The 72,089-nt window shown below is 46.7% G+C and overlaps 1 protein-coding gene and 1 long non-coding RNA gene across 3 annotated transcripts in view; both read left to right on the top strand.

Annotated features, from left to right (window-relative positions):
* The window catches only part of LOC138481646 (uncharacterized), a 2,967-nt gene extending 2,434 nt beyond the window's left edge, over positions 1 to 533 (top strand). The window contains exon 3 of the long non-coding RNA XR_011274308.1: positions 421 to 533. This is a non-coding gene — a long non-coding RNA (uncharacterized lncRNA). The remainder of the gene's footprint in view (positions 1 to 420) is intronic.
* Positions 534 to 57,502: 56,969 nt separating this feature from the next.
* SLITRK2 (SLIT and NTRK like family member 2) lies at positions 57,503 to 66,944 on the top strand. 2 transcript variants are annotated; one of them, XM_069612768.1, is made up of 2 exons: positions 57,503 to 57,689; positions 63,589 to 66,944. In XM_069612768.1, the coding sequence occupies exon 2, from the start codon at positions 63,638 to 63,640 to the stop codon at positions 66,185 to 66,187; it is 2,550 nt and encodes an 849-aa protein (XP_069468869.1). In that variant the 5' UTR covers positions 57,503 to 57,689; positions 63,589 to 63,637; the 3' UTR covers positions 66,188 to 66,944. The 2 variants fall into 2 exon arrangements, with proteins under 2 accessions (XP_069468869.1, XP_069468868.1); XM_069612767.1 differs by lacking the exon at positions 57,503 to 57,689 and adding an exon at positions 60,037 to 60,179.
* Positions 66,945 to 72,089: the final 5,145 nt, after the last annotated feature.

Below are 72,089 nucleotides of genomic sequence, written 5' to 3'. Positions count from 1 at the left end.
TCTGTCAGGGTACCTATATTCAGAGAGCGTACAAAGCACACTTCCGGTGGACTTCATATCCTCTGTGAGACTAGTCACCCTGCCAAATTGTAACGATGTAGCATGTGCAAGTCACCTTACCACCGTGCTGGGCAGGCGGTGGGCCACAGGAGCAGACAACTTTTACTGATTACAATTGCGCCAGCACAACTGTGTTATTGGCACAAGGTGACATACTATCTTCTTCACCTCCTTTCCCTGAAAATAATGTGGCAATTATGTGTCGACCTACTGTTATCTCAAATGAGAGGTGGTTTCCGAATGGGTGAAGTGTGTGTCAGGGATTGTTACAAGAGTCATGTATTGGTGCAATTGTTGTGTAATGTGGTAAAATGTATGTGTAGCCATAATCATGGGGGTTTTCCTGTTTCCATTTCCTAGTGAGGATGAGGGTTGTGTGGATTTTCGGCCACTCTTATATCCAAAGGGCTGCACGACATTTCCGAGGGCCACCTACTTCTGGGTCTGGAAGGGATGGCCTTGCGGTGCATTGGTTTGGGGTGGGGGGGATGCGCCTTCACCAGCTCCGAGGAGCCATCATCGCTGCCCAAGCAAAAGGAAAGGCCCCCCCCCCGACCTTATAGTGGTTCACCTGGGAGGAAATGATTTTGCGTCTGTGGGACGGAAGGGGGTACGGGAGCAGCTCATGGCAGACCTTGAATGGATTGCACAGAGGTTTCCAAACACTGTGGTGGCCTGGTCCCAGATGATTCCCAGGATGGATTGGAGAACTCAAGGGAATAGAAGGGCCATCAACCGCTCGGTGTGGAAAATGAATGCCGAGTTCACTAGACTGACAGAGGGCAACACCAGAATACGGACCATTCACCATGGCAATATCAAAGGTGCTGTGATGTTTCACAGAGATGGGGTGCACCTTTCCAAAACAGGCATGGAGCTGTTCATTGGAAACATAATGGATTTTGCCCAGACGCTATTTTAGGGGGAGTTTGCCCAGTGACTGATGGACACACTGGAAGATGTGAAAAGTGAATACAAATGGTAGTAAGTATGTTGGCAGTGAGACTTCCACTTACTAGCAATTGTTTGCATTCATGGCATGTCAAAGCATTCCGTATGTGTCTGCTACTGAATTCTTAGGTACCCATCACTACTTGCTTCAGCCTACATCAATTTGCTTGGCCTTGCAATAATTTTGTCCTTGTGAGCTTTCCCCTTACAATAGACACCCCTATATGAATGAGCAGGTGTTTTTGTCAAAAGTGTGCCAGCAGTTGGCCGGAAGGGCCAGCCGTGTACTTTATTTATCTTCCCTTTCTGCTTCTTCATTGCCTATGGCTTTTCAACTCACCCAATTACTAATACGTTGCATGGTTCCTTCTCACCTTGAATTACCATCCACGAGCATCCCATGGAGGAGGGCATGGTGCAAAGCATGTTGGCTGTTTCTGAATAGGTAGTGTGGCTGAAATTCTCGTCCCCACGCTTGTATTTCTGTACAGTTTAGCGGAATAGTACATTGTCCATAGATTTTTTGTTCTCTTTCTTTTAGGTGCTGGTGTGTTGTAGCTGTCTACCCACTTGTAGGAAAGCAGTCAGCTGGTCCTTAGCATTTCACGTGAGTGTTTGCAAAGTACTACTCCGTTTATTGTAGCGTGCAGGGAGTACTTCATATTGCAGAGGGCTGCTACAGTTTGTGAGCAAAGTCTGGACCTTTTGGTGTACTTGTGTGGAGTAGGTTTGTGGCACTGAATACCACTTACTGTGCTACGTTCCATACTTTCAGAAGCACACATACTTCTTGTTTCAGTCTTCATCTGGTCTTTGGGCAGTGAAGGGTTCCATAGCGAAGGTACTCATGGCTTCTCGGCGATCAATGTCTGGTGCGGAGGCATTAGCTGCAGTGATGGAGTCTGGCTCAGAGCAAGGCACAGATGTGTACATGCATTCTGAAACAGATAGTGCTTCTGAGGGGCACGAGGGAAGTGATTGGGGAAGTGAGATGGCCATTGACGAAAGTCCCTCCTCCCACTCATCATCGTCATCATCTGATGATGAAGAGGAAGGAAGAGTGCGTCCACCTTTTCGCACACTTCCCACACGCAGGGGATCTGTAAGGGGGAGGGGACGTGGAAGACGGCCACGCAATGTGGCAGTTCCTGACATGACTCAAGAGTCGCTCTGGGTGCCTCCAGCAATGGCTCAGCCTGTTGTGCCCCCTTTCACTGGTATATCAGGGTGCACAGTGAATACAGAAGGGTTTCAGCCTATTGATTTTTTCAACCTTTTTGTTGATGATGGGTTCATTGCAGATGTGGTTGAGCAAACCAATTTATACGCTGCACAGTTCATGAGGTCTAGGGGTCCCACTCTAAAACCCCACTCCAGAGCACAAGCATGGGTACCCACAAACGATGTTGAAATGAGACAGTTTTGGGGTCTCATTTTGCTCATGGGAATTGGACACAAGCCGTCTGTCGCAATATACTGGACTACTGTAGCACCACTTTATTGCCTGTTTTTTTCAGCTACAATGAGCAGAAATCGCTTTCAAGCACTGCACCGTATGTTGCACTTCAATGACAACTCGGCAGCATTACCCAAAACGGACCCAAACTTTGATAGGCTGTTCAAACTTAAGCCATTTCTGGACCACTTCACGCACCGATTTGCAGAGGTGTATGTTCCTAGCCAGAACATATCAATTGATGAATCGTTTGTGTTGTTCAAAGGTCGCCTTGTATTCAGGCAATACATTCCTAGCAAGAGATCACGATATGGGATTAAAATGTACATGTTGTGTGAAAGTACCACTGGGTATGTCAGCAGCATGAGAGTCTACACCGGTAAAGACTCTACCCTAAACCCTCCGGGCTGCCCAGCCAATTTAGGGACAAGTGAGAAGATTGTTTGGGATCTTCTCACACCATGGCTCCACAAGGGACATCATTTGTATGTAGACAATTTCTACACCGGAATTCCACTGTTCAAGGAATTGTTCAATGTGGGCACACTGGCATGCGGTACAATCCGCAGTAACCGCAAAGGCTTCCCCAGACAACTTGTGTGTAAGAAGTTGGCCAAGGGAAAATGTATGGCATTGCGGCAGGATGAATTGTTAGCAGTGAAATTCTGCGACAAAAGGGATGTGTACATGCTAAGTACTATTCATGATGAAAGTACTTCAGCTGTCCCTCTGCGCAGGCAGACTCAGCAAGTGTTGAAGCCCAATTGCATTCTGGATTACAACAAGTACATGGGTGGAGTAGACAAAAATGACCAAGTGCTTGAGTCATACCACGCTGAACGCAAGTCGCGTTTCTGGTACAAAAAGTTAGCCACACACATTGTGCATATGGCAACGTACAATGCTTATGTGGTGTACCGTGCAGCTACTCCACAAAACAAGCTCTCCTTTTTGGATTTTGAATTAGAAATTGTTCAATCTCTGGCTAATGTTCATGTACAAATTCCCTCCTTTCCAGAGGTCGAAGATGTGGCCAGATTGCAAGAGCGACACTTTGGTGATTATGTTCCTCCCACTGCCACGAAGGCACAACCGTACCGAAAATGTAAGGTGTGTACAAAACAAGGAAAGAGGAAGGATACCCGGGTGTACTGTCCCCAATGCCCTTCCCAGCCTGCCCTCTGCTTTCAGCCTTGTTTCCTTTTGTATCATACAAAGGAAAAATATTGGGAGATCGACTGATTTCCGAAAATGCCCATCGTTCCTTGAAAGGGACCCTTAGCCCCTGAAATCGTGCATGTCTTGTAAAGGAATGGTACTCTTGCACCCTGCCCTGGAGGAGTACCTTCAATGAAAATGCAACAGGATGTCAACTCACTTCACTTGATTTAGCGTGCATTCACGAGCATCGCTAGTCCTGATTCCTCCACTTGAGGCCTGCCTTGGAAAGGCAACCACAGCCGTAGCTTTCCCTTGAGGCCTGCCAAGAAAATGTACATCAGTCTAGATCCCTCAGCTCAAAGCGTGACTTGCAAAGGAACGCTAATCAGGCTCCTTCCATTGGAGGCGTGCCTACGAAATAGTAATCATTATGAGTCCCTGGACTTGAGTTGTGCCATGCGGGTCTTTCCCCTTTGGCGTGCATTGGCAAGCAATGCTAGTCCTGCCCCCTCCACTTGAGGCCTGCCTGGGAAAGAGACATCACCCCCGGTACCTTTCCCTTCTGGTCTGCCTCATAAGGAAATGGCAGTCTAGCTCTCTCTGCGCGTGGCGTGCCTTGCAAAGTAACGCGATGCTTGTTTCTTCCAAAGCAGGCACATCTTGGAAAGAAATGCCACTCTAGCTCCCTCCACTTGAGGTGTGCCTTGGAGTAGGTGGGGACAGCACTCTGCTTTACTCCCCTTTGGCGTGCTTTGGCAAGCAATGCTAGTCCTGCCCCCTCCACTTGAGGCCTGCCTGGGAAAGAGACATCACCCCCGGTACCTTTCCCTTCAGGTCTGCCTCATAAGGAAATGGCAGTCTAGCTCCCTCTGCGCGTGGCGTGCCTTGCAAAGTAACGCGATGCTTGTTTCTTCCAAAGCAGGCACATCTTGGAAAGAAATGCCACTCTAGCTCCCTCCACTTGAGGTGTGCCTTGGAGTAGGTGGGGACAGCACTCTGCTTTACTCCCCTTTGGCGTGCTTTGGCAAGCAATGCTAGTCCTGCCCCCTCCACTTGAGGCCTGCCTGGGAAAGAGACATCACCCCCGGTACCTTTCCCTTCAGGTCTGCCTCATAAGGAAATGGCAGTCTAGCTCCCTCTGCGCGTGGCGTGCCTTGCAAAGTAACGCGATGCTTGTTTCTTCCAAAGCAGGCACATCTTGGAAAGAAATGCCACTCTAGCTCCCTCCACTTGAGGTGTGCCTTGGAGTAGGTGGGGACAGCACTCTGCTTTACTCCCCTTTGGCGTGCTTTGGCAAGCAATGCTAGTCCTGCCCCCTCCACTTGAGGCCTGCCTGGGAAAGAGACATCACCCCCGGTACCTTTCCCTTCAGGTCTGCCTCATAAGGAAATGGCAGTCTAGCTCCCTCTGCGCGTGGTGTGCCTTGCAAAGTAACGCAATGCTTGTTTCTTCCAAAGCAGGCACATCTTGGAAAGAAATGCCACTCTAGCTCCCTCCACTTGAGGTGTGCCTTGGAGTAGGTGGGGACAGCACTCTGCTTTACTCCCCTTTGGCGTGCTTTGGAAAGCAATGCTAGTCCTGCCCCCTCCACTTGAGGCCTGCCTGGGAAAGAGACATCACCCCCGGTACCTTTCCCTTCAGGTCTGCCTCATAAGGAAATGGCAGTCAAACTCCCTCTGTGCGTGGCGTGCCTTGCAAAGTAACGCAATGCTTGTTTCTTCCAAAGCAGGCACATCTTGTAAAGAAATGCCACTCTAGCTCCCTCCACTTGAGGTGTGCCTTGGAGTAGGTGGGGACAGCACTCTGCTTTACTCCCCTTTGGCGTGCTTTGGCAAGCAATGCTAGTCCTGCCCCCTCCACTTGAGGCCTGCCTGGGAAAGAGACATCACCCCCGGTACCTTTCCCTTCAGGTCTGCCTCATAAGGAAATGGCAGTCAAGCTCCCTCTGTGCGTGGCGTGCCTTGCAAAGTAACGCAATGCTTGTTTCTTCCAAAGCAGGCACATCTTGGAAAGAAATGCCACTCTAGCTCCCTCCACTTGAGGTGTGCCTTGGAGTAGGTGGGGACAGCACTCAGCTTTACTCCCCTTTGGCGTGCTTTGGCAAGCAATGCTAGTCCTGCCCCCTCCACTTGAGGCCTGCCTGGGAAAGAGACATCACCCCCGGTACCTTTCCCTTCAGGTCTGCCTCATAAGGAAAAGGCAGTCTAGCTCCCTCTGCGCGTGGTGTGCCTTGCAAAGTAACGCAATGCTTGTTTCTTCCAAAGCAGGCGCATCTTGGAAAGGAATGCCACTCTAGCTCTCTCCACTTGAGGTGTGCCTTGCAGTAGGTGGGGACAGCACTCTGCTTTACTCCCCTTTGGCGTGCTTTGGCAAGCAATGCTAGTCCTGCCCCCTCCACTTGAGGCCTGCCTGGGAAAGAGACATCACCCCCGGTACCTTTCCCTTCAGGTCTGCCTCATAAGGAAAAGGCAGTCTAGCTTCCTCTGCGCGTGGTGTGCCTTGCAAAGTAATGCAATGCTTGTTTCTTCCAAAGAAGGCGCATCTTGGAAAGGAATGCCACTCCACCGCCTCTAGTTGTGCCGGGCCATGGAGAAGAAGGGTGGAGCACTCTGGGTCACTCCCCTATGGGAGTGCAGCTTGCTCCTGTTTGGGATTGCCTAAAAAAAAAAAAAGTCTTCCGGCGTACTTTGGACAGGAACCCAAATCTGGCTCCTTCCACCTAAGGTTTGGCAAGCAAAGAAAGGCCAGTCCCGCTCCCTCTACTGAAGCTGTGCGTTGTGGAAGACCAGAACACCATTCAGGTTCCATCCACTCAAGGGGTGTCTTTTCTAAATAATACACGCCACTTTGGCTCCCACCCTTGAGGTCTAAGTGTCATGAAAGTGGTACTTGGACACCAACTATATGGCAGCGGTGTCTTGCGTACCTCGTAAGATCCTGCCTTGTTTATTGTTTTACTGCGAGTAATGTTATGTGTGGTGTAAGTGACACGTCTTCTGTAGGAATGAATTGGATATGTTTGGTGTGTGAATTAGGTAAAGATACAAAGAACATGCAGATGCAATTTCTGTGAATGGACTTTTCCAGCACTGCCGAAATGATTGTCATGTAGCAGGATGGCTGTTTTGTGTGGGTACGGTGGAACATAAGAATGTTTGCCCATAGTTGCTATGGGCATACTGAAAGCTGGTGTGGAAGATAGCGCCTGTAGGGCAGGGTAGCGAAGTCAGCCAGTATGCACTTGCTATCACTGTCCACATGTGATTGCCGGCACATAAAGTTTGCATGCAGACACAGTTGCTATGAAATTGATGCCAAATGATAGTTAAGATATTGCTAGAGACACAGTTGCATTGTACACACATGTCCATGTGGTGTAAGTGTGTAGATATGCTCATGTGTAGATATACTTGCTCTGGTGCTAGTGATTTGGTAGAAGTGCAACTGCTGAAATGGATGCCAACTGACTGCAGACACGAAAGGGATACGAATGGCCAGTGATACGGTGGGTGCCTTGTCGTGGCATCACTGCTCACAAGGACAAACCTGCTTGTGCAACACAAGGAGGTTTGTCCTTGTGCTAAATCCCACCTTGCGTGTCTAACTGCATTGCGTCTGGTATGTATGGGAAGTGTGAGGAAAGGTGCATGTGAAATGGCTTACTGCCAGTACTTTACTGTTTCCTAAGCGCACTACAGCGAAGTTACTATACTAAAGATGTACCCATTGTCACTCAGGTACCACACCTGCACACAAGAGGTCAGCCTCTCATTGGGACACGTGTGGCGATGCGGGAAGGTAGGCCACGTGTTGTTGGCGGTGTGTTTCGGTGAGTGGCCAGAGGGAAATGTCTGAGATTTGTCTTCATTTCCGGCCAATTTCAGAGACATTTCCCTGTGTCCACTCACCGAAACACGTCGCCAACAGCATGTGTCATACCTTCTCGTGTTCCCACAGGTGTTCCGACGAAAAAGGTACCTCGCATGTGTGGGTGCACCTACCGGGGTCGCAAAAGGAAAAGGGTAACCCGCTGGTAACCCCAAGCCTTTCGCCACAGCACAATTTGTTCATGTGGGCAACCTACAGATTTGGGCCTAGGGTGTCGAAGCCAGCAAGGGAAACAGGGAACCCCATGCATTTCCCAAAAGAGGACACCCGTGGGAAAGCACAGAGGTCTGATTTGCGCGAAGTGGGCCAGAATTTATTACCCAGACACCCCTGCAAAGTCCGAAATGTGGGGGAAAAAAAGCTTTTTCTGCTTTTTTCTGGTAGGTGCACCCACGCATGTGAGGTACCGTTTTCATCGGGACACCTGTGGGAACGCGGGACGGTAGGCCATGTGTTGTTGGGGGCGTGTTTCGATGGGTGCGTCGAGCGAAATGTGCGGAAAAAGCGTTTTTTCCCCCACATTTCGGACTTTGCAGGGGTGTCTGGGTAAAAAAACCTGGGGCGATGTGCGCAAATCACACCTCTGCGGATTCCCACGGGTGTCCCCTTTTCGGAAATGCATGGGGCTCCCTGTTTTCCTCGGTGGCTTGGACACCCGAGGCCCATATCTGTATGTTGTGCCGGTCGGCAGAATGGCTGAGATTCCCCTCTGCAAACAGACTGGGGGTTGCTTGCGTTTTCGGCTTGCCCCTTGCCGGCCAGGTAGGTGCACCCACGCATGTGAGGTACCGTTTTCATCGGGACACCTGTGGGAACGCGGGACGGTAGGCCATGTGTTGTTGGGGGCGTGTTTCGATGGGTGAGTCGAGCGAAATGTGAGGAAAATGCGTATTTTTTCCCACATTTCGGACTTTGCGGGGGTGTCTGGGTAATACATTTCTGGGCGATTTGGGCATATCATACCTCTGCGGATTCCCACGGGTGTCCTCTTTTCGGAAATGCATGGGGCTCCCTGTTTTCCTCGGTGGCTTGGACACCCGAGGCCCATATCTGTATGTTGTGCCGGTCGGCAGAATGGCTGAGATTCCCCTCTGCAAACAGTCTGGGGGTTGCTTGCGTTTTCGGCTTGCCCCTTGCCGGCCAGGTAGGTGAACCCACGCATGTGAGGTACCGTTTTCATCGGGACACCTGTGGGAACGCGGGACAGTAGGCCATGTGTTGTTGGGGGCGTGTTTCGATGGGTGAGTCGAGCGAAATGTGAGGAAAATGCGTATTTTTTCCCACATTTCGGACTTTGCGGGGGTGTCTGGGTAATAAATTCCTGGGGCGATTTGGGCATATCATACCTCTGCGGATTCCCACGGGTGTCCTCTTTTCGGAAATGCATGGGGCTCCCTGTTTTCCTTGGTGGCTTGGACACCCGAGGCCCATATCTGTATGTTGTGCCGGTCGGCAGAATGGCTGAGATTCCCCTCTGCAAACAGACTGGGGGTTGCTTGCGTTTTCGGCTTGCCCCTTGCCGGCCAGGTAGGTGCACCAACGCATGTGAGGTACCGTTTTCATCGGGACACCTGTGGGAACGCGGGACGGTAGGCCATGTGTTGTTGGGGGCGTGTTTCGATGGGTGAGTCGAGTGAAATGTGCGGAAAATGCATATTTTTTCCCACATTTCGGACTTTGCGGGGGTGTCTGGGTAATAAATTCTGGGGCGATTTGGGCATATCATACCTCTGCGGATTCCCACGGGCGTCCTCTTTTCGGAAATGCATGGGGTTCCCTGTTTTCCTTGGTGGCTTGGACACCCGAGGCCCATATCTGTATGATGTGAGAGTGTGACATTTCCGGTGTGAAAACAGACTTGGGGTTACTTGTGTTTTAGGCTTTCCCCTTGGCGGCCAGGTAGGTGCACCCACACATGTGAGGTACCGTTTTCATCGGGACACCTGTGGGAACGCGGGACGGTAGGCCATGTGTTGTTGGGGGCGTGTTTCGATGGGTGAGTCGAGCGAAATGTGAGGAAAATGCGTATTTTTTCCCACATTTCGGACTTTGCGGGGGTGTCTGGGTAATACATTCTGGGGCGATTTGGGCATATCATACCTCTGCGGATTCCCACGGGTGTCCTCTTTTCGGAAATGCATGGGGTTCCCTGTTTTCCTCGATGGCTTGGACACCCGAGGCCCATATCTGTACATTGTGCCGGTCGGCAGAATGTCTGAGATTTCCCTCTGAAAACAGACTTGGGGTTACTTGTGTTTTAGGCTTTCCGCTTGGCGGCCAGGTAGGTGCACCCACACATGTGAGGTACCGTTTTCATCGGGACACCTGTGGGAACGCGGGACAGTAGGCCATGTTTTGTTGGGGGCGTGTTTCGATGGGTGAGTCGAGCGAAATGTGAGGAAAATGCGTATTTTTTCCCACATTTCGGACTTTGCGGGGGTGTCTGGGTAATAAATTCTGGGGCGATTTGGGCATATCATACCTCTTCGGATTCCCACGGGTGTCCTCTTTTCGGAAATGCATGGGGTTGCCTGTTTTCCTTGGTGGCTTGGACACCCGAGGCCCATATCTGTATGATGTGAGAGTGTGAAATTTCCGGTGTGAAAACAGACTTGGGGTTACTTGTGTTTTAGGCTTTCCCCTTGGCGGCCAGGTAGGTGCACCCACACATGTGAGGTACCGTTTTCATCGGGACACCTGTGGGAACGCGTGACGGTAGGCCATGTGTTGTTGGGGGCGTGTTTCGATTGGTGCGTCGAGCGAAATGTGCGGAAAAAGCGTTTTTTTCCCCACATTTCGGACTTTGCAGGGGTGTCTGGGTAATAAATTCTGGGGCGATTTGGGCATATCATACCTCTGCGGATTCCCACGGGTGTCCTCTTTTCGGAAATGCATGGGGTTCCCTGTTTTCCTCGGTGGCTTGGACACCCGAGGCCCATATCTGTATGATGTGAGAGTGTGACATTTCCGGTGTGAAAACAGACTTGGGTTTACTTGTGTTTTAGGCTTTCCCCTTGGCGGCCAGGTAGGTGCACCCACACATATGAGGTACCGTTTTCATCGGGACACCTGTGGGAACGCGGGACGGTAGGCCATGTGTTGTTGGGGGCGTGTTTCGATGGGTGAGTCGAGCGAAATGTGAGGAAAATGCGTATTTTTTCCCACATTTCGGACTTTGCGGGGGTGTCTGGGTAATAAATTCTGGGGCGATTTGGACATATCATACCTCTGCGGATTCCCACGGGTGTCCTCTTTTCGGAAATGCATGGGGCTCACTGTTTTCCTCGGTGGCTTGGACACCCGAGGCCCATATCTGCATGATGTGAGAGTGTGACATTTCCGGTGTGAAAACAGACTTGGGGTTACTTGTGTTTTAGGCTTTCCCTTGGCGGCCAGGTAGGTGCACCCACACATGTGAGGTACCGTTTTCATCGGGACACCTGTGGGAACGCGTGACGGTAGGCCATGTGTTGTTGGGGGCGTGTTTCGATGGGTGAGCCGAGCGAAATGTGTGGAAATTGCGTATTTTTTCCCACATTTCGGACTTTGCGGGGGTGTCTGGGTAATAAAATCTGGGGCAATTTGGGCATATCATACCTTTGCGGATTCCCACGGGTGTCCTCTTTTCGGAAATGCATGGGGTTCCCTGTTTTCCTCGGTGGCTTGGACACCCGAGGCCCATATCTGTATGATGTGAGCGTGTGACATTTCCGGTGTGAAAACAGACTTGGGGTTACTTGTGTTTTAGGCTTTCCCCTTGGCGGCCAGGTAGGTGCACCCACACATGTGAGGTACCGTTTTCATCGGGACACCTGTGGGAACGCGGGACAGTAGGCCATGTGTTGTGTTTGTGTGGTTTTCATAACGTTTTGACCCATTTGCTGGAGCCCTTTGTCTCACAACCCTTTCTTTTCCCAAATGTGACCTACATTTAGTCGCTGCTTTAGCCACCATACACTTTTGTAACCTGCACAAGTCACCTACCCTTGAAAAGGTCTGCCTGTGCTCTTTCAAAAAATGTATGGCTGCCGTTCCTCACCACATTGGTTTTCCCAATTTACACATGCTAAGTGCGTCTGGTCAGGCCATGAGCGTAAAACTCCTGTGTACCATGGCTCAGTGTTTGGCTTGTGGTATTGCTTGTTTTGTACAAACACTACAAAAATGGTATGCTCTCCTAACTGCAAGAGTCGGGGGAATGTAGCGGAGCATTGCTTTTCTCAAAATTCATAGAAGCCATTGCCGTACCAAGCCAACCATATCCAACACATACCTTTTTTTTCAGTCATTTTCCCGCTTTTCCCCCATTCGATGGCAGTTTCCCCTACCTAGTTGTTGCCTGACCTATACAAATCACCCCTTCCTAAACTTGGAATTTTGTCTAATTTTCAGAAATATATGCCTTTCTGTCCTCCAATTTGGCATTCCTGCCCTTTTCTCCCATTCCGTCCATGCATGTCCAATTGGCAAAAATGGCAAACATCGCCTACCTCTCACAAAACGGTTGATATCCCCATCAAAAAAATGTTTTTCCATTTCCACTCAACCTGTTCCTGAATGCCAACACATTGGGGAACTCAGCACAGCAAACCATTTGTTCCTAGCTCTTACAAGGAAAAAACCACAGGCTTCTTTGTACATCATTTTATTGGCATTTTTTGAAAAAACCCAAAATTTTTGCACATTTTCCTTATTTTCTCTCACCCCCCTACAGCCACCTGGGATTCCTGGGTGGCGTTACGACCGCCTACATGTGGGAAAAAAAAGAGCCAAATTTGGCCGAGATATCTCATGTAACGAAAAAGTTACAAGCCATTGAATGGCCACATACCAAAATCACCAAAAAAGGCTCTGGCACTGGGGAGAAATACCCATGGCACTTAAAGGGTTAAGACTCATCCGCCATTTTGATTTCAACTCATGTTCCATGTTCTAAAATGGTGAACTGTGTTTTACACTTGCAGTCGAGCCGAACGATCTTTCAGTTTCATTTAGGTTGACCAGGAGCCAACTGTTTAACCTAGGTAAAGAAACCTTGTGCTTCATACAAACCACCATTCAAGTGTTGTCTGCACTCACAAGCCTCATCCTCGTATAAACACTGAAACAAGAAGAGTAAACTTTGATGGGATGCTGTAGCTGCACTGCATTTTAGTGGCTCTTGGAATAAGGCTTACAGTGGATTCGAGAACCAACAGTACCATTGAATATTCATGGACATGTAAACTTGTTTAATCCTTTGCATAATATTGTAACATCTGTCATGAAAACTAGGCACAAACTCTAGCCCGAGAATTATTAACGTGGAGAGAGGGTGGACAATATTGTTAGAATAGTATAAATATGTCTGTGTTAAGATGTCCAGGACCTCTCACTCCTCACTGTGTCTGCTGGTACACACTGCGAGGTGCTGGGAGCCAGATAGCTATCTGTTTTGCTTTGTAAACTGTACTGTAATAAAAGATACATGTATCTTTTCCGTCCGTGATTGGTGTATTTCATTTGTGGTACTCAGCCTCAATATTTCTATGGTCTTTCACAATACCGTCCCACTTTCTAAGTCTCAACATGGTGGGGTCTTTACCGTCCTCCTCGTTCCAGTGTCCTTCACTCACCTCAAGGAATTCTGCACCCCTGAGGTCCTGGATGGACAGGACAATGCATTTATCTTGCAGAAACGTGCTGGCTTTCTCTGTGTTTCCAGGTAACCTTGACATGCAGTTTACCTCATCATTTCTCCAACCGGCTATATGGGTTATTTCAAATGTGTATTCCTGGAGTTTGGCCGCAATGCGTGCCAACCGGGGTGTTGACGACTTTGTTACCCCTGGACTGAACCTATGAATGAGAGGCATATGGTTGGTGACCAATTTGAACATGGTGCCCCATACATATGTACTGAAATGCTCGATGGCCCATACACAGGATAGCATCTCTTTCTTCACTGTGGAGTAATTCTTCTATTCCGTGGGCATGGCTTGATGAAAGGAGAAAGAAAAGGGAAACACTGCTTCCATTTGGTTTTGAGGCAGTTTTGTAATAACCGGTCTAGAAACTGTTGCATACCACGCTGCTCTCCTCATAGAGACCACTGCCACATCCCCAAATGCCCTCCCTCCATCCCTCATCCCTCAGTGGGAAAACACTGGGCCCAATCAGAGCAGCAGTCATTTTGTGTCTATTTCCGGTTAAGCAGTAGCACTACCAGCTAGCTTTTCTCTATGAATGAAAGCATTTCATCATGACAGCCATGTGGTCTTAGCTATTGCCTCTCTGTTACCCTGCCACACCAACCCTCTTGGCCTAACCCTCACCCCTCATTCATGACTTCAAGGACACAAGTGCTTTCCTCTTCCACTTTTGCCATCTCCTGCACAACCATCCTGTTGCATAATGAAGAAGATTCAGGCTGCTAGATTTGACAATTTTATTAGTTGCAGTAACAAACAGGTAGTTAACTATGAAAATGAGTCTACTCAATGTTCATAGACTAGGACGATAAGTAATACAGAACTGAGGTGTTCTGCGCTGCTCTGATGTATGGCGGCAGTCTATAGGCCCTTGTTAGGAGGAGCGCCGGGAGCATGACCTGCTGCTGTGTGTTGGTGCCTTCAGAATGTCTGTTAGCCCTCTTTGCATGGGTGTCGCAAAGTCGCAAGGGAAGTGTTGTGAGACTACACAATGCTGCGTCTCGCAAGCTCCCTACACACCTCCCTTTGATAACAACACACATTTTATTGCATAACAAAGTCATCATACTTCATCAGTCTTCTGTGCTCTCTTCTCGGATTACCTTCCATCACACCACTAGCGTCCTGTGCTTGACTCGCTCCTGGGGACGTTTCCGGTGCCTCTTTTTCTAGTTCCCTCTGTGACTTCCCTCGCTGCGGTTTCTAGTTCTGGCTCTCTGGTGGCATCTCCATCAGGCCTTTTCCAAAGAACCATGTGCAAGCTAGCATCTATTTCTCTACTATGGAGTAATTCTTCTCAGCAGTGGTCAGGGCTTACAGGCGAATGCCACTACATGTTCGGTATCCCCTTTCTTCTGGGTGAGTACGGCACCTAAACTACACACACTGGCATCCGGGGTGATGACTATTTCCAATGCGGGACTAAACGGCTGTAGGCACTGTGCTTCCACTAACCGTCCTTTTATGTTCTCTACAGCATCCTTCTGGGACTCCATCCAAGTGAACTTTGTGTCTTTTTTAAGCAGGCTTCTCAGTGGTGTAGTGAACTTGGCATAATATTCTGCAAGTCACAGAAACAACCTTACTTCGTCCTTGTTAGCCGGCTCCGGGGCTTTGACAATAGCTTGCACCAGGGTTTGTTTGGGGCTTATACCCCGGGCAGAAATCTTATACTCCAGATGTTTGACCTCTTGTGCCCTTAAGACGCACTTTTTGTATCTCAAATTGACTCCGGCATTATGTAATTTGGTGAAGACCCTTTTCAAAGTGACATCATGTGCGTGTTTATCCGTGGCATACACCAGAATATTGTCCTGGAAATATGCATCGTTTCCAATGTCTTGCATTAGTAAGGCCATCAGGCACTGGGTGGCTGCGGATACTGATGACAGGCCGAAGGGCATCTTAGTAAACTGGTACTTGCCAAACGGGGTGATAAACGCTATGAATGGCTTGTATTCCTTGTGAAGATGACTCTGATGATATTCATCCCTCATCCAGTTTGGAAAACACTCTGGCTTCCTTCATCATGAGAATGAGTTCATTTATGCTGGGGAGGGGATAGCTTTCTGAAATGTCCTCCAGGCTGTGGCTGTGCAAGTCTATGCAAACCCTTAAGTCTTGTGAGTTTTGTTTCTTGATTAGGACAATGGCGCTCAGCCCCTCTTAGCCTTCCATTTCCTCAATGGTGCCCTCCTTCACCATTTTGCTGAGTTTTGTTCTAAGTATGTCAATGGCTGTTGCTGGCACTGGCCATTCTTTATGCTTGATAGGGATTGTATTTGCCTTGAGCATTATCTTGTGTACAATGTTCTTGATCTTCCCTGACCCTTCCAAAAACAGTTTGGGAAAGTCTTCTTTTACTACTGGCATTCCTTCTGTATTGATTGTTAGTACCTGATTGTCTGTGCTGGGGTCTAATTTGATCTTGAGCTTGGCTTGATCATCTCATCACGGGACTGCTGGGCCTTCTTTTGTGATTTATACTCTTGTGGGGTGCATTTAAAGGCCCCAAACAGAAGTCTCTGTCAACTGAATGGCAGGCATTTAAACCCTGCAACAACAAAAAAAGCCTGGATTTGCTTTTATTTTCACATGAATGGCAGGCATTTAAACACTGCAATAAAAACGTCCTTACTTTTGCTTTTGTTTCATGTAAAGTTAAAGAGCCATATGGAAAGGGGCCTACCTGTCATTATCAATGGACACGCATCAGTGTGATTAATAGAAGAAGGAGGAATCCTGTAACATGGAAAACAGGATTTTGCAACATTGAAAGCAAAAACGGCCTGCACATGGGTTTGCAAATAAAAATGGCTTTAAAAAGCCACAAAGAAAAAGATATCACTGCTCACAGAAAAATGTCAGGAAAGCAAAACATGATGTGTGGGCTGACCTAACCAATGTACATTATGTTTCACCCACCAAATCTCCAGTGACATGTGAAGAGACACTAAGTCTTCAGGAAAATTCTGTTCTGGCTGAGGGCAAAAACTTCACAAAGGAAAACTCCACTTCCAGCTGGATGTTACATCTCCCATCTAATGACCTCGCAATATAATTTGGTGCTGCTAAACGGTATGCTCCATACTGGCTGACTGGGAAAGCAGGGGCTTCAAGAAAAAGCCATCCTTGGCTGGTGCCTGACTGAAAGGTGTGAATCCTTGTTGCACCCACTTCGAAAGACCAGACACTAACTTCAAAGAGACTCATAAAAACCTCTGGTCACAGGCTGACCTAGGGGGACATATGGCTATGGGGGATGAAGCAGCCATCCCATTTGCTGCACAGGAATACTCACAATTCGTTTAAAAGACTTTTTATATTGCAGGCATTTTGCGCCACAACCATAATGTAGATTGATTTCATTTTACACCATTTTTCATGTAATTTCCAGGCAGTTTTAGGGGTATGAAATGCATCTATCTTTCACTCTGGGAACTATAACGTCCATTTAGACTAGGGTCTGGCTGATCTGAACATGTAACGAATATGAGAGTTGGTGAAAAGGTAGAAAAGGAAATTAGGAATATGCTTGATAATTTACATATTCATAACTGTTGTACATTTTATGAAAACAACAAAAATGTGACACATGGCCATGCAACATTGTACGGATTTGGTGGCCGGCTTATCTAATTCCCCATGATCAGCTAAAACAGAAAATATGTTTTATATGGCAGTGGCTACCACAATTATGAAGTTGTGATGCATAACTAGTTTTGCCAAAAAGTTGAAAAGAGAACAAAGGATGATGACAAATGGAGAGAAAAAACAGATGTTGCTCTAAACCCCTAAACCAATCCTGACTGGGGTGGAGAGATAGAGGGTAACTGCCCAATCCTAGCAGCAGGGATTATTGCAGGGTACTTCCTCTAGATAGTAAAATTGGTGAGGTCATTTCTGCTATATGAGGGGGACTGTACTAGGACTCCGGGACAGACAAAGACTGGGGAGACAGAAAAAGGAGGAGGACACAGAGAAGGCTGCTGAAACTTACCACCTTTTAGAGTGGAGTGACCAGACCCCTGCCCCTTCTTTCCAGAGTGTTCTGAGATGCAGCTGGCTTTCCTGAATCTTAGACAAAGTCTTTCTGTGTAAGTAACAGTAACCCCAGCCCTACATTGCACACACCATTCATTCTGGTAGCATTGCATCCAATATTTCCCTATTGAAAATTCCCCCTTTGAAAATTCCCCCATTGAAAACCCCAATTTCTATGTGCGTTTGAGTCCTCTCCCCATTGAAGAATCCTTTGTTTGCCCGTGTATTTCAGTCATCTCCTCATAGAATAATCGCTTGTTTGCCTGTGTATGTTAGCAAATCCCCATTGAAAATCCCCTCATTTGTCTGTGTAAACCCTTGGTGTATTTTGTAAGTAAATCAATTAATTCCCCCATTGAATTTCACGGTATCAGGATTGGTGGAATTAGAAACCAGCAATCTTTTTCCCAGTATGTTTGTTAATTGTTATAGTTATAAAGTGTTGCCCCAAAATACTTAATCCCATTGTGACCTGAAAAACAAATGTGTGCCTGTGTTTAAAGTGGGTCTTGATAAACTAATTTCCATTTGACACTGTTATTCCCTTTGCTCTGCCATCCTAATCCTAAAACCGATTTTCCTTTTGTGAGCTATTCTTTGACCAGAGCCTACCTGTAATTTACCTGTCAGTTTAACTAAAAGCGGATTTTCCTTGCATGAGCTATTCTTTTGCCTAGAGACTACTTGTTATTTACCTGTCATTTTATCTAAAAAACGATTTTCCCATTGTGAGTTCCCATTGCTCAGAGCTGCCTGTCATTGTAAGACTAAGTGAAAACAAATTCTGCATTTTTCTTTTCCATTGCCCACGTGTTGAATCTCCTAAAACACAATTTTTTTAACTCTATTTCTACTTTCCCTGGTGTGCTGATTAGTATTCTCTAAAACTCTGCCTGTCTCTTAAGTATAAGCAGCATGAATGTTCTTCTATTCTGTCCTCTAGCAGTTGTGAGAAATAATAAAAACCCCATGCTTCCATTGGTACCCCAAAAACTGATTTTCCCCTCCTTTGCTGGCTCCCCATATTGTTTCTGTGGGTACCACACCAAAACTGATTTTTCCCCTGTACTCTTGCTCCCTGTCACCGCCTTCCATTCAAAGGAATCAAGTCCAATTAAAGTTTGGGGGTTGAGTGTCGCAGGGGGAAACGCTTAACGCTAATGCTATCATTGTGTGGTAAATTGTTCTTTTTCTCTTCTTCCATTAAAAAAAGTAAAGTAACGGTGACATGATATTTTAACCTGGTTGTTTTGTAGAGATTATTGCATTTTTTGTTGCCCCAACATTGGAGGCTGTGGTAATTGGTTGATTTTCCTTTTGACAATACATTAATAAATATCTTATTGAAACACGCCAGCCTAGTTCCCAGTCCATTGTGACACGGGGTGTTTATGGAGGTTGGGTGCGAGAAGGATTGGAGGCCTACTCAAAAAGAATACATAGTATATTAAAGAAATAAAAAAGTGTTTTTTGTGCGCAACATTCATTGCAGGGGAAGGAGTTCCCTGGCTTGCGTGTGCCATGTAATAAACCGTGACACTTTGATATACCCTAGTAGGTTCACTTACGCACCTCCAAATACGGTGGGTTTGTGGCGTATGCTGAGGACTTCCACTGTATCAGTGCACATCATTTCTTTGTAGGTACGTAGGGCAGTATGGTCAGATCAGAGCCTGAATCAGCCATCACTCTCCTCTCCATGCCGTTCACTTTTATTGCACTGTGAAGCTTTGCTCTCCTGGCTCATGAATTGTTTACCATCAACAATGTGGGTCTCCTTTCTTTTTCAGATGAGGATTCTCCTTCCAAGTTGGTGTCTGCATTGATATTTGCAATTTTTCTATTGCACCACCTGCATACTAGTGAAAAGTGTCCGATTTGTCCTTGTCTCTTGCTGGACATTCTCTGTTGTTGGCCAAGTGTTTGGTGCTGGTGCATCTGTGGCAGTTTAGTGTTTCCTTCCTTTCCCACTACCCTTCTCTTGCGTCGGTCACTTGCTTCTCTTTCCTATTCCTAAAAGAGATCGCTTTGACCTCTGCTGGCCAGAGCTTCCGGAATACGCTTTCCGTCACCCAGCGGTTTCTTCCACTGCCCTTGCTATCTCTATGGCCTTTTGCAGTTGGAGTACTTTCTCCAAAATAAATTTGTCCTGCACTTTTCTGCTGTTGGTGTATACTGTCAACATGTTGCAGATCTTCCCTTCTGCATTAAGTTGCACAGTGCGGCTAGTTCGCATAGCTTGGTAAAGTAACCATCTACGGGTTCTGACGCTTCATGTTTTCGACTATAGAATCGTATCCTGTGTAGCACCGTATTTTAATTTCTGACAAAGCACTTGATAATTATTTTAACAGCTTCTTTGTAAACATCGTCGTTCTCAGCCACCCCTGCTTCGGGTGTAAGGCCTGCAAACACTTGTTGACCCTCTACCCCCAGTGTGTTTAATAACATGGTTCTGCGCCTTGCTGCTGTGTAACCCGCACCTCCGAGCGCTTCCAGGTAAGTTGGGAGCATTGGTTGCCATTGTGGCCATGGGATTGCAGGCCTACCTGGTGTTTGAAGAAACTGTGTGGGAGGTGTTGCTCCTTGCAAGATGATCTGTGGGTGCAAATCCTGATACTCGTTGCCACATATGTTGTATAATGAAGAAGATTCAGGTTGCTGGATTTGACAACTTTATCAGTTGCAGTAACACACAGGTAGTTAACAATGAAAATGAGTCCCCTCAATGTTTATGGGCTGGGACGGTAACTAATACAGGACTCAGGTGTCCTTCACTGTTCTGAGGTATTGTGGCAGTCTTTAGTCCCTTGTTAGGAGATGCATGGGGAGCGCGACCTGCTCCTGTGTGTTGGCTCCTTTGGACTATTCCTTAGCCTGCTTTGCGCGGCTGTCGCACAGTAGAATGGGAAGTTTCACAAGACTACACAATGCGCTTCTCGCGAGCTCCCTACACATCCTTCACCCATCCCTCACCTTGTCAATGCCAATCTTCCTTCTGCATCTCAGACTTCTTTTGTCTCACTCTTACCAGCCTCTCCCGAAACTCCCTTTGGTTCTCTTTAGATCCATGAATCAGGCCCTCTGAGCCATGGATTTTTTAGTGCATTGCAAAATCAGTTTGCACTGTTGCAAAGTGACTTTGCATGTCAAAAGTACTGTTTTCACCATGAATGCCCATTACCGTGGTGCAAAGTGTACTTTTGCAGTGCAAGGTGACTGCAAAAATACATTTTGCACTTCTCTGTGAATCAGGGTGTTTGTTGGAAGTGCAAAATCACTTTGCACCACGCAAAAAAATCCATGAATCTTCTCCGTTCTGCGCCCACTTCGGCTGCTCCCCTCCACACGAGCCTCCTTAAGCATCTTGCTCTTTGCCGTTTTGCGATCAACACTTTCTGAGCCCTCTAAGTTGAGGCTCTTGTTGCAGGATGCCCTTCTCTCTGTCCTTCTGATGCCCCACACTCCATCCAGCACTATTTCAGTCCAACCTCTACCCCCTCTCACCACTTTGTGCACCCTTCTCATGCCTGCCACACAACCTGTTTCACTTATTTGCTTTCTTTTACCGGTTAATGTGTCACAATATGAATAACTCCTTCTCACCTTTGCCCCAGGGCGCCTCTTCATGGCCATCATATTTGACCTCCCTCCTATCATCCTCCTCTTTCACTCTTTAAATACCACTGTTTCCTCTGGCTCTTCCTTCAATCCTCCTCCTCTTTCAATTGCTCAATAACTACTTTCATATTGCCCTCCTTCACATCCTCCAACTCTTTCACTCTCTCAATACCTCCTTTTCCTCTTGCTCTATCTTCCATCCTCCTCCTCTTTCACTCTCTCCATACCTGCTTTTCCTCTTGCAACCCCTCCCACCCACCACATTAATCTCTCAATACCTCATTTTCCTCTTGCACTCCCTTGCATCCTCCTCCCCTCACTCTCTCAATGCCTACTTTTCCTTTTGCCTTTTGCTACCCCTCGCATACTGCACCTCTTTCAATCTCTCAATAACTCCTTTTTCTCTTGATCTACCTCCCATCCTCCTACTCTTCAGCAAGTGGTAAATTAGGTATTGAGAGATTGAAAGAGGAGGATGATGGGAGGAGTATCAAAAAGAGAAGGAGGCATTGAGATATTGAAAGAGGAGGAGGATGGCAGAGGTAGCAAGAGGAAAATTAAGTATTGCGAGATTGAAAGAGGATGAGGATGTGAGGGGTAGCAAGAAGAACAGGTGGTACTGAGAGAGTGAAAGAGGAGGAGGAAGGGGGGACCACAAGAGGAAAAGAAGGTATTTAGAAGGTGAAAGAGGGGAAGGGGGTAACAAGTGTCCTCAGGGGTCTGCTAATTAGTGCATAATAAAACCAGATACTCATAAAATGGAGCACAAAACGGGCAAGAAGCAGCAATGTCTATTACAGCTGGGTGAGTACAAATCAAACAGAACAGTGGATTAACTCTGATCGAGAGGCTAACATCGGAATGGACTATGAGCAATTGTTTTATAATGAAAACTCCAACAGTTGGAAGTCAGGAGAAACACTTGCAAGTTGGAGAATACGTCTTTTCTATGCTTCCCATGGATTTGATTGGTCGGCAATCTCCGCCTCCTCCTCGATAGTTACATAAAAGTGCCATAAGAGTCAACAGTTCAATAATTTCCCATCACCTCATCTCATGTAGTGCCATATTTTGTTCTAAACCCACCCCAGAGCATCTTGTTATTAAAGAAGCAACATGTGTGCTGACTGTCGAAACATTAATACACTGCCATTGGTCGGCACCATTGGCAACAGGACACAAGACACCCTACAGCTGGTGGTAAAGGGGACGTTCACACGATACCTGTTAGATAATGACGTTTGCTCACTCTGTGGTAGATACTTTGAGGGCTGACCACCTCGTCAGAACTTAGAAAATTACTGTGTGATTGGTCCTCCCAGGAACCCCATTCCATCTAGTGTTCCCTTCCCACTGCCGTCTGCCAATGAGCATTAGCTGTCATGTGACCAGCGCACTGGAACAGAGCCGGCCTTCCCACTACCGTGTGGGGCGGTTTGTTTGGCTGACTGCCCTGCAATTACATCACCCTGTTCCAATGTTAATTCCCATATGACAAGTAAAGTGAGCTGCCTACCCCCTTTGCACATTCCTATCATGGTGGTCCCATGTTTTAAATTGCAAAGTTCCCAGATTCAGCCCCCCCCGAGGGATTTCCACTACACGTATTTGTGATTGTGCTATTTTTGTTCCTCCTCTCCTTTAGCTAATTAGAGAGCAGTGTGACGGACCAAGTTTACATCCGATGTATCATTACTCCCTTCCATTCTCGGTGAAGTCCTTTATACAGTGTGTGTCTGTAGCCTAGAGTATCTGTGTTATTCCCTATGTGGCCACCCCCACCGTGCATCTTCTTTACTCCTGCAGTTGGTAAGTGTGTCCCACTCTCTGGTGCTGAATTAGTACCTTTAAAACATTCCCCCATTCGATCGATCTTTCAATTGATACTTCTGCCCCGTTCATCTTTTCCTTTTCTTTACGCACCCACGCCTTTGTTACCCTGGTCATGTCCCGCTCTTCCTCATACCCATCTAAATATTCCCCAAAAATCTATATTTTTGTTCCGTCAGGTGAACACTCCCCCCATAATGCATGGTAATTCTCTAAGTCTGGTGGTGGTGCTAAAAATATCATTCCTTCTTCACTCTCTTGCTCATTCACACTGGGGTGTTCCTTGCCTAATACCTCCTTGATCTGCATTTTTTGCTTCAACATTGCATACTCTTTTATGTGCTGGTGGCATTTACACCACTGGATGATCAGATGACCGATGCAGGTGACGGTGAGGATTGTGATGAGCTGAGGGTTAGTTATCTTAAACATAGCCACAAGCCAGTTGGATGCCCATGCGAACAATGAATCCAACCAGGATGCTGATAAAATGTCTTGCACCTCTTTCATAATTATCATGTGTATTGTTCTTATGTCCTCTACCGCACCTGTGATTGTTCCATTTGTAGCGTATTCAACAGGTATTGCGGTACAGCATGTACTGCCTATCTTATGACACACCCCTCCCTCTATTGTCATCATAAGATTGAGAATGAACCAGTTTTGGAGGATTATCAACCATAGAGCCTGTAGTTCTTTGCACGCTGTGTTGAGTCTCTTTTCAGCTGCATTTTTTCAGTTGCAGGCATTTTGCATTGGCTGCAGCTTGCACCCCTGGTACCAGAGAGAAGTAAAGAAAACAGATGCTGAACTGAACATTTTCAAATGAGATGGAATGTTCTCCAAGCTCTTGGTGGACTCTGCAAAGATATAGTTACAACTGGACCTTTTGTTCCTGGTTACCTTATGTTGGTTTGTTTGCTTTTCTGCTGCCATTTTCTGCTTAGCCATGTAGAGCCCATTGAGCTGTATCAAGTCTGCATGGGGCACCACTAATGTCGGGTTATGAAGAGTCACCAGTGCAGAAACTCCCTTCCAATCTTATATTTTCTGGGGCCAGATGGACTCCTTCCCTGACAGTTTTTAATAATTCCAGTGGGCTAGCCACTCTGCTCGTAGTGCGTGTTTCCCTATCACCACCAGCTGATGGGCTCAATGTATCCTAATGTGCTAAATACCAGTAGAGAAGAAGACAGAAAATAAAGATGCAGAGCAATATAATGATTTTTACTTTTGCCCCACTCTTCTCAATAATCCCAGCCCCATTCCTTTTTCCTTGTCGAACAACCATCTTCATTGTGGGTTTCCTGAAACACCTTATTATATTACAACATGTTAATGTAAACTGGGTTATTCTTCCAGTCATCCAGTCAAGTCACTCCTCCTCTTTCCAACGTGCTGCTGGTATCTTATCGAACATTGATGTGATGAATCTATGCACAACATTCTTTTATCTTCACTGCTGTGGGTGTTGAGAAGATTACTCCAAATGGACCAAAAAAACAAAGATCTTTCCACTTTCTTACTGTGTTTTGTATTAGGACCTTGGCCCCTGATAGAGCGGCTGTGTTTGAGGAAATGCGTGTGCACTTTCATCAATGTTGGTTGGTGCACTTGTAGATTGCTGACATGGAGAGAAATGTAGAAAAGCACATTTGTTATCTCAGTCAGATAGTTTTGCATTTCCTTTCCAAGGATTTCGGAGCTAGGGTTAGCATCTGAAATTGAACGTGAAGGAGGGACAGGTGCATGCATTCTCCTTCCTGCTACAATTTCATGCAGAGTCAGGTGGTGATCCACGGAAGGTGTGTTACAGAGGGCAAAGAGTGCAAGAGGAAGGCAAGAAAACCAATTTTGACACATAGTATTTGCTATCTTAACCAAGCGTTCTTATAGTAAGCATCTATCCTTTTCCACAATCATGTTCGCCTGTGACCGGTAAACTGTGCAAAGTTTGAGTTTTATTGCTAGGAGTTGTGCTATCTCCTCAAAGAGGTCACTGGTGAAGTGCTGACCATTACCTGATCTTATCTCTTCACATACGACCCATCTTGGGAATACGTCCCTAACTAGAATCTTTGCTGTGGATTTAGCATCATTGCTTGCACAGGGTCCTGACTCAAGCCAATGTGAAAATGGACAGACTACTACTGTTAGGTACCTGTGAGAGGCACAACTCTCTTGCATGTTGACATAGTTGATATGCAAATGTCGCAAGGGCCCTTATGACCGTGGTATCAGTCCCCTTAAGGTTTTCAATGTGTGACCAGACAGAATTTTTTGCAAATCATACCATTTCCCACAAACTCATTTACACGCTCATGCATGTTTGTTATGTACCATTTCTCACTCAGCTTTGCTGCTATGCTCTATTTGGACACATGAGTGGGGAAATGCAGCAGTTCAATAGCTACATTTAACAATGTGTTGGGCATCAAAGGATTCCCTGTGCTATTTTGCCATCAAATCAGTTCTCTGGGTGACAATGAGTACCATCTGTGTATCCATAATTCGTATTCCTCTTTTGGTACTTCTCCTTGTAATTCTATTATGTGCACTAAGGGATCATGTTGAAACTTTCCTCCCTTTCTTCCTCCCCACCCTTCTTTTTTCTGCTACGATCAGTGGCACACTTTCCCCTTTCCCGTGGTATCTCTGCACTCCCCCTTCCTCTGATAAATATGCTGCTGCTTTTGCTGTTCTGTTTGCAATTTTGTTCACATGGATAACCTGTCTCATTTTCCAGTATGAGCAGCGCATTTCATTATTGACACCTCTACTGGAGCTTTTACTGCCTCAATGAATTCCTTTAAGAGTTCTGCATGTTGCACAGAAGAACCATCACTTATTTTAAATCACCACCTTTCACACCATGCCAGTCCAAAATGGATAGTTGATGTAACATAGGGTGAATCAGAAAAGATATTTGCTGCTTGCCCCTCCATCATTTTTAATGCTCTTATGATTGCCACCAATTCTGCTGCGTGTGCTAAATACTGCAATGGTCGCTGTTGTTGGGATGTGATTACATACTCCCCATGTATGCAGCATACCACTGCTGCACCAGTATGCCTCCTTCCTGTCTCTTAGTCAATACTTGAGGACCTGTCAATTTAGCCCATGTCTACCCCTGCTATTTCTTCCTCTTTTACCAGCACATTACCTTCCACTCTGTGATTGTGTACTGCACAGTCATGTATGTAATCCACTTCCTCTATTGGTTCTGCTAGTTGCTGGGTTTACACTTTTACACTTTACCCTCTCTATGGCTGGGTTTGCCAGTATGACCTACTATCCTGATGCCCTTTGGGTGGTCAATGTGCTTTCTGATTTCTCAAGAATAGCGAATAATGAGTGTTATATGTACAATAATAGAGGACACCCCATGGTAATCATTGACTACTTCTCAATACTGGAGCTGCAAGCGATTGTTCACAAGGAAAGTGTTCTTGCATTACTGGGTCTAAGCTTCCACAGTGCTAAGCTAGTGGTTAATATCCCTGCGCTTATTTTGTGTGAGGACAGCCGTCATCACTGAGCCATCTGAATGCAAGAACAAATAGATGTTCTTGCTGTATGTAGTTTGGTGTTGCTAACGCTAGTGCATGCGCTAAGGCGTCTTTTAGCTCTGCAAAACTCTCATTCATGTCAGATGTCCATTTTATGTCTCGCTTCTCTTTCTGCACTTCCTTAAGGCTCTGCAGTAGGGGTTTAGTGAATGTGGTATAATCAAATACCCAAACTCTGCAGTAATTGCATCAACCTAGAAACTTCTGCATTTCTTTCAGTGTTTGTGGGCGAGCAATTGAATGAATGGCCTGTGTTATTTCTGGAATTTGTCTTTGCCTTTCAATGGAGATTATTTGTCCCAAGTGCACCTCATCTTGGAGGCAATACTTTAGTTTGTTTTGATCCACCTTGTACCGTTTTTCTGCGAGTAGTGAACAAATGTGTACTTAGCCTGTTCTACACTCTTCTTCTATCTCAATGCATATTAGCAGGTCATCTACATTTTGAATCACTGTGCTTGATGTTTGCACATTGCATAGATCATGAATCACTGTGCTTGATGTTTGCACATTGCATAGATCAATTTGTATTATTCTACTGAAGATGCTGGGTGATTCACAGTACCCCTAGGGCAAAAAATTATGTTTAAATCTGATTCCACGATACGTAAAGGTGGTCAGGTAACTTGAATCTGTGTGCAACTGTATAGAGAAAAGAGTCATTTTTCAAGTCAACGACTGAAGTATATTTCCTTTGCTGGTATATTACACAATATTGTGGTGGAGTTTGGAACCACGGGAAATTCTGCTTCTTCCACTTCATTTAAGGGATGCAAAAGAAATGCCACAACCATCCTTTTGATTTCTTTATTGGGTAGATTGCTGTGTTGCAGGTGGATGTTGATGTCTGAATAATGCCTTGCTACCATAATGTGTGCAAAGTGGAATATATCCCCTCATCTGTTTCTCTGGTCAATGGGTATTGTTTCACCCGGCGCAGCAGGGCCCCTTGTTTCAGTTTTATTTTTACTGCCCCAATCCCTCTCATTACCCCTACATCGTGAGGTCCCTTTTTTCATTCTTTAATTGGCACCTATTTCAGATCTCCATCTGTGTGTTTGTTTTTCTACTTCTCTAACTGTGTCACAATAGGCACCAGTTTTCCACTACCTGAACTGGGCATGGTATCTGTATCTGGAACACCATCTCTCCTTCCTCCTTGTCATCGGCGAACAGTTGATCATCCGACACTCCTGTTATTCTCAAAGTGGGGTCAATGCACAGCACTGTTCACCACTCTGTGTTATCATCATCTGTGCCACACAGAATCACCATGTCCTTGCGTATGACTACTTCTTCCAACTTTTCCGCTTTAAGTCAACCTTCTGGCTCTGTGGTCTGAATAGGAATTCTGAAGCCTGTCAGAACCCCTTCCCCTGTATTCCCGGGAGCCATCCTTACAGAACTTTGACCCTGTATAAGAACATGCTGTGATACAATGGCTGTGCTTGTAAGGATCTTTGCTACCCGTGCATAGTAAATGGCAGGCATGGAGCACAATAACCCCTCTCTCTGTGAATGGTATAGTTGTATTCAATTTACTTAGCAAATCTCTCCACAATATGTTAATGGGTGCTTTTTTTTAGTATAGTAAGGGAGCTATGAGATGTTGCATCCCAATATTTAATGGCAAATCTTTTGTTACTGGAACAGCAACCACCGCCCCAGGAAACCCCTGCGTTTCCATGACTTTGTTGGATAGTGGGAATCCTGTCTTTAATGCAGGATTGTGTTGCTTCTGTATCTATGAGAAATGAGAACTCTCTGGGTCCTATTTTCACTGCCACCATTGGTTCCTCTTCGGGGTCATCAGTTACTGCTAGAACTGGACACGCTCTGACTTTCTCTGGCCCCCCTCTTGCTGCATGTTGTTCAGCGGGAGGTGAAAGGGATTCCTATCTACCATCCTGAATCCTGTCTAGTGGGGCACCACATTTTGCCCTAGAACCACTATAGTTCCCCCTGCTACTGTGGGTGGCTCAGTCACTGCTGGAACCATTGCCCCGCTGTCAGTTGTTGCTCCTTGGGGCTGCACTCCCCCCTGCTATGCTCGTATATACACTGGGGGGGCTCTGTATTTGCTGCCATTGGCGTCCTTGTTGTTGCGCTACTCTGATTGCCTGTGCCTGTTGCAGAAACTGACAAAGACGTGCTACGTGTCCCATGTTCTGACATATGTAGCATGGTCTGAAGACCCTGCACCCTGTTCTTCGATGCCCCCCTCTTCCTCGCTGTGCGGGGCCCGCACTACATCCAATGCTCTCTTCAAAGATATTTCCTTCTCGAGCCCTTCGCTCAACTACCTCCAACTCTCTAAGGGTTAGCTACTTCTCCAGGTAGAAAGTGGGGGGTAGATCTCTCTCCTCTGCATGTCCTTCCTTCTGGAATGGCATCCCAGCCCCTCTCAAACTTGAGCTGGACCACCTGAAGTTCTGGAAGAAGCTAAAAATGTTCCTCTTCTCCCCTGCTTTCTCTCTCTCCCTGCTGACCTACCTGTCTGTTGTACCGACTGGTTGCTTGGCTACCCTCAGAGTCTCACAGGGTACCAGGCTCTTTCTTGATCAGTCACCCTTGCACTTGTAACGGTTTTAGAACACGCCGCACGCCAGCCTTGGACTGTTTCCACTGACAATGAATGTGGTGAAACAATAAAAATGCTTTTTATCTTTATTGATTCTCGGGTTCTACTTTGAGAAGGCTCCCAGCCTGTCTCACACCCATCTTAACAAATACCCTATTTCACAATGGGCTATGAACCAGGCTGGTGTGTAACAATTAAATATTTATTGATTTTTAGAATTAAAAAAAAATCAAGCAAATCAAAATTAGGTCAGCAGCCACCACTGTGTGGCAGTACACATGCAAAAATACCACAAAAACAGATACTTTACACTCCTAACATAAGACACATAAACCTTTAATAGAAACGGAAACACAAATACTTTTCTGCAAAATAACAGATAGCGCACAGATTAAGCACCCCCCACAACACTTCCCCCTAACCCCTGCTGACTAAACTCTTTGTGGGTGGGAAGCCGTGGCAAGGAGTGTTAGGCAGAATTATATGCAGTACCCTTTGGGAACACCACACACAATTAGGACTACAATTGACAGTACAAATTCACCTTTGGTACAAGCCTGTACTAAATAATAAAGTGGTAGTGATAGCTGAGCAGCCAGACTTATCTCAAGAGTAAAGTGAGCAGTATCAATAGTTACACAAAGGACAGCAATTACTATGATTCAAACAAACACTGACTCAAGGTTTTTGAGTAAAATAATATACATTTATTTACACATCAGTTATTAAACATTTCACTATTATCAAGCAGTTGAAAAATCACAATCTTAATACACTACACCACACCCAATAGATTCTAGACAACTTAGGCTCAAAATGAAGTGTGAGCAAAATGGCACTCCAATAGGTTAAAAGGGAGGGAAAGACAATGTTAGGCAGAAATTGAGCAGCACCAACAAGTAAGTAAGCAGGGCAATTTAGAAAAAGGAACTGCAGTGAGGAAATCAAATTCAAGGGGCCTGGACCAAAGTCAATGGACCAAAGTCTTTGCAGAGGATCACACAGTTCAGGGTAGTTTGCGGTTAAGTCTTTGCCAAGAGTTCAGAACAAAGTTGATCAGATGAAAAGTTACTTTAAAGACTAGAGAAGGACAAGCCCTCTGACTGGTGAAATATTTCACACACTTGCACCGCGGCTGGACAAAACGAACAACCGAGTTAGCACATTACCTTTAGAGCAGAAGAATGCTGTAGCTGCGGCAGATGTTCCTGGCAGGTCCTGCAGGCTCATGGTTCCTGAAGTGACTGTCGGACTGACAAGAAGGAGGAAGACTGGAGGGTCCTGCACTGCCCAGGGAAGAAACCTGCAGCGGAGCAAAGCGACAAATAAAAGGTGTGTTGCTTAAAACCCAAGCAGGGTCCGAACCTCCTGGCTATCTGGTTCACTTTAGCTCTGTACAGCAAATTCGACCAGAGGAGGGAGGCCTGTCTTGCAGTTTGGCGAACTGGTTGTTCCCACCAGCTCATGGGGAGAAGGTGCCTTGCATATCTTCCCTGTTGTCGAAGTATGAAGATTCAGACCCGCAGCAGGGCTTCACCGGGAAGTTCAGTCGTGGTATAGGTCCTCTTCTGGCAGCCTCTCATTAGTTCTCTCAATCCAGGGGTGACTCTGCCTTTCCAGGCCCAGAGACCTGCTTTTTATGCAGTTTTTCCCCATTCACCCAGCATGGCTGTCAATCACACATCAGGGTAGCTGTCCCGCCAAGACAGTCACCACAGACAATCATACCAGAGTGTGACATGGGTCTCCAAGGAGACCCGGTGCAGGGAGTCTCAAACCCCTTTCTCACATCCTGCCCCCTCAGACATTCAGGTGCCTAGAGAGCGCTTCTGTACAGAAGCCTGCCAAACGTCGGTGCACAAAGGAATCAAACCTGGTTTGGCACGCAGAGAAAAACACAAGAAAGACTTTACAAAAAGAAATGGTGAATAAACCCAGCCGGAACTGTATTAAAACATATATGGCCCAGCGAGTTTAAGTTTGAAACTACCAAGATAGCTTAAAACAATACCAAGGCTATTTAAAGTAACTGCTGTAGGAAAAATAGGGTAGTTACCACTGTCATCAGCCAAATCTTAATGAAAAGGGAATGAAACAATGTTCTATGAGAAACAGACACAAAGGGATAAATATTAACCCTTTCCAGAACTCAATGCAAGATAGTTTGTAATGGGTCTGTGAGTTTAGAAACATTAATAAAGCCAATGGCAACTTTACATGTTCTGGGAGACAGTAGTCAGTCCCAGAGAATGGAGTCAGAGTTGGGAAGTCTGAAAAAGACAACCCTGTGTCACTGCACTGAAGGTGCTGTCTAACTCACAGTAAAAAGACGATGCCTTTGGAGTAGGTGAAGAACCACAGTCTATGAACACAAAAATGTTAAACACACACAGCAAAACACATGTAAGAGTAGGCAAAAAGGCTCACACTCTTACTAGATTAAAACAAAAAAAATCCTAGAAATCCAGCAAAGCTGCTGAGGGACTCTGTAGGTAAGGGAAATTAGCCATTCTGGAGAATTCTCCCTAACACTCGCCCCCCCTAGAATAAGGGGCAGAAGGATTTAATCCACTCATGGATGAATCTCTTCACTCTAGTCAGTAAAACATATCCTAGAGAGACCATCAGCATTTTGGTGGTGACATCCTGCTCTGTTTCTGGTTCCTACAGTTGCCTACTGATGAGGCAGATGGGGTGCTCCCTACCTTTCTCATCCAGTTGACTAAGGACTGCACCTATACCTGTATTGGATGCATCTGTCTGCACTATGAAGGGTTGGTGATAATCAGGAGCTCTTAGGACTGGAGCTTGACAAAGGGCTTTATTCAGGCTTTCAAAGGCTTAAGCACACTCCTCATTCCATCTAACCTTTTTAGGGAATTTTGGAAAATAGATCACATTCAAGGGAGAAGCTATGGTCCCATAGTTCTCTTTGAAATTACTCTAGTACCCAGTGAGACCTAGGAAGGCTCTCACTTGGGTTTGAGTAGTAGGGGTGGCCCAGTTTTGTACAGCTTGTACTTTGCTATGCAATGGCCTTATTTCACCTCCTCCTACCTCATGACCAAGGTAGACAACTTTGCTCTGACCAATTTGATATTTGCTTGCTTTATGGTCAGATGGACCTGCTCAAGAGCCTGCTAAACATGTCCTAAGTAATCGATATGTTTTTTCCAAGTAGGGCTGAACACTGCAATGTCATCCAAGTATGCCATGCAGAAGTCCTCCATCCCATTCAGAACTTGATAGAGCATCCTCTGGAATGTAGCAGGTGCATTTTCTAATCCAAAAGGCATAACCTTAAACTGGCAGAGGCCTGCTGGGGATGCAAATGCAGTTTTCTCCTTGGCATGGTCTGTCAGGGCTATTTGCCAATAGCCTGATGGCAGATCAAATGTACTGAGGTACTTGGCTGAACCAAGTCTATCCACCAGTTAATCTGTCCTTGGCAAAGGATGGGAATCAGTCTTGGTGACTGCATTTAGAGCTCTATAGTCCACACAGAATCTCAACTCCTTGGATCCTGCCTTTGGGACTAAAACAACTGGACTAGACCATGGACATGTAGAGGGCTCTATAACCCCGAGATCAAGCATCTTGTTGACCTCTCCTTTGATGTGGGATTTCACATGTTCTGACATTCTGTAACCTCTGCTGTTCACAGGTAAACAGTCACCAGTGAGAATAGCATGCTGGCCCCAAGGGGTCAAGCCTGGTGTAATTGAAAACAGGGAGGTTAACTGGTTTAACACAACTTTGCACTCCTCCTGTTGTTCAGAAGTCAGTTGAGAAGAGAGATTGACTTCTTCTATGTTCTCATCCAAAGGTTGGCCTCTGTGGAGGTCAGGTAGAAGTTCCATCTCCTCCTCCTCTTGAGCTGAAGCTAGAAGCAAAACTCCCACTTCTGGTCTCGAGACATATGCCTTCAAACAGTTGGTGTGAAAGACTCTGGGAGACTCCTTAGGTCTGCCTAAATCCACCAAATAGTTCACCTCTCCAAGTTTGCCCACAACCTTGAAGGGTCCTATCCATTTGTCCTGCAAACCCCTCTGCCTTGTTGGCACCATAACTAGTACAAGCTGGTCTTGAGTAAACTCAACCATGCTGGCCTTCTGGTCATGACAATGTTTAACCAGAGCCTGGCCTGCTTTCAAGTTATCACTAGCTTCTGCCATCATATGTGACATTCTCCTCCGGAGACCTATCACATAGTCAGTCCCTCTGACTGACTTGGGGGAAGGAGCTCTCTCCAACCCCTCCTTAATCAGGGCCAGGGGGCCTCTGACTGGATGGCCATAGAAAAGTTCAAAGGGAGTGTAACCAACTCCCTCCTGAGGGACTTCTCTATACGCAAAGAGAAGGCATGGCAGTAGAAGGTCCCACTTTCTTTTAAGGGGTTCCTCTAAAGCACCTATCATCCTCTTCATAGTACAATTAAACCTCGCTACCAGTCCATTTGTCTGTGGATGGTATGCTGTAGAGAACTTGTAAGTGACACCACGGTTTATCCACATGGCTTGCATGTAGTGGGACATAAAATTGGATCCCCTGTTGGATATCACTTCCTTGGGAAACCCTACTCTGGTAAAAATACCAAGTAGAGCCTTAGCCACAGCCTGAGCTGTAACAGTCCTCATAGGTTTTGCTTCAGGATACCTAGTAGCATGGTCTACTACAACCAGGATAAACCTGTTTCCTGAACATGTGGGAGGGTCAAGGGGACCAGCAATGTCGATGCCCACCCTCTCAAAAGGAACTCCCACCACTGGGAGAGGCACCAAGGCTGCCACATTCTTGGCTCCACTCTCGCCTGAGGTTTGGCAAGTGTGACAGCTCCTACAGAATTTGTCAACTTCTGAACCCATCTTAGGCCAGTAGAAGTGTAAGGAAAGCCTTTGAAACTCAAATGACCAGCCAAAGGTATCTCATGGGCCAACTGTAGGAACTGGAGTCTGTTTGCTAGGGGCACTACAATTATTTTGCAGTCCCCAGGGATAGACTCAGTCGGTTCACTGTAGAAGAGGCCATCTTCCCAGCTCAACCTATGCTTTACAACTTCTTGCCCATCAAGTTGAGAAGCAGCCTGTTGTAGAAGACCTTCAAGAGTTGGACATTCTCTTTGTCTTCTGTTGAAGTCTGCCCTGTTGGGTCCACCTTCTGCCAGTAAAGACTGCAGCTCAGGATGGTCAACAGGGTCAAGATCTCCAAGATCTGAAACTTCAGAAACTGGATCAACCACACAGGGTTTGTGGGATGTCTCCACCCACTCATCTAGGCCATGCAACATCACTAGGCATTGCTGGCAGCAGAAACATTAGAATGGCCGCTGGAACGCTTGCTGCTCACCAGAAATCACCAGAAAATGCGCAATGAAAACTTGATGAATAGGCTGCCATCCACTTTTGCCTATCTTAGTGAGCACCGGAGACTACTGCCAAAACCCATCCTTTGGCTGCTCACAGAGCAAAATTTCTGCCAAGGAATACAGAGCTGTCTCAAAAATCCGTTTTTATTTGGTGTCAAATTTGCTAAAATCATGGCTCACAAACCACCTAAAAAGATCCAACCTACTTGTTGGGTGTTCCACATCATTATACTGCAAAAATCCATATAAATCCACTGTCAGAAAGAATCATGTCTTATTAGAACAAAATCCACTTTTAAAGATATTTGATGGAAAGACAGCTGTCAAAATGGGTGTAGTACCGTTACTCGCCTCTGTCAGGTGCTGGCAATTTATAATTCTGACAGGAGAGCTGTGTTTCAGAAGTTAAATATGCCAAAGAAGAGAATTCCATCAAAATGCCATATAGAGTGCCACACAGTGATTTCATTGTTGAAAAAGACTTGATTTAAAGATATGTTGCTTATTGTGAGTTTATAAATGTATTCTTTTACAAGGAACTATGTTGCAATTGACTAGAAGGTAATCTGATTTAGTTAAAACTTCAAGAGGCCTTCTGTTCATGGGAACCCTTCACACCTTATCCCTAGACCAGTGGTCTTCAAACTTTTTGACCCCGAGCCCCCCCTAAGAAAAATTTCTCTGGCCCAGGCCCCCCCTATAAACATGGACTCCAAAATTGTACTCGGTTGCAAACGGTTATCGCGCGCTGGAGTAGAATGGTGCCCCTAACGAAGGATTGAATGCCAAACACCACGTTGTTTCAAAATCATTGCTTGCAATGATTCAAATCAGATTAGAGGACAAACATTTGTGAACAAAGCATTCCGATTTTGCTACAATACAGAGGACTCAGCTAAAAATAGTGTTGGATATTTATTTCACAAAAACGAAAACACCCAATATTGCTGTCTTGTAGTAACATTTGCTATGCAAGTGCTGTAACAATTTGTTTCTCAAGTACAACATTCATTTAGCTGGGGAAACTTTTCAGCAGATGTCATGTCCCCCCCAACATTTTCAGCAAAGGTACTCCACTGCTTGCCTCCTCTTCTCCATGCCCCCTAATGTGGGGGTCGCAGAGGGAGAGGGGCGCAGGGAGGACCGTTGCTGTATTAATAACGCAGCTCCCCCATGGCAGATTGCTGGACTCCAGCAATCTGCCATGGGGGAGCTGCGTTATTAATACAGCACTGGCAGAGCAGTTTTGGTCCCCAGCTCGCCTTCTCTCCTCCATGCCCCCTAATGTGGGGATTGCAGAGGGAGAGGGGCGCAGGGGGGACCGGTGCTGAATTAATAACACGGCTCCCCCATGGCAGATTGCTGGGCTACAGCAATCTGCTATGGGGGAGCCGCATTGTAAAAAAACACCAGCAGGGCAGTTTCAGTCCCCTGCTCGCCTCTTCTCCTCCATGGGGCATGGGGTAGGGGAGTGAAGCTGCAAAAAATGAGTTGTCCAAATTGCACACCACTTGTTAAGAAAAAAAGAAAGTATTGCTTAAGGTGGTAAAGATATTTTAGAAGTATAAAGGTGCAGGGGAGAAGACAACAACCCTGGCACAAAAATTGTAAATACAAAAAAATCACAAGAAATGGTCTCCAAGAGTAAAAGATATTCCCATCACCTGCACACTAGGATACTTCTTCAGAGTAAATTCTCGAAAGAGGTAAGGATCATTAGTGCAGAGAGGGTAACAATCATCACAATATGATAAATTTGAATTAAATATATAGCAGGGGACCGAAACTGCTCTGCCGGTGTTGTTTGCAATGCGGCTCCCCCATGGCAGATTGCTGGAGCCCAGCAATCTGCCATGGGGGAGCTGTGTTATTAATACAGCACCGGCAGAGCAGTTTTGGTCTCCCGCTCGCCTCCTCTCCTCCATGCCCCCTAATGTGGGGGACGCAGGGGGAGAGGGGCGAAGGGGGGACCGGTACTGTATTAATAATGCGGCTCCCCCATGGCAGATTGCCACGGGGGAGCCGCGTTGTAAATAAAGGGGTCACTTACCTCTCACAGGCGGCAGCAGCAGGAGCAAGGAACACAGGACACCACAACGCAGCCTGGCCGTGCGATCCAAATGCAGGAAAGCGTGCGTCCAGGATGCATTTATTTCCTGTTTCATGGCCACGCCCCCAGCACATCGCACTGGCTGAGCATGTGCATGGGAGCCAGTAGCTCCCCATTGCACATGCTCAGTTCAGTGCAGCAGGGGAAAAAGAAAAAGAAAAAAAAAGCGTTACTCTTCTTCTGCGCCAGGCATCACGCGCACCCTCCCAGGCATGGTGGCGCATCCCCCAAGGGGGGCGCGCCCCACAGGTTGAAGACCTCTGCCCTAGACAAATAAGCTTCCTTCTGCCCTTGGCCAAGAGATTGACAGACTGGTGTGAACAGGAACTAGCCAAGGCACCCTGGCATGTTGCTTTCAGTCAAGACAATGGGGCTATGGGATGAATAGAATATGCTGATTTGGGTGTGACTGGTCAACAACTGTTCTGGGAGAAACAAGACATGTGACCCTCTGAGTCAGCCAGCTCTGGGGGCAGGGACAAACCACTGTGGATTCAGGTAGCCCAGCAAATATATGTTTTATAAAATTGCATATAACAAATTTTACCAAGCTGACAAAAATATGAAAATTTGGGATTCTTAAAACAAAAATTTCACCCACAATTTAAGACTAAGCTGGACGCAATGTGATGTTCTGAGACCAAACCCTGGAATTATTAATATTGCAGCTCTAGTGTTTTTGCTATGAACATAAGAATTTACAGGAATGTGCCCAGAGAGGATATGTATGTCTGTGTAAAATTTGGTGCAGAACGAATATTGGGAAACCCACCAAAAGCGCAAATAAGTTGTCATTTCTGAACTAGAGCTCTTAGGAATATCAGAGTTGGATAAGAATGTATCTTAAGTAATTTGTGATGTGTATATGTATTATGAACAACTTGTGTATCTGGGAAATATGTTATTTGGGTAAAATGTATTTTCTCTGTAAAAGCAAAGGGGAGGGATTTCAGTTAAGCCATAAACATGGCACCGGGTGACACGCTGATTCTTTCTCCATTCAGGGGACAGAGAATCCTCTCACCTATCAAATCCTTAGGAAGTTGGGCATAAAGAATCAGCCTACCCACCCACTTTGGAAACACATAAAAAGAGACTGTTTAAGACACATAAGAAACACTCTTTTTTCCACTACTCACCGATTCCTGCGAAGCACTCTGCCAGACCAGATCCAGACAATATCCAGACAGTCTCCAGACTCCAGATCTAGATCCAGAGACCAGAACTCTAGAACCCAAACTCTATAACCTTGAAGCAGAGAGGCCTAAACCAAAAGCTGAACTCTTCTCAGCAGGCCTGTAGAATCTAGCAACCTGATTCTCACATTCAACAGCCGGGCTGAGCTGTTCTATTCTAGCCAAGAACCCTGTGCTAGAACCAAGGTCCAGACCCAGAAAGCAGAGCTGTATCCAAGACCCGTCAGATCCAGTTCAAGAGGACGCAGACCGCCGTGCAGTGCTGAACGCAGAACCCAGAGGGCCTGAGACCTGTCCGGTGGCGAGAGTGAAGCCAAACCCCTTGACCAGATCTTTGACGAGGCCCATTCCATTCCAAAGCTAGGAGTGAGTATCTAGTCTAGAATTGTCCATAACCAATCTCTTAGTTTAAAGTAATCCTCTTCCAACCATTTTAACCTGTCCAGAACTTCATTATAGAATTTTGTGTCCATCCTGTTGATTTCAAATCTGTAAAGCGCATCTGTCATCTCTGAAATCTTGATTTTATTTCTGCAAAATCTACCTTCACAAAAACATCTGTAACGTTTGAACCGCACGTCCCAGAAGCAAAATGTAACTGTCATTTTAAAGTTAAGATCCTCAGCATTCCAACAAACCCAAACCGACAATCCAATTCATTACAGTTTTTCCATTAACGCATGTGCAAAAATTGCTGCAAATTGCAATTTGGCTCAATTTCATTTTCTGTCAAAATAGCTGCCCCTTGTTCGCAATTGCTGAAATTTGTTTTCAATTTGATAATCATTCATGAATCATTGCTAGTGTTGATCTGAACCAATCTCAAGTAACTATCACTCATCCTGAATCTCTTTTAGTGAATTAAAATCAATTTAGCATATTTTCACTTTCACTGCAATCACATTCAAAAGTATTTTTGCCTGTTTTAAAATCATTCCTGTGTCTCTCTAAGCTTGCTGGGGGAACTGGAATTGAACTGCATTCTTGATTGTATTCCTGAAACCTGTGTACCTTGATTTCCATCTCTTCATATTGCATAATGGGGGGAGTGAGTGGTCACAGGGGAAAATGTGACCATATTATCTTTTGATTGAAATCATATCAAGTCTATTTCTGTGTTGCATTCTTTCCCATCATTGCATTTCCTTGAATCACAAACTATTCTCTGCTACAGTATCCTTCATATTCATACTCCTAAGTGATTAAAGAGATTACTAATTTTGTATTATTACCCATTGTTGATTACCGTCTATATTCATACGTGTGCTATTCAAATATTATTATATTCATAAAAGTGTGATATATATATTGTTTAATACTTCAAATAAATCTTTTAATTTGCAAAACAACCCTACTTCTTGGCTGAGTGAGGTCAGGGGGATCCAAAGAGAGGGGCGTTATATAAGGGTTCACCATCCAGATTTAAAATACTTTGACATAAAAATATATAAATACGGGCTTCCATTGGGCATCCCAGACTAGGCATTGACTTAGTTGGAGTGCTGCAGTGAAGTCACTTACAGGTTGTACCTCACACTCTGCCTCAGCAGGTGGAGGAGTCACAGGTGTGACCTTGGACAGTCTTGGGGATGTCCTTGTTGGTAGCACAGGGATGCCATCTGTTTTTTTCTTGGAGGTCTTGGGTTTCCCCTTTGCCTCTTTCTTTCAAGAAATAGCAGTGAGCAACTCCTGTGGAGTGGGAGTGACAGCTTCCTCTATCAACTCCTCTGGAGAGCCTCTCAAGGTCCTCTCCCTTGCAGGCCAAGTGAGCTCCTGTTTCCTTTTACTGGGAGGCTTGGGCGTACTAGACACAACTCCAAGAGTTTTCAGGTCATTACCCAACAGGACTCTCCCAGGCACTTCACTCTTCACACTAACAGGTATCTTGATAGTCAAAGCATTACACTGGATTGGAGCTGGTAACTGGGGAAACATTTGCACAGGGCCTCCAGCTAACTTGGTGAGGCGTTTGGGTGCCTTAGCAACATCCTTCACCTTGAAAAATGATTCATCCACCACAGTTATGCTGCCCTCAGTGCCTCTAATGGCAGTAGTCTCCTGGCCATTTACAAGAACACTAACTTTATAATACTCTTTAGTATTATCTGGGATGGAATTATAGACAAGCACAGGGACACTAAAGAAACACTTGCAGAGACTCGCATGGGTTCATCAGCCAGTTGGTGAAAGTTTCCACTTGCCATAGGTACTTCTTCCTCTGCAGAGAAGGATAAGGATACAATATGGACCTCTGAAGGTTTACCCTGACATCTGGGATCCACTTTCACATGGTCAGTGGACCCACAAACATAACATTTCCCAAATTTCGTGATGAATGGGGGTTTGTTCTGACCTCCATCTGGTTTGGGTCCAGATGGTGCACTAGCCTGATTCATTATCCTTGTGGTTTACCCTTATGTTGCTGTTTGGGGCCCTCTTTTGGATTGGAGGTATTTGATTTCTCCTTGTTATCTTTCTTTGGCTGCTTTCCCTCATCCTTCTTCTGGGTGCCCCAGAATCCTTGTGAGTAACCCTGTTGGCAACCCACAAGTCAGCAGCCTTAGCTAACTTCTTTGGATCTATCTCCTTAGAATCAGCCAAGTGCTGCCTGAGCTCAGGTGAGCAGGCATCATAAATTGACTCCAACATAACAAGACTTTACATACCTTCATAAGTATTCACTCTGTAACCCTTAACCCAACCATATAAGCTCTTCAAACATTCACATCCCCAGGTAGTCCAAGGGGTACCGTCATGCTTTTTGAGGGTCCTAAACCTCTTAAGGTACTGGGAAGGGGTCTTCCCAAATCTAGCAATTAAAGCTAGCTTCACACATTCATAATCCATCCTATCCACCTCCCCCAACTCCATCGCAACATCAAATGCAACAGTGGGTAGCCTAGAGAAGAGCCAATGAAGCAACTGATTCCCTGTAATGTCTAGAATCCCATGGTTATATTCAAGCATTGCCAACCAATCCAAAATGTCAAACTTAACCTCATACATACCCACAATTTCTTTAGGCATACAGGGTCTCTTAGGACTGGAGACCTAGAAGACTCTGGGAGAGAAGAATTTTCCAAAGACAACTTTTTCATTTCTAAGGCATGGTTCATCTCCATTTCTCTCAGCTCAAGTTCTTGATGCTTTTGTTCAGTTTGAGCATTTACACGTTTAAATTCCAATTCAATCCTCATCTTTTCTAGAGCAATGAATTCAGGACTGAGTGTAGGACCTGTAGGGGTCCCAGTGGACAAAGGTTGAGGTTGTTGAGCAGGTAAAGGAGCAGTGAGACCTACATTGTGGGACACACCTGTTTCATCTAACTCATCAATAATAGACACATTATCATCCTCATCATTTTCCACATTTGCTAAGGGGTCAGGTATTTCAGACCCACCCTCCAGACTTTGTTTCTCTAACAACCTTTCAATCAATTCAGACTTTTTTGCCTTTCTCTACACAGATTTGTCAGATAATCCACCGTGTAACTAAGGAGGGACTCATGACTGTAGCTTTCCATATCAGACATGTTATTGCTTTTTTTTTAATGATGTTTAGCCTTTCGGTCAGCTGATCCGAGGTAATAGCAGCAATCTAAGTGTAATCACTATACTTGATCCTCACCGCTGTGCACCAGTGTTAGGCAGAATTATATGCAGTAACCTTTGGGAACACCACACACAATCACACAATTAAGACTACAAGTGACAGTACAATTTCACCTTTGTTACAAGCCTGTACTACACAGTTAAAGTGGTAGCAGTAGCAGAGCAGCCAAACTAATATCAAGAGTAAGTGAGCAGTACTAGATAGTTACACAAAGGACAGCAATTACTATGATTCAGGCAAACACTGACTCAAGGTTTCTAAGTAAAAACATATATATTTATTTACTCAACAGTTGTATAACATTTCACTGTTATAAGCAAGTCAAAGAATCACAATCATAAATACACAACACCACTTCCCATAAATTCCAGACAAGTTAAGCTCACAAAATGAAGTGGGAGCAAAATGGCACTCCAGCAATTTAAAAGGGAGGGAAAGACAAAAGTTAACAGAAATTGATCCACGCCAACAGGTAAGTACTCAGGGCAAGTGAACAAGAGAGACTACAATGATAAAATCAGATACAAAAGACTTAGGGCCAAAGTCAATGGGTCAAAAGTCTTTTGCTCAAGATAATACAGTTCAGGGTAGTTTGCGGTAGAGTTCGTGGCATGGTTTCCGGACGAGGTTGGTTGGTAGAAAAGTTAGTTCAAAGAGAAGAGAAGCACAAGCCATCGGATTGGAGAAAGATTTCAAACACTTTCACCGCGGCTGAACGAAACGCACAACCGGATTTGCACAGTACCTTAAAAAGGAGAGGGGGCTGTAGCTGAGGCAGATGTTCCTGGCAGTTCCTGGAGGCTCACGGTTCCTGAAGCGACTGTCAGACTGATCAGAAGTAGGAAGACTGGAGGGTCCTGCACTACCCAGGGAGGAAACCAGCAGCAGCGCCAAACAACAAATAAAAGGTGCGCTCCTTAAAACCCAAGCAGGGTCCAATCTTCCTTGCTATCCGGTCCACTGTAGCTCTGTACAGTGAATTCGAACAGAGGAGGGGTCCTGGCTTGCAGTTTGGGCAAACTGGTTGGTCCCACCAGCTCAATGGAAGAAGTTTCCTGGAGGATCTTCTCTGTCGTCGGAATCTGGGGATTTGGACCTGTAGCAGGGCTTCACCGGGCAGTTCAGTCGCTGTAGGGGTCCTCTACTTCCAGTTCCTCATTGGCTCTTTCGTTCCAGTGGCGACTCTGCTCTTCCAGTCCCAGAGACCTACTTTTTATGCAGTTTTCCCCCATTCATACAGTCTGGCTGTCAATCACACAGCAGGGTGGCTGGCCTGGCAAGGCCAGTCCCCTTAGCCAATCAGACAAGAGTGTGACTCGGGTTACCAAGGAACCGATGGCAGGGGTCTTAATACCCCTCCCTCACATCCTGCCTACCCAGACACTCTGGCGCCTAAAAGAGGGCTTCTGTGTGGAAGCCTGCGAAAATGATGAAAGGGACCAAACCTGGTTTGGTGCATAGAGTAAAACATGAGAAAGACTTTAACAAAAAGAAAAGGCTAATAAACCCGGCCGGAGCCAAAATAAATATATTTGGTCAAGCAGGTTTATGTTTGAGGCTAATATAATAGCCTAAAACTTTACCACGTTCATATAAGATAATCGTGGTAGAAATGTTAGGGTAGATACCACTACCACCAGCCAAGTCTTAATGTAAAGGGAGCAAAACAATGCCCCAAGAGACACAGACAAAAAGGGATAAGAATTAACCCTTTCCAATACTCCATGGAAGATGGGGTGTATTGGGTCTGTGGTTTAAAGTGACTCAGGTAAAGTTAATGGCAACTTTACCCTTTTCTGGGGGACTGTAGTCAGCCCCAGAAAATGGAGTCAGTGGGAAATATGAAAGACATCCCTGTGTCACTGCACTGAAGGTACTGTGTGACACACATGAAAAATATGGTGTCCTGCAGTAGGTGAGGCTCTGGTGCCCAAGATCACACAAAAAGTAGAAATACACATAGCAAAACACATGTATGAGTGGGAAAAAATGCTCACACTCTTACCAGGTGAAAAAAAGAAACCCTAGAAATCCAGCAAACCTGCTGAGGGACTCAGTAGGTAAGGGAAACCAACCATTTATGAGAATTATCCCTAACAGTCCATCCCCTCCCATTGTCACTTCTGCTTTCTTTAATTCATCCTCTTTGGTCTCCTCATATAGTTTCGAGAGACCCAATATATTCTGCCTGCTTTTTAGCTTAGAGCATTTATATTTTGTAAACATGTATGACAGCGTATTCTCTAATATTATACTGTCAAATGTCCATTCTCCTGGCCAGGCATGGAAACAATGCCCTGAAGTCTCCTCCACCCACTGGAAGTAGTATTTTAATATTGTATTGTGATACTGGGGGAATTTACGGCACATATGGTCTAAGGGGCTGTCCATATATACCATTATTTCCTTTTCTTTTTTTTCCACTACTCTGTTTTTCCCCTTTTCTCTGTTACCCCAACTCTTGCCCTTCCTTTCTTTCCAAGCATACCCTTCAATGTTCACTTTCGCTTTCACCACAGGCCCAACCAGCCACTCCACTCATTCGCACTGGCCCTTTCTAGTGGCCTGACCACTCACTCGACTTGTTCACACGGGCCCACTCCACAGGCCCCACCACTCACTTGATGTTAGTACTTGACAGCCCTTGCCATAGGCTCACAGTTCCCTATATTAGTGCGAGAGTGTCCAGTGTTTACCTATGCATCACTGGTACTTCCCTGATGCTAATAATGCGAAAATCTTGCTATTTTACATGAGATACCTCTGGGTGCTGACTAGTCCACCATGAGCCCTCACCATTCATTGACTCTAACTACCACATGCATGTCACTCTATACAACAAAAACCAACACAGGTCATACCCCAATGACACAACTATACAATCACCTGTACTATGCGTCACTCCTGTCCAACAAAGTTCACCACACACCCCTCCCGCTCTAACGCAGGCATGCCCACACCAGCGCCCACTCGCTATCGGGTGATACGCTCTAATATCTACAATACCATGGCCGATCATCCTCCCTTCTCTCAGGCATGTGTCCTATACACCATAAAAATGATATAACCCTCCTCCTTCTAGCATACACCTATTGTGCAGAGTCTTCTTGCATAGTTATACTCACGTCGTGGATACTCTTGAGTCCCTTGGGCACTGAGCCTCCACAAGGGGCTTGCCCTTCCACTGTAATGTGGGACGGCGGTCAGGACATAGCAGACCTTTGTGAACTCGGTGTCTGTAGGATCTTCTCAGTGATGCACTGTAAACAGCGGTCGACAGACATGCAGCCACAGGGAGGGGAGTTTGAAAACACTAAGTAGTCTGGGGAAAGCTGAGACATCTTGCTTGGGCCTCCGAAATGTAGCCAGGGGTACTCTAATTAGTGCATAATGAAAACCACATACTCAAAAAAAGGAGCACAAAACTGGCAAGAAGCAACACTGTTTATTACTGCTGGGTGAGTACAAATTAAACAGAACAGTGGATTAACTCTCATCGAGAGGCTGACATCTGAATGGACTATGAGCAGTCATTTTATAACGAGAAATAAAATAGTCAGGAGAAACACTTGCAAGTTTAAGGATTGGTCTTTTCTGTGCTTCCCAGGGATTTGATTGGTTTACTATTTCCTCGTCATCCTCGATATTTACATTTATTAGTAAAAGCGTCATTAGAGCAAACAGTTCAATAGTTTCCCATCACCTCACCTCCCCGTGTGGTACCACGTTTTATTCACAACCAACCTCGGAACATCTTGTTATTAATGAAGCAACATTTGAGCTGACCGACAGAACTTTAACACACTGCCATTGGTCTGCACCATTGAGAAAGGGAAACAAGACACGCTGCAGCTGGTGGTAAAGGGGACTTTCACATGATACCTGTTAGATAATGACCTTCACAGAATCTGTTTTGTAGATACTTCGAGGGCTGGCCACCTTGTCAGAGCTTAGGAACTTTGCATCAGATTGGTCCTCCCAGGAACGCCACTCTGTCCATTGTTACCTTTGCACTGCCGCCTGTCGATGGACATTGGCAGTCATGTGACCAGCACACTTGAACAGAGCCTTCCTCCCTGCTACTGTGCAGGGTGGCTTGTTTGACTGACTGCCTAGCAGTTACATCAACCAGTTCCTGTGTTAATTCCCAAATGACGAGTCAATTGATCCTCCTCCCCCTTTACGCATTCCTATCGAGGTGGTCATGTTTTTTAAATTGAAAAGTTCCCAGCCCGCGGAGTGTGGCTGCGAGTGTGCAGTCTTTGGCAGTCACTCTACGGTGTCTACAGTTCAGTGGGAGATGTCCTGCTTGCCTCCACGCTACTAAAACTCAATTTCCCCGCAGAGCAGGCCGCAGAGTGTGGCTGCGAGTGTGCAGTCTTTGGCAGTCACTCTACAGTGTCTACAGTTCAGTGGGAGGTGTCCTGCTTGCCTCCACTCTACTAAAACTCCATTTCCCCGCGGAGCGGGCCGTGGAGTGTTGCTGCGATTGTGCAGTCTTTGGCAGTCTCTGCATGGCTGCAATGGCGCCAACGACGAAAATCGTGCCTAACTCGGACTCTGTGCACGACCTTATGGAAGTTGAAGAGGGCCGTCTGCTCAGAAGTGCGTGCCCACGAAATGTTACAAAAATCCACCCAAAAGGCGGTGTGCAAGGCCTGCAAACGTCGAGTTTGATCCAAAAACAACCTAAGCCGTCAGCTGTCTTAACAGCCCACGCTCGCCCGAGGCGAGTGGACATAATCGATCTTTCAGCCTCCAAATGTGGCACCTAAGGTGGCGAAAGTCCAAACAGCTCAAGGCGAAAAAGTTCGGAAGAAACTGAGGAATCTTGTCAGGACGTACCTGCCTCCTCGCCGCTGACATCGGCGCCGGGCTCCGCCCGTGTCTCTGCAACCGCGGACTGCCCCTTCACAGCTCCGGGTTACGGTTGCCTCCGGAGGGAGGACCGCGGCCCGTGAGCGGCGGGGGGACTACGCAAACGAGCGGCCTGATTTACAGCAGCGGAGGCCCATACCAGGAGAGGAGCCGGGAGCCATCCTTCCACACTCGGACGAGGCGAGCCAGAAATGAAGCGGCCTGCTCCGAAACAGCAGCGGGCCATTCATAGGGAGGAGTCAGGATCCTCTGCCCCGCCCCCGACAGAGGCGGTCCTGTGTATGGAGAAACCAGGGCAGATCAAGCCCACGCCCGCTCATACGGAGGCCTTAGTGCCACAGAATCCACAGGAAACACTGGCCCACGGTCCCTTGATGCCGGAGATGGAGGCTGCAGCAGTCAAGGAAACAGTGGACTTTTCCTTGTCACCCAGTAATAATCACTCAATACAAATTGAGGCTCAAGTCCACCCAATCCCACCCCTTCCAGCACTCCCAATTTAAGCGGGTACTCCCCCCCGGTCTCAGGTGAACAGTGGGGGTCCAGATATCCAACCCTCCATCTTAACTTCCATCAGCCCTGTAAAGCCTTCAGGCCTTTCACCAGCATCACTAGTGGTTGCCCCAAACCTAAAAAAACGTCACAGGAAGGAGGGGAGGTCACCAGACTGCAGAAAATCCAGACCTCGCAGCAGAAAAGAGCCCTTAAAAACGAAAAACAAAAAAAAAAACTTCTACGAGTCTACATGCATCAATAATCAAAATAAGTGGTCAAACAGTCAAGAAACCATGGATTCCTGAATCAATAAAACCTTCAGTTGCAAGCCTTGTAACAGACTTCTTTCATGCCTGGAGGCAATAAAAACCTGCCAACCGCCGGATAAAGTAATAAAAATAGGCATGGGAACTGATGTGCGCCCCTCTCCTCAAAAACCTGACAGGGCCATACCTGCCTTGCCCTTTCCCTCATGCCCACAGCGGGTGTCAACCCCAGATCCATGTGTCCCAATCTCCCAACTTAGTCCTACCTCCCCGGCTGTCCTCGATAAGGGTCTAGATCCTTTACAAACCTCTCACCCATCCTGCGACCCAGTAAAGTCAAATCCTCTGGGAAACTCTGCTGCACCTAAACCAACAAGCTAGCCAAGTAACACTGAAGGTTCACAGAATTCAATTCTGCCGTTAACTATTGATGCCCCCGCAGCTCTAGCTCAGATGGGGCCACAGACCTCCCAGGCCTCGGCCACCGGAGTACAAAGGGCAGCCAGGGATCTCAATGGACAGAAGCCCGATTTCTCTCTACAAAATCATCATCGCCAATCGATTAACAACGGCCAGATAGTCTGCCCCAGGCAAGATGGTGGGCCACTCGACCACCACCCAGCACTTCCTTCGCAGCGGCCCAGTCGTGGTATAGCAGACTTACCCTCCAGGCCTGTAGTGAGACGTCTATTAAATGAAAGCTATGCTTCAACTCCTGCTCCTAGACAGCGGCCGCAGCAACCGGGCTCTCCAATGGACTCCTCAGGGCAAAATAAGAGGGATCTACTATCAATAATGTCAGCAGTCACTATTGCTCTAAATCCTTTCACCAAATTGTATGAAGGCATCAATGAAAATGTAAAAGACCATACCTCGATTCAAGCCACCATGCTCGCAAAATTAACTTTTCTTGAAGGCTACATCACAGCCCTGGACGGCCAACTGAAATCCTTCAAGGCGGACGCGAAACTGGGGAGCAAATGTGCCCCCCTCAGCTTTTCAGCTCCTCCAATGGAGTCCGCAGCTGGAGTATTAAATTTGCCTTTGAATCCGCAACTCTCACTAACTAGGGACACTACCCATCACCCTGAAGGTACCGGACCTCGGAAGCCAACATTTCAGGAGGTCACCGACATCACGGATGACAATTTACAAGCCCACCAGACGCGAAAATCTTCTGTGAGGCCAGAGGATGGCTCCTACCCTCTTTTCACAGTAGTGAGACCAGAAAAGCTCGCGCAAAGAGCTGAATCCCTAATTAAAAATCCAACAACAGCAAATCCACCGAAATTAAGCGTAAACAAAAGAAGAGTGAAAGTTGGCATTCCAGCCGACATGGAGGTTTTTTCCCCAGTGAAGCAAAATGGTAGCAACATCTCCACGTTCCGCAGAAGACTTCCTAGCAAAAGAAGATATGATGGACATAACTCAACACCTCGACGACCCCCAATCTTTTTCACCGACCAAGGGTGGGAAAGTTCCACAGGAACAACTCACACCGGCTACACCGGCGGATCCAGGAAATCGGACGGAGTCCTAAATCATTGAAGACAACAAGGTAGCGGACACAGGGCACAAATTCTTCACTTTGGAAGAACGCAGAAAAAAGCTCCATCGAAGAAGAACTTATTCCTCTGATTCCCCTCCTAGCTATCGAGTGGTATCCTTCGCACCATCGAGATTCAGTGACTCGTCTGGTCGCAATCGACCATTATCCAGTGACCTGTCAGCCCACCACTCCACGGGGGGCGTCACCCAGTCCACGGGCCAAAGAAAAGAGGGAGCTACCCCTCAGCGGAAATGTCAAAAGACACAAGAGGGGCGCACCTGCCAACTCACTACACTTCAAGAACAGAGCTATATTGCAAGGAAGAACAACCGTTGAGTGAGCCTCCAATTAAATTGGAACAACACATTGATAACGAAGACGACATAATCCTGAATAGAAGAGGTATCCTCACTCTATTCAGTTTGATCCCAACTCTACGTGGAATAAAATCCTCAGATATAAAGATAGTGGTCCCTTACCACTCGCATGACAGAGCAAAAGCGTACATCTATATCCCTTCGAAGAGTGTTAAAAGGGAAATAGCTCAAGCAAAGGAGGACTTGACCTTTTTAGGTTATACCATCCAAAACCAAAGCGTAAATACACATCCAAAGGACTTGCGCCACTCGGAGAGAAACTTGGCCCGCCAAGATAAAACCACTGAACACGAGAAGGGCCGCAAAAGCAAAAGAATCACGAGAATTTCCCAACCTGGGGCCAATTTAAAATCTAAGCTCCAAGCATCCCCCACGACCCATTCACGGGGCAAAACCAGGCCGCTCAAGCTGACAAAAACTTTCGTATATCAGGTAGAAAGGCCCCTGACGATCAATTCCGAAATGTCAAAATCATAGACAAACCAGCTCCCTGTGCAGCGACAGAGGGACACCCCGCAAGCGACAAAAGAAAATGTCACCCCGAACTTAAAACCGAGAGACAAACTACAGGGGCTTTGGGCTTGGCTTCCCAAGGTGCTGTCGCAAATGAACAATTAGCAACCCACAGGTCGTCTCGAAGGGCCTTTGGATTGTCCGACGGTCGACCACCATCGCACTACACTTCAGTTCTGCTCATGGAACACCTGAGGTCATCTTCACCTCACAACGAGGGACGACACAAATTTAGCATCATTGGACATCATTTGCCTCCAAGAGACTTGGCTGGTACAAACACCGGCAATGGACGCTACGACACCATCCTGGCACCAGCCAACAAAGGGCTACTGGGCCGTCCGACATCGGGTCTCCTCACGGCATGTCGGCAGGGCATCGGCCTGAAATATAAGGCTACACTTCAAGCAAACCTCTCAATCTTGGCAGTGCTACTTCATTGGGTTGAAAAACCGTATTCTAGACCATTCCAAATTGCTATTGTCAACACCTCCTGGAATCCAGCAGCCATAAACCAACAGACCTACCTAACCTTGATGGAAAATCTGATCGATGAAATTCGAGCCTCACACCAGGTCCCCTCCATCATAATCTGTGGAGACTTGAACGTCAAATGTCGCGACGGCCTCGCAAAGTCGGACAAAACATCAAATACGACTCCAACAGCGAAAAGAGGAAACCTGTGGTCGTCCTTAATGTCATCAAGAAACTTGGAAAACTTGAACTCTGTCTTCCCAAACGCTCAGCGCTTCCCAACTTGGGAACAAGGTTCCCTCCAGGCTACCATGGACTACATCTACATATCTAGACAACTCCTGGGCGGGGTGAAAAACTTCAAAGTACGCAAAACAACAGCCAGCGATCACAATCAGCTCACGATGTCAATGGTTAACCACTTCACACAGCCTAGCCTGTATGTCCTGGGAGTGGAATCAAATCCTCGGGGAAATCGACTGAACTTGACAGTGCTTGCAGTCATCACCATGTGGGCCAAATATGCTTGCAAGGGGAGCGTCGATGGGAAAGAAATCCTAGACTATGTTCCTTTACTGGTCCAACATCGGGTGAAAGCAAAACAGTCAACTTCCACGTTTATCCAACCAAGACACACCTTTGACGCTACACTGGTAGCAAAAAGACGTGAACTCCACAGGCTGAAAAGGCAGCTGGGAAATCTACCGCAAAATAAAGATCAATTAAAACGGGCAATATCAACCTAGAAAAACTGGGTAAAACATCACCGATTCCAACTCTACCAGCAAGATGCGGAATCAATGCTAAAGGCTATTTGTGGAAACAAAGCAAGAGAGATCTAGTCACTACTGAAATATTCGGGGCCCTCATTCAACAACTCTACCATAAACGCCATGGCTGAGCATAAATGGATATCCCACTTCAGCTCTGTCTTCCAAGCTCCTGATACAATTGCCCAAACTGGATCAAATCTGTCGGACTCGGATTGGGTTAAACTAGACGATCAAGTTGAAATCGGAGCCCACATTAAAAAATGGAAGACCTCCAGAGCAGCAGGCCCCGATGGAATCTCTAACATTGATCTGAAAGCAAACCAAGCTGAATGGGTACCGGTGATCGCATCCATCTTCAAGAAATGTGCGGAGCAGAAATCCCTGCCGCACTCATGGACAAAATCCATCATCGTCCCGATCTACAAGTAGGGTGACATTACAGAGCCATTAAACTACCGCCCTATAGCTCTTTTGGACTGTATCGGTAAAGTGTATATGAGTCTGTTATTGAAACGATTCCAATGTTGGGCACTGTCGGCCCCGTGCAATGACAAGTTCCAGACAGGCTTAAAAAAAGATGGGCACGGCGACAAACATCTTAACCATCAGCACCCTGAAAAGCATGGTGTGGGAGGGCTATCCTCGAATTTTCATTGCTTTCGTTGATCTCTCCCAGGCCTTTGACCTAGTCGACAGGCAACGGCTGTGGCAAAAATTGGAAGGGTGGAGCTGCCCTCAGGAGATCCTGCAGCCAATCAAAGCCCTACACTCGGACACCACCCTTAGGGTTCGTCTGTCACAAAGGGGAAACCTATCAATTGAAATCCAGACTGGGCGGGGGTTAAACAAGGCTGCCCCATGGCACCAGCACTGTTGCTGGCCTATATTGGCGACTACGGGGCCACAGAAGATCTGGCGTGTACTTTTCCTCCATCAATCGCAAATACAAAAATAAGTCACCTTTTGTATGCAGATGACTTAATCCTACTGGATCAGACTCAGATTGGCCTCCGGAGGCAGTTATCCAACCTACTCATTTACACCGAAGAAAACAACTTAAAACTAAACAAAGAGAAAACCAAAATCTTGATCATGGCAGCTGGAAAGAAAAGAAGCAACGACAAATTCAAATGGTCTCTTGAGGGAAATGAGATCGAGAGTGTCACCGAATATAAATACATGGGAGTTTCGATAGACAGCACGAAACATGAGAATTCTATGCAGGCTTCCCTTCAGATCAAAATCAGGATGCTGGCCTCGCAAGGGAAAGCAATAGACTTAAAATTTGGAAAATTCTCATGTATCCCAGTGATAGTATTCTACAGGAAAAAAGTGGTCCCTTCTATTACCTACAGTGCTGAAGCTATGCCGTCGATTCCTCCCAGCTCATGGCAGAAATTAGAAATCCAATTTTGGAAATCGGTCCTTCCACTCCCAAAATTCACACCTATCGCTGCAATTCATTGTGAGCTGAGCCTGCTGTCATTAAAAGCAACGGTAAACATCAATGCCCTCAGGCTATACAGCAAGTGTATCATGGACGACAGAGATCATATCTATGGAGTGCTAAATAAAGATCTCCATTCCGGTAAGGTGAAAATGTTGACATCCTGGAAGGAATTCAACAGGGCCCAACTCGAGTCGGTTGTGGGCTCGGAAACCGAACTTTGCATAAACCCTACAAGAGTCTACCAGAAATGTAAAGATCTAGATTGGATCCAAACCCAAGAGTCTGCAGCAAACAACAAACTCCTCCTTCATCTGCCGTCCTCGTTCTGCAAACTCAACGAGCCGATGAAGTACCTACAAATATTTCCTACCTAGCAGGGGGGCCCGAAACTCTCTCCTAAAGATTTGGCTGAACCTGCTAGAGACAAATGAAATTCGGAACATCAGAGGTCTGTCGGATACAAGCTCCTGACGTTTGTGTAACTCAGAGACAGAAACTATCAGACACCTGCTTCTGGTATGCCGACAAATTCCAACCTGAGAGTGGCTTACTTGAATCATCTAATTGCGGACGATCAGGGGTGGGATGACGAAACCTGGTGGCCAAGACTGATTGGAGGAGACCACACTTCCTGGCTTCTAGCAACTATAAAAATTCTTGAACACCCCATGAAAATGTTAACACCGTGAGGGTCCCACCCTGTGTAGTCACTACGATTTTCATTTTTTCTCAACTTCTTCTTTGTAAAGTTCTCTCTTGAACACATACAAATAAAATAAAATAAAAATTAAAAAAAAATTCCCAGATCCAGCCTGCTCCATGGGATTTCCACTACGCGTATTTGTGATTGTGCTATTTTTGTCCGTCCCCTCCTTTAGCTAATCAGAGAGCAGTGTGTTGGGCCAAGTTCACATCCAATGTATCGTTACTCCCTACCATTCCCTGTGAAATCCTTTATACAGAGTGTATCTTTGGCCCAGAGTTTCTGTGCCATTCCGCATGTGGCCACCCCCACTGTGCATCTTCTTTACTCCCGCAGTTGGTAGGTGCGCCCCCCTATCTGGCACTGGAATAGAACCTTTAACACACAAGAGTAAAGGAGGTATTGAGAGAGTGATAGAGGAGGAGGATGCAAGGGGTAGCAAGAAGAAAACGAAGTAGAGAGATTTAAATCCATACCTCCTTTTCTTCTTGCTCTCCCTCATATCCTCCTCTTTCACTCTCTCAATACCTCGTGTTCCTCTTGCTCACTCTCACATCCTCCTCCTCTTTCAATCTCTCAACAACCCCTTTTCCTCTTGCTACCCCTCCCATCCTCCTCCTCTTTCAATCTCCCGATTCCTAATTTTCCTCTGGCCCTCCTTTGCATCTTCCTCCTCTTTCATTCACTGATTACCTGCTACCCCTCACATCCTCCTCCTCTGTCACTCTCTTAAAACCTCCTTTCCCCCTTGCCCTGACTCGCATCCTTCTCCTCTGTCACTCTCTAAATACCTCCTTTACTCTCGGTACCTCCCATCTCTTTACCTAATGTTCCCCTTGTTCTCCCTCCCATCCTCCTCCTGTTTCACTGTCAAATCCTCATTTTCCCGTTCTCTCCTCCCACCCGCCCCTTTCACTCTCTCACTACCTCCTTTCCTCTTGTTACCCCTCCCGTTTCCACCCATTCACTCTCTTAATGCCTCCTTTTCTTCTTGCTCTCCCTCCCACCCTTGTCCCTTTTCATTCTCTCAATTCCTCCCCTTCCTCTCGCTCTCTCCCTTCCCTTGCCTCTATAGCGATGACTCTTTGGATGTGTCGTCATCCCACCCTCCCACCCCCCCGCCTTCCCCGCACTCTGCGTCCGGGTCGCTCTCTCTCAGTAGCTGCCCTCCCTACCTGGCACCCGCCTCCCCTGTGCTGCTATGCCAGTGTCGGTGCCTGTCTTCTGTACCCCTCTCATCAATGTCTCCATTTGCTTCCGTGTTCTGGCGTGTTGTCTCCCCCACCTGTTTTCGCAACTTCGGTTCCCATTTCACCCCCTCTCCCATTCCCTTTCATTGGCGCTCTTTCTTTACTCGCAAGGCAGTCTCTTTCCCATGCCCGTTCTCGCTCTCTGACAACCATTTGCCACAGCGCCCTCTGCCCCTCTTCCAAGTCCCCCCACTACCCTGATATATTCCCAGTAGATTCTCGCGCCCCCGCCCAGCCCTCTTCCCCCGCCTGTGCAATCTCCTCCCCAACTCTCCTCTCTGGCATTGCCTCCCTCGTGGCACCCTGACCCACGCTACCCAGCCCCCTGCCGTCCATTCCTTTATACAAGACGCAGCCGGTGTGAGGTCACGGAGGTGGAGTTTTGCACCGAGGTGTTGTGTGTGTGCATGCGTGTGTGTAGGAAGGGGTGGGGTCCTACCTCCACCCCAGCACATATCCAAAATTGTGTTCATCATTTCGGTAGTTAGGTGTGCGTTGTGCAGTGCGGGTGGCTGCTCACTCGAGGTGGTGAGAAAGTGTCGTGTTATCCCCCGTAGTTTTCAGCCATGGTAGTTATGTTGCCAGTCCCCGCCAGTGGCTGCGGTAACGAGAAGAGCGTCGTGAGCGGTGCATGTGGAAATGCGTGTCGTCGCTGTCTCCCAAATGCCTCAATTAGGGCATGCAACGGCGCGCACATCTTCCTGCGGTGACACTCGGTGGGGGAGCGCCCGTGCCCCCTCGCTGCCACTAACCATCGTTAAGTGTATGATGTGGTCAGCTAAAGGTCACGCAATTAGAGAGCGTTGCATACCTGTCGATAGGGGGCTGCGTAGGAGAGTCCCATGTGATATGCAACGGGGGTTCTCATTTACCGGTCAGCAAACCTTTGCCCTGTAGAGAAGATGTTTAGGAGGTGCGACTCATTCCTTAAACCCATCGCCGGCACCTGCAGATGTTAACCCCCAAACCCACAGGCACGTGGCCTCTTCCTTGACCCCCCCCCGCCCCCTACCCCGCACACCGGGCTTTTCTGGCAGAGGAGGGAGGATTACGCCTCGCATCGCCTTCCTCCCGCGTCTCCCCTGCATTCTGGATTGCGTGGACTGGGAAGGAGTGGGTGAGTGTTTCGAAATGGTACGTCCCTTCAAACGACGACGTTACTGATTCAAGTGACAGAATAGGGCAATCCCGATGACACACCGGAGCTGCACAGGCGAAGCCCACGTGGGCACAGTGCTGGAAGTAGAGGGGGCGGGGGGGGCATAGGGCAGGGACTGTGTAGCACAGTTAGTCAGTAATGGCATCCTTAAAGTACTTCAAATCGTCTGTCCTATAAAAACACGCACGGTACCCTCGCGCACGGCTCTATAAAACGACATCTTAATTGAAACGCTCTCTAGGGGAAGTGTTGTTGACACATCAGGCTGCAGGCAAGTACAGTCACATCTATGGTTCACGTGCAAGACACGTGCGCACACACGAATACACGCACTGGCTGGCACACACCAACACCATATTGCATCAGGGCCACAAGTCCCAAACAATAAATGGGGGTTAGAGGAATTATTAATCCGCGAGTGAAGTGTGTGAAATCACCGTAAATGACTGCAGAGGAAGTACGGTAACACAAGCAGGTCTGCTGGTCCCTTTTGGATAAACTGACGTTTGGCAGTACACATTCTCCCCTGCGACGCACAACAGGACTCTGCGTGGGAAGTTACTACTGAGCATGCAATGCTGGGTTCACATAAGCCAGCTTGCAATGTTTGACACATAACTAAACCATCCCTTGCTCGTGCACAATTACATTTGTTGAAAGAATTTATACCGAGCGATCACCCTACAAAGGTAAGCATTGTGCTGTATGCACTATTATTGAATAGTCGTTTGAATTGCTGTGATATAAATGTAGCCCTCCCCCAAGAAAATGTTGAACTACAAGTACCACAATGCAACGGGGTGTGCGCTTAACTGGATTAGCAGGTTACATCTGCAGTGGGACACCTTGAGAAATCAACACACTCTCCTACTACATTAAATAGTGATTTAAAGACCCCACGAGAGTTTACGATAAAGTCAGATGTGTGGCACTCGGATGCAGGCACGCAGCTCGTTATGCATGAGGAGATGGCATCTGCAATCTCAAACAAGTCAATGACAAATAAGAAGGCATCACGGAAATGACATAGACAGTGCTGGAGACTTCACATGTGTATGTTTCCCTGCAGTCAATTAACCATTGAACAACCAACTGCAACATGCGGTGATGGGAATACAGTCATATCTAATCATGACTGAATGCTAAGTAATTGTAGGCCAGCACGCCACCCTTCTGAGGTGTTGGTTTCCACACCTTGATTGGGACAGTAGCATTAATCCCGCGCTGGCATAAGGGGAGGTGGGCGGGATCCCCTCTTACAAACGACAGAGGGACGCCACTTGGCTGGAGCCTCAACTTGTGAAGGAGTGAAACGTGCGCCATACAAGTTAACGCATGGATGGCCTGGCACACGAATAAAATGGCAGACACAGTGTCCGTAGCCCCACAGACTCAGGCACGCCGAGATGCAGTGGCACACCTAAAAGTACCGATTGTTGGACACGGTAGCACACACAAACACTCAGGTAGAACATGACACTCATGCACGCAGAAACGCCAGCCTGTAGCCAAACGAGGTCACGTGAACACGTGGGCACAAGTAAAGGCACCCACACATCCACTCAGCGTGATACTCACAATAATGGCCAAATAGTGAGGGTTGCCATACAGCACATACACACAGTCACAGAGCCACCCAGCACAGTGAACAACAACGTGCGCGCGCTATCACTTAAGACGACACAAACGCTGGTAAATTGGCACACACCGCCTGAGTCAAGCCATACAAACTGCCAGACTAGTTAACGGACACTCTTAGGCCAACATAACACGTGCACAAATGGACACGCATGATCATAGACAGGCTTCCACCCTGATGCGCAGCAGCGCACGCGAATACAGCGAGATGGAGGAAGGTATTCACACTGGCAATGGCAATAACAATCCAACACACTCCGCCTCATTGGAAGAGCCACGAAGAGACGGGTCCTAACTCCCACCCTGCTTGCGCACAGTCTCACCCACGTGCAGGTGCACAGCCACATATACACAGCCCACACCAGATGGGAAATTAAGAAACGCTGGGGTCCTGATCTACAAACATGTTTCCAATCAGACTTTAAAACCTTTGTGTAAATCAGGCCCTTGGCGTTACACGGACTCACTCACACTGCAACAGTGACATGGCATGCACTGCAACTTAAAGACATAGGCACCGAACATCCGCCCGTCCCCACTCATGATTCCATGCTAAGAGCCGGACACGAGCACACAAACGCTGGCTCACAAACACTGGGACACACACTTGTAGGCAGAGGAAACCCGAGCACACACAGTCACTCACACACACACAGACTTTTGTCTGTCCTGCTCGCGGGGCCGTGCCTTCAGCTCCCCCGGCGGAGCTCATTGAAAGTGAGCGTGTTTCCCCAGCTCCCCCAGCAACCAGCGGGTGACGTCACGGAGGGGGCTGCTCGGAGCACGGCGGCGCGGGGGGCTGCTGAGAGAGAGAGAGAGAGAGAGAGAGAGCGCGGCACAGCGAGGCGGAGCGGCCAGGACGCGCGAGCTTGGAGGAGGCTGCGGCGCGAGCGAGCGAGCGCGCTCCAGAGCCCGCCACTCGGCTCCCCGAGCAGCTGCGGAGCGGCACCCGGGCGGCATCGTCCGGACCATGCCCGGCTGCGGCTGCACGAGGCGGGCGCGTGGGGACGGGCGCAGCTTCTCCTGATGTGTAAGTAGGCTCAGCGCCGCCGGCTTCCTTCTCCATCCGCCAGGCTGTGAGGAGGCGCACTTTATGCGGAGTCCTTGGCTGAGGTACCGTGCAATGCTTCCCGTGGAGACCCCGAGTGTCCATGCGCGCTTCCTGCTCCACGGCAGACTTCTTGTGGGACGTTGCGTGGGGTCGTCGCAGTCCTCGGGGTGCCTCTACGCCGCACCCCACCGGGCTTAAAAGTACTGCTGCGGAGGCGAGTGTGTCTTTCTTTCAGCTTCGCAGTTTGACCTCCTCTCTTTCAAATGTTTCTTTCCTCCAAAGGGTCCTGGCTCGGGGGCTCGGTAGCATTCAGTGCTGCTGCCCCTCTTGTTGTCCCCGGGGGATGGACCGTGAGAGGACCGGCCCACAAAGAGAGGTGTCAGGGCCCGGCCAAAAGAGGTGGAATTCGATGCTGCTACGGCTCCACAAACACACCGGTGAGGGCACCGGCAGAATGCAATACCGGTGACAACTAAGAGACCGCCGGAATCGAGGCTTAAGCCTCGAGGCCGCTCCGGAAAGGGATGAGTGCTGGGGGGGGCTTGTCACAGAACAGAGAGAGACCCCAGAAAAGAAAAAGCGGAGGGGCCTTGCAAGAGGGCAGAGACCCCAAAAAAAGAATACGCAGCACCGCCTTGCGAGAGAGCAAAGGCCCCCAAAAAGAATGGGCGGGGGGGGGGCTTTTAAGAGGGCAGAGACCCCAAATAATACTAAGCAGCAGAGCCCCCAAAAGAGAATAAGAGGCGAGGCCTTCCGAGAGGGCAAAGACCCCAGAAAAGAATACGCGGCGGGAACGGGGCCTTGCAAAAGCAGATAAAATAAGCGACAGGGGCCCTAAAAAGGATTACGCAGTGGGCCCTTGCGAGTAGGCAGAGATTCCAGAAAAAAGAGAAGGCTGAGGGCCACCAGAGAACTGCCAGAGCGCGGACAAGGATGCGTGGCGGGTAAGAGAGAGAGGAGGACAGGGAACAAGAATGGGGTGAGTTTCCCGAGTGAAGCAGGACTCTTGAGAGCGCAGAGACCCAAGAGAACGTTGTCAAGCGGGTGGCCCTGGAAGAATGCAGGCACTCTGGAAATGGACGAGTTCGCAGAGACGACCTGCCCCCCTCCCAAAAAAAAAGAATGAGAACTTAGAAACAACCCAGACCCACGCAAGAACAGGGAGACCGATAGCAATGATGGATGCAGGGTGCTCCTGAGAGGCAAGACCCCGGGCATTCGTGCGAGCGCAGAGATACCAAGAAGAATCAGGCGAGCGCGCTGATGCATGGGGAGTGGGCGAGCAGTGAGCCCAGAATCGCCCGAAATGATGACGGCGAAGATGCCCCGCAACCGGACGAGAGAGACCCATGGGCATAGTTTGCGGAGCGGCCGTCGTCTCCTGGGCGCACAAGTGCCACGAATGCGCGGGTTTTCTCTCACGCCAAGTAGTTCCCGTTATTCCCAGTGCCGGGAGGCAGAAGAGAAAAGGGGTCCACGATTCAGAGAAAAGGGAGCCAAGATTCAGAGAAACGGGGGCCACGATTCAGAGAAAAGGGGGGCAAGATTCAGAGAAAAGGGGGCCACGATTCAGAGAAAAGGGGGACAAGATTCAGAGAAAAGGGGGACAAGATTCAGAGAAAAGGGAGCCAAGATTCAGAGAAAAGGGGGACAAGATTCAGAGAAAAGGGGGACAAGATTCAGAGAAAAGGGGGCAAAGAGTCAGAGAAAAGGGAGTCAAGATTCAGAGAAAAGGGGGCCACGATTCAGAGAAAAGGGGGACAAGATTCAGAGAAAAGGGGGCCACAATTCAGAGAAAAGGGGGCAAAGAGTCAGAGAAAAGGGAGCCACGATTCAGAGAAAAGGGGGCCACGATTCAGAGAAAAGGGGGCCACGATTCAGAGAAAAGGGGGTCAAGATTCAGAGAAAAGGGGGCCACAATTCAGAGAAAAGGGGGCAAAGAGTCAGAGAAAAGGGAGCCACGATTCAGAGAAAAGGGAGCCAAGATTCAGAGGAAAGTGGGGGGGGGGCACCTTATCCCGTGGGCACCATTAGTAAGTCATTAGCTGGGAGAGGCACCTGCACATGGAGCGCGTGCGGTCTGAGAAGGAGGCGACGCACAGGCGCCTCATAGCACACACGCGGGTGGCGTTCTTTATCGAAGCCTTACTTCATTTTTAATGTACACTTAGCATTACGTTTTGCTGAAGCAATATACAACTGGCCACGCAATCATTTTGGGCATCTTAAAAATAGCCTGAGTGAGGCGGGGGCCGTAGATGGTTGCTTGGCAGCCCCCTCCCCCGCCCCTCACTCCGCTGGGCCGTTGGTGTGCAGCACGCAGAGGTGCTCTCTGTGCTCGATTCCAGCAAGCGGATTACCGGCGGTGCGCTGCGTGGGGTGCATACAGATGGGCGAGTTGAATTGCACAGCTCTGCTATTAACTGAAATGGAGCACATTCCCGCAGGGAACCGTCGCTGGGGGTTCAGGTAAAATGCGCGCGCGTTGTGCCCCCCCCCGACCCCCGGATAATTATATATTCTTTAAGGCGCAGTCGATGTGAGTAAACAACGAGTACACTATAACAGAAAACGAAAATGTGCAAGATGGCAAGTTACTTATCATCTGCTTACTTGCACCAGGTAAAAGGTTACACGTGTCAAAAGTGTGTAACCTTTACCCTGGTGCAACTTGGCAGCATCAGCTTGTGTGACATTCCCCAGCGCCAGGTAGCCGAAATGGGGCAAAGCGACACAGGCTTGCGATTTACACAACCTGGTCGTAATCTACACGGCCCAAAGCAGTTGATATCATTCGGCCGCACGATCACAAGGTTGCTCGTCCCTGGTCAGGAGGTATGCCCAGTATTCCTCCTGTGCTTTCAGTGGGTTGAGCGCGGGCGTGGGGGCGGGGCTGATTTGCATTGAGTCTTTGCAGCCTCCCTCCTGCTATGCTGTCAGAAAGGCTCGGCTATGCCCCTTCTGGAAGTATCATTTCTACCTGTCACGCTGTATATAATTCGGTGCTCTGCGCACCCCACAAACTAGGCTGTGTCTTTGTGTAAGTAGTCCTACTGCAAAGCCCCATATATGACCGAGCGTCTCTCAGAGGTATCCCACTACCCTCTACTCCCTCAATAATAGGGTGCAATTTTGCAGCAGTCCTACTGCTCGGATCGCTCAATAACGCGGCTGTTCCTTTGAGGAATGTTACTCCTTCTCGGCTTTTTGTACATAGTGCCATCGCTGATGCTGCAACTCGGCGCTATTTCTGCCCCTCTGGGAGTCTTTGTGGAGAAGTTCTTACTCCTCAGCTCCCCGTGCAATAGGCCGTCTCTGCAGTGTCCCTGCCAACCTGTTCCTTTATTAATTGCCCGGGCAATTCTAGCAGCAGTCCACCTCCCCCCTCCCCCCATTAATAGAGGATGTGTTTCTGTGGTGGTATCACTATTGCTCTGCTAGCCCAGTTATAGGATGTGTCTTTGAAGACACGTTGATTTTGCTCTAATCCACACTTCCCCCACAATAACTGGAAGTGCCTAGGCGGCGTTCCTTCTGCCCACAAACATATGATTGGTCTGTGCAGCGTTCCTCCTGCTCGGTGCACTCGGTGATAGGACAGGCCCGTGTGGAAGTACTGATACTGCTCTGCTCCCTTAGTTATAGCATGCGCCTGAATAGTCCTCAGGTTTTGCTGCTGGGATCCCCTGATAATAGGATGTGTCTTCCTGGAAGTATTTCTATTCCTCAGCTCCCCCACAACTTCTTAACAGAGGTGTTGCATCTGCTATGCTCCCTCAATTTGTGACTGCACCTTTGAAGAGGTCACCCACCCGTTCTGCTCCCTCAGTAATAGGTTGTTTCTTTGCAAAACTCCTTGCTACTAGGGTATGTTGTTATACGATAATTGATATTTGTGCAGCGCTTTTGTGTCATTCTAGTTTTGCGGTATTCATTTTGCTCATCTCCCTCAATGGCAGAATATGCCTTTGCCTGAATTCCTCCTGCTCAGCTCACTACTTGTCCTGCTGCTCTGCTCCTTAAATGATAGGATTGGATGTGAATGTGCAGTGTCCCTTCTGTTCTGCTTCCCCAGTAACAGGATGTGTGCTTGTAGGAGTGTTCCACCTGATCTCTTTTCACCAAGCGAGGCATGTGTATTTTTAGAGATGTTATTACTCCTCAGCTCCCTATGGAATATGCCTTCTTTGCAAAAGCCATACTTATCTGCTCCCGTATTAATTGCACATGTATTTGTAGAAGTATTCCCCCTGCTCGGCCCCATCAATACAAGGATGTGTTTCTGTGGAGGCATCACTATTGCTCAGCTCCTTGTAACATGCGATGGGTATTTACAGTATTGCTATTGCTCTACTAGTCCAATTATAGGCGGTGTCTTTGAAGAATCATTGATTTTGCTCTAACCCCCCCCCCCCCCCCCCCGCCTAAGTAACTGAATGTGTATATCTAGCGTCCCTTCTGCTCCTAAAATATGAATTGTCTTTGCAGCATTGCTCCCCCTCGGTCCACTCAAAAACAGGATGTGTTTTTTTAGAAGTATTGATATGGATCCGTTCCCTTAGTTATAGGATGCGTATAAATGTTCTTCTTGTTTTGCTGCTTGGACCCCCAGATAATAGGATGTGTCTTCTTAGAATTATTCCTACTCCTCTGCTTCCCCAATAAGTCTTAATCGAGGTATTTATTTAGCTCAGCCGCCTGTATAACAGGGTGCACCTGCAGTATCCACACTGCTCTCTCTCCTCAATGATAAAATGCACCTTTAGTAGAAGTATTCCCACTGCTCTGTCTCCTCAATAAGAGGAGATTTCCCTGTAGGGAAAGCCCCTCTGCTCGACTCCCTGCACAAGTTTGGTGGTGAGGGTAACGATGGCGGTAAAGTGGCCGCACTTTCGTTACCACCACTTTGCTGCACCACTGAATCAAGAGAATCAAGGTTAAGTGGATGATTTACCTCTAGCAAGTAGCCTGGGATAAATCATTCACTTTACCACCAAAAAACACTGGATTTACGTTGGCAGAACGCCTGATTACAGTCAATATTACAACATCCCCATGAAATCCTATGGTCAGCGACAATGTGGATTAACGCTTCCCTTACCCACTCTCATCCCGGGAGGATAAACAAACAATTCCTGTAACAGCGCCTCGATGCCAGCGGGCTGTGTGAGCGCTTTAAAAATGCAAAAAATAAAATACTGCCACAGTAAATATGTAGGAACCAGTCACACTGACGGTAAAAAAAGTTAGGCCTTAATTTCAATGGTATTACCGCCAAACTCATAAAGAGGCTCTATTTTTGATCTGGTCCGTCAATAATAGAAGGTGTATGTTTGCAATAACTCCTCATGCATGCCCCATTCCTGCAAATATAGAAGTACACTTGACAGCTCAGCTCCCTTATGCCTTCATAGTTATGCCTTTCTATGCCCCCCCATAATATGATGTGCCTTTGCAGTCAGTATTCATTCTCCTGTCTGTACTCTACCTCAGTAAAACATTGTCATTGTAGAATCATTCCCCCTCGTCTGCTCCATCAATAGTGTTACGTGGCTTTGCAGACGTTTTGCTTCCAATAATAACATTTTTTTTGGTAGCTGTATTACTTCCCCAGCTCTGTTATGTTAATTATACAATGTCTTTTTTTTAGAAATATCATCTTGCCCTGCTCCCTGTCTAAAAGGTTCTGTCTTTGCAGCAGCATTGCTCCTGTTCTGATCCTTTTATCATAGTATGCGTCTTGGCAGACATATCCATTGTGTCTACTCCCTATGTGCTTGAATGTGTCTTTCCAGAAGTACTGCATTGAAATAACTACCAGTATATCACTTTCACAGCTCTGTGTCTAACAGGATGCTTGTGTCATTTCCTTCTGCAGATTTGAGCGCAGCAGGTACTGGGTCTGGGACCGAGGAAGGCGCCTAAACATGCTGAACAGCGTCCTCCTACTAAGTGTATTAACAGTAGCTGGGTTCCTCAGGACAGAGAGCCGCAAGAGTGCTAAGGACGTGTGCAAGCTGCGTTGCCAGTGTGAGGAGAAGGAGAACGTGCTGAACATTAACTGTGAGAACAAGGGCTTCACAAGCGTCAGTCTTCTACTGCCACCACAGTCCCGCATCTACCAGCTCTTCCTTAACGGCAACTTGCTCGGCCGCCTTGACCCCAACGAGTTTGTCAACTATTCCAACGCAGTCACGCTTCATTTGGGCAACAACGAGCTGCAGGAGATTCGCAGTGGGGCCTTCAACGGCCTACGTACGCTCAAGAGGCTGCACCTTAACAACAACAAGCTTGAGGCACTGCGAGAGGATACATTTGTTGGTCTGGAGAGTCTTGAATACCTGCAGGCTGATTACAACTATATCAGTGCCATTGAGGCTGGCTCTTTTAGCAAGTTGAATCGTCTCAAGGTTCTCATTCTTAACGACAACCTGTTGCTGGCCCTCCCCAACAACGTCTTTCGCTTTGTATTGCTGACACACCTGGACTTGAGAGGGAACCGGCTTAAAATGCTGCCTTTTGCTGGGGTGCTGGAACACATTGGTGGTATCATGGAGATCCAGCTGGAGGAGAACCCCTGGAACTGCACATGTGACCTGCTCCCTCTAAAGGCTTGGCTGGACACCATCAGTGTCTTTGTGGGGGAGATTGTGTGTGAGACCCCATTCAGGTTGCATGGCAAAGACGTTACCCAGCTGTCCAAGCAGGATCTATGTCCAAGGAAAAGTTCGAGCGACTCCAACCCTAGGGGCCAACACCCTTCCTTTTCAGACCCAAGATTGCATAGACTCCCCCCGACTCCTAATCCTGCTCTAACCCCCACCAGGGCACCAAAATCCAGCCGCCCCCCTAAAACCCGAAACCGCCCAACTCCCCGGGTCACGATTCCTAAGGACAGGCATATCTTTGGACCTATCATGGTGTATCAAACCAAGTCACCCGTCCCTCTCACATGTCCTGATACCTGTGCCTGCACCTCTCAGAGCTCTGACAGTGGGCTGAATGTGAACTGTCAGGAGCGCAAGATCAGCAATATTTCGGAGCTGCAGCCCAAACCCACCAGCCCAAAGAAACTTTACCTAACTGGTAACTATCTCCACATTGTGTACAAAAATGATCTCCTTGACTACAGCTCTTTGGATTTATTGCATTTGGGAAATAACAGAATAGCTGTAATACAGGATGGTGCCTTTTCAAATCTAACTAGTTTGCGTAGACTCTATCTCAATGGCAATTACCTTGAAGTTCTCTACCCCTCCATGTTTGATGGGCTGTACAGCCTTCAGTATCTGTACCTTGAATATAATGTCATCAAGGACATCCTGCCAAGCACTTTTGAAGCTTTCGCTAACCTGCAGCTCTTATTTCTCAACAACAACTTGCTCAGATCGTTGCCAGATAATGTGTTTGGGGGTACCTCCCTCACTAGACTCAATTTGAGAAACAATCATTTCTCATACCTACCCGTGAAGGGAGTGCTGGACCAGTTGCCAGCATTTGTACAAATTGATCTCCAAGAAAATCCGTGGGATTGCACCTGTGCTATAATGGGTCTGAAAAACTGGATTGAGCAATCCAGCTCCACCGTCGTAGTCCACGAAGTCACCTGTGATTCACCAGCAAAGCACGCAGGAGAACATCTTCGATTTCTTAGGAAGGATGCCATATGCCCAGATAACTCAGACTTCTCTTTTGCCACAATATTGCCCGTGAGCCACAACACTGCCACGCCGCACCCTCTCAGCGCATCCCCAAGCTCATACATTGAAATGCACTCTGAGGTCCCCCTCTCAGTCTTAATCCTAGGCCTGCTTGTTGTTTTCATATTATCAGTCTGCTTTGGGGCAGGTCTCTTTGTATTTGTGTTGAAGCGGCGCAAGGGAGTACCGCATGTCCCCAGCAGCAGTGGCAACAATTTGGACCTGAGTTCATTTCAATTGCAGTATGGGTCATACAACAGTGAAACCCACGACAAGACTGAGGCACACGTGTATAATTATATCCCCCCTCCTATAGGACAAATGTGTCAGAACCCGATCTACATGCAGAAGGAAGGCGACCCTGTGGCATACTATAGGAACATGCAGGATTTTAGCTACAGTAACCTTGACAATAAAATGGAGGATCCATCTAGCCTTGCATACACAATAAGCACTGCTGAGTTGCTGGAAAAGCAGCCCACACCCAGAGAGCATGAAGTGCTCTACCAGAACATAACAGAGAGGGTGAAGGAGCTGCCAAGTGGCGGCGTGGTCCACTACAACTTTTGCACCTTACCTAAAAGGCATTGCATGCCCTCCTATGAGTCCAGGCGCCAGCACCAGGACGTTCTAAACAAGACTATATTATATGGGACACCCAGAAAGTATTTTTCTGAACAATCAAAACCGGACCACCCATTGCTTCCAGGAAAGTTGCGGACGGAACCAGATTACCTCGAGGTTCTGGAGAAACAAACTGCAATAAGTCAACTGTGAGAGGTGGGCTTTGCGTGCGGTGCTTCAATGTGGCCCTTGGCGTCTGAACTGAATACATACAGGTGCATTTTAACAGGCATAGTATTTGTTCCCATTGGTAATAATTTTACTGGCATTTGGAAATTTGTGTTCTCGAGAACTTTCATGGTCCTTTCCTAAGTTATTTCTACACCCACCCTAAGTCCACAGAGCCACAATTGAGCAATTTGCTGGTGATTCTGCATTTTGCTCTTTTGTTTTTCAACTAATGGTGGGTATATGACCTAATGCTCCTACATAGAAGATCCTCGAACATCGTATGGACAATAACCATTATATGTAAATAATATTACACTATTACTTGAACTCATTTACCAAGTACAGCAGCCGGGCATCACTTTTTGTGTTAAAGTGCCTTTGCACTTTAAGTAAATTACTTAATTGTTGCTCTTAGCATTGAATAATGGAACCTATTTTAACGTGATGTATTTTTGGAAATTAAAAAACAAATGTAAAATTGATCTACCTGTATATGTCAACAGCATTGAATCAGAATACACATTCTGATTTCTATGATATTGACGCTATTTTATATGAAAGATAAAACGATCTCACTTGGGGTTTATAAGCTGAACTGTATACCGCCTTTTTTTTTAGCTTTCTGAATATGTGCATTGAATCCAATTTAACGTAAGTTAGCAGCGTGAGACCAACTACTTCAATTGAAAATAACAGTTTATTAATAAAAGTAATTTCATGTGAAGATATACCAAACTGACCAATCAGTGCAGTCGATTTAGTGGTGATGTAAACACTTTACTGTGATGGTGATCATGCTTGTTTTATTTTGGAGCGCGTGCTCAAATGATATTAAGTTACAGAGCCGATGTTCAACCGGCCGTTTACATGATGTCATACAGGATGGTATGATTCAGGCTCTGCACCCCATATCAAATATTCTTACAGATGGATTCATCTGAATTTCATTGTGACTTAAGAAGTGGGTTCGCCTTTAATGGGCAAATACATGGTGTCTGTTACAGCAGAACAAAGAGTTGGATGATGCCACTACACGTGGAACACCTCCCCATCAGCACACATCGCCCTCTCTGCATTTCTTCTAAAGCTGCACTCCCAGAGCCCATGGCTGTTTGGAGGTAGCAGGCCTTAGTTTCTTACGCTGCAGCTTTTATGGGAATGCCCATACTTTTTAGTGTGCCATGAAAACTGTGTTCTAATCAAACATCCTAAGCATTTGAATCACTGTCCCTAGTATCTTAAGAATTTTGAGATGCAAACACAAGCGTCACATTTAAACAAGTCTCCCTTATTTACAACAAAACCAGTTTTGTTTTTGTCCATTGTAAATCCTTATGCAAGTGAGGTGGTGCTCTGCATGTAAAGTAGGCCTGGCTTTTGAATTCCTTCCTAAAGCAATTGATGGGGGCTGAAAGGAGCACACTGTTTCCTTTTCATAAATTGGTCAGCACACATAATAATCCTTTATTACCATGCAGGGGCCGCAGTGGACCACTGGCTGATTTTTAAATCTTTCCAGCACCATTTCTCGACTTTACCTGCAGGTTTGAAGATTTATACAGGACAAAGACGGTGTTCAAGAAATGATCCACAGCTTGTTTCTGTGACAACGTCCAGAAAAGGAAAGCAGTATCTTCTAATTTGAAAACCAGCTGGCACTTCGCATAATGTTCGTCATCTTGGCCCTCTGAATCATGCCCTGAACTCCAAGCCTCTGACAGGATTTCACAAAGCAGCTTTACTTTGATGACACATGCAAACCTGTTACACATATAAGGGTTGTTGCTGTTTATGAGCAAGACTTTCAAGGAAAGGGCGCGAGAGAGCCTAGGATGAAGCACACTGCTATTGCAAGAGTGCCCCTTCTTTGTCAAGGCCCAGCCGAAGTGTGAGACAGCCTTGCAGCTTTTTCTGATTTTACTTGCCATTGCCTTTCGAATATAGTGTGTGCTCATTATTTCGGTAGCAAAGGCAAGTTCACAACTATTTTTACTTACACATTATGAAAATAATTGGGATAGGGAGAGAAACAAGGAGTAGAACGAGTACAATCTGCTATGAACATTTGCATAGCCAGACTGAGGTCTTTGTGCCTGCGTTAGTCGGGGTGATTGTTCCTAGGCAAACTTAACTGGCATGGCGAAGGGTGAAATAATGACTACAGGAAATGGAGGCTGTGAGCGGGAACTCCAGCAGATGAAAACCTTTTCACACGCAAGGAAAAAAGGGTACATCTCATGATTATCACAATGTTTTATTTTCTTTCACCATCCTTCAGTCTTCTCTTTTTTTATGTGTAATTGAAGTTCACAGTACACGTTAGATAATGTATTTCTTTACACAGAAGGTTTTGATTGGTTCTCGTAATTTGAATCGTTTACCTAATTACTTAGTATGGTTGGATGGAACGTGGACTTTAAAAAAAATGGCATTGCTGAGAAGTGCAGATTTTGAGTCTGTTATTTTCTTAAAAACAGAAACTATTTTGAAAACAAAACATATTACTCATGTTAAATTAGATGTTCAACGAGATTACCACTCTGCCATGTGGTAAATTACAGCAGTACTAGAATTCTGTATTAGCAACTTGTTGCATGGCATAACCACTGCAGGTAATTACATCGGCGGAACCTAAATTTGTTTTAATGGTATGCAGTGCCATGATTACTGCCGGTAATAGAAACATACCAGGGGCAATCCTCTATTTCTCAATGCTCGTAAATCGGCAGGGCAGATTTTTCAGTCAGTAAGTATTTTACTCGAATTACCATCTTTTACCAGCAGTAATATTATCTCTCCTTTCTGAACGCGGGCACTTCTTTTTCCATAATGCCTGAAATGGCTTTCCCTTTTTTCAAAGGCATTTTCTCTTTGTCTATTAACGAATGGCCACGTGGGATGGTAGCACATGGAAATACATCGCCTTGCTTGTCTAGTGATGTGAGGGTTTTCCCTTGGTGCATGCATCGCATCCTCTTTGAGAGGGGATACCCCACACACAACCACAGACATGGCATTGGTGTATGGCCATTTTGCCTTTTAGTTGTTCCCTGCCTCAAATCTATGTAGCTCCAGATAACTATTATAGCTTTCACACCCCGGGAATGCAAGCCGGTTAAACACCATGTCCGCCCCTCACCTCCCCCCCAAGCTAGGGCATGCAAGCTATTTGCACCCCAGCATTTACCAGGGTGTGGATAGTTTTCATTTTCCTGCCATCTGACGGGAGATGAGCTCAACGCAAGCCCATCTCGCGACGGAGGAAAACAAGAAGAAAACAATCACTGCCATTAAAATGTTAAAGGGTCTAGGTCCCTTTACGGATGACCATGGCCGTGGAAAACCTGTTCCAAAGTAGCCACTGCCATTCGATTTTAATGTGACCATTTTTTTACAATCTTTTTTCCTCAGGCGCATGCAGAGAATGCACAATCATGGCCCCTGGAAACGCAAATTGTGATTGGTCAATCTGTCTTGTCGAGGTGCAAATATTTCTTTATCACATGCAGCTTTTTGTTTAAGGTCATCACCATTAACATATGTACACCTTTAAACAACAAATCTGATCAGCCGTAAATATGCCAAGCTCGTTTAGTGAAGCTATGCATGCAGATCATACTTTTATTCACAGAACTTAGAAGACTGTGTGAAGTAGCCACGGTTTCTCTGCTGGTGGCAGTAAGCATTTGGCACCGCCCACCTAAATCTGTTTATTTGTTGCACATTTCCTCGCCTACTCGAGTGAAAATAAAGGAGCTTCTATAGAAACCAGACATCATGGTATACTTTTAAGACAGATTGATGCTTTTCCCTTCATGTAGAACTCCTCACCCATGGCTCACTCCAGCTCTGCATCGTCTTAGATCCCAGCCCGGGCAGGCAGAAAGTTGCTTGAAAAAATCTCACTCCTGCTTTGACCTTCCATCCCTATCTTATTTTCATACCCTTTATGAAAATTCCTTACTGTCTGCTAAACAACTCTACTATTCTAATCTTGTCACTGCTCTTTCTTCCCATCCTCGCAGACTATGTTAAACATAGTCATCTTACCTCTCCCCTCCACTTGATCCCTCTCTGTCTTCTGCTCTCTCTCCTGCAGACTTTGCTTCTTCACCATTAAAGAGTCTTTGATCATCGTGCTCGGCTAACTCAGAAACGTGACTCCCTGCTAGTTCTCCCACTCTTCTTCATTCTCTATCCCTTTTCTCTCTTATTTCTATTTTGATACTGCCCTTTTCCTTGCTTGTACCAATCCCACTGCTGCTCCTACAGATCCAGTGCCGTCACTCTTATTCCACAAATCGTTCCTCTTCTAACTCCTTATGTCACCTCTTTATTTAATAACTGCTATCCGCTACTACCCTTCCTACCCCCATCAAGCACACTACAGGGATTCCCATGTACCTTCTATTTCTAACATTATTGAAAGAAGTGTCTACTCTCAGGTGTCTTCTTTTCAACACCTCAATTCCTTACTTCCTCCTTTGCAATCTGATTTCAGGCCTTTCCACTCTAATGAAACAGACTTACTCGCTGTAACTATTTCTCTGCTATCTGCTCGATACACTGAGCATTTATCTATTCTTATCTTGTTGGATCTTTCAGCTGCATTCAACGCTGTTGATCATCAGGTGTCTCTCTCTGTATCTCTACTTCTGTTCACACATGGTTTTGATCCTATTTATCTAACCACACTTGCTCTGTTTCATGGGCTGGACACTCAACTACCTCTTTGCCTCTCCATTTTGTGTCCCTGCAAGGATCTGTCCTTGGTTCCTTGCTTTTTCCCCTCTGTACCATCCTTCTGTGCCATTATTTTTCTTATTATTTCTCCTGTCATCTATAAGCAGATGATATCCACATTTTCCTCTATTGTTTATCCTTTTCAGACTCTTTGCATTTGAAACTCTCTGTCTGTCTCTCTTCCATCTAATCTTGGGTGTCCGCACATTTTCTGCAACTTAACTCATCCTAACCAGAAATTCTATGTTTTGCTTTCTCTCAGATTTACTCCCCTATCCCTCCTTCCTCTATTTTCTTCCCCCATTTCCAGATATGATTGTCTTAATACGTTCGCAATCTTGGCATTACCTTTGATCCCTTTTTGACTTTTTCTGCACACATTCTTGCAACTGCTCACACTTGCCGGTATCATCTTTTCAAAATATGCAGAGCTTGCTCTTTTCCAACTTTTACTGCCACCAACCTCTTTGTTTCTAGCATTATTCTTGCTCAGCTCGACTATTGCTTGGTCTTCCTGCTTCTCATCTTGCCCCACTTTGCTCTTTGTTTACCCACCTGTTCATCTGGCTCCCTCCCTTCTCGTAGCTCTATTTCTGAGGCTCTTAACTTGCTTCACTGGCTGTTCTTTTAACACCCTCTCCAATATCACTTTCTTTCTACTGTTTTCAAATGCCTTTATGGCATTCCACATGCTTATCTCTGTTCTCTTTTATACTGTTCCTGACGGTCTCACCCCCTTGCTCCCAGTATCTCTTTCTTCTTTCCATCCCATGACCTTCCTGTTTTCAGTGACGCTTCTGTTTCTTTTACCTCTTAGCTCCCAAACGTCGGAATTCTCTTTCGCTCTCTATTTGCCCTCTTACAATTTACCCTTCATTCCGCACTCATCTGAAATCCCATTTCTGTTCTTTTTCTTAAGCCATGATGTTGATGAACATATATTATTTGTACTGTTTATAGTCTGACATGATTAGTCTATTTAGTTCAGCACTTTGGTGATACGCGCTACAAAAGCACAAATGAATGAAAATGAACACATCTAAGAAAAATGTAGGATTAGAATATTTTACAATTGTTATATTGTACAGGTTTCGTTTTTGTTTACCCGCTTTAGGCAAAAAACACATCTTTGCATTTTGTT

This window comes from Ambystoma mexicanum, chromosome 5p (assembly GCF_040938575.1).
Source record: "Ambystoma mexicanum isolate Mex_15411 chromosome 5p, UKY_AmexF1_1, whole genome shotgun sequence".
Classification (NCBI taxonomy): domain Eukaryota; kingdom Metazoa; phylum Chordata; class Amphibia; order Caudata; family Ambystomatidae; genus Ambystoma; species Ambystoma mexicanum.
Note: the sequence above shows the minus strand (reverse complement) of the source record. Positions and strands in the feature narration are given on the sequence as shown.

What these genes read in the sequence shown, in the direction of transcription:
- SLITRK2 (XM_069612767.1), top strand. Translation starts at nt 60,100, where the DNA reads ATGGGCGAGTTGAATTGCACAGCTCTGCTATTAACTGAAATGGAGCAC. An exon ending in AACCGTCGCTGGGGGTTCAG is followed by an intron (nt 60,180 to 63,588) that starts GTAAAATGCGCG and finishes TTCCTTCTGCAG; the next exon opens with ATTTGAGCGCAGCAGGTACT.